The 71,460-nt window shown below is 45.4% G+C and overlaps 3 long non-coding RNA genes across 6 annotated transcripts; all 3 read left to right on the forward strand.

Annotated features, from left to right (window-relative positions):
- The first annotated feature begins 403 nt into the window (after nt 1-403).
- LOC130682346 (uncharacterized) lies at nt 404-49,569 on the forward strand. 2 transcript variants are annotated; one of them, XR_008995575.1, is made up of 4 exons: nt 408-3,213; nt 15,697-15,949; nt 19,048-19,410; nt 48,604-49,569. It is a non-coding gene; the product is annotated as an uncharacterized LOC130682346 (long non-coding RNA). The 2 variants fall into 2 exon arrangements; XR_008995574.1 differs by lacking the exon at nt 48,604-49,569 and having other exon boundaries at nt 404-3,213; nt 19,048-21,623.
- LOC130682347 (uncharacterized) lies at nt 36,129-39,622 on the forward strand. Its single transcript, XR_008995576.1, has 2 exons — nt 36,129-38,426; nt 38,549-39,622. It is a non-coding gene; the product is annotated as an uncharacterized LOC130682347 (long non-coding RNA).
- Nucleotides 49,570-55,042: 5,473 nt separating the features above from the next.
- On the forward strand, nt 55,043-60,116 carry LOC130682345 (uncharacterized). 3 transcript variants are annotated; one of them, XR_008995572.1, is made up of 3 exons: nt 55,043-55,331; nt 55,726-59,384; nt 59,928-60,116. It is a non-coding gene; the product is annotated as an uncharacterized LOC130682345 (long non-coding RNA). The 3 variants fall into 3 exon arrangements; XR_008995573.1 differs by having other exon boundaries at nt 55,726-58,198; nt 58,425-60,116; XR_008995571.1 differs by having other exon boundaries at nt 55,726-60,116.
- The last annotated feature ends 11,344 nt before the right edge of the window (nt 60,117-71,460 follow it).

The following is a 71,460-nucleotide window of genomic DNA, read 5'->3' on the forward strand; positions in this document are numbered from 1 at the left end:
TGCTTTGGTTAGTCTGGGTCTTTTGTGGTTCCATATGAATTTTTGAACTATTTGTTCCAGTTTGTAGAAGAATGCTGTTGGCATTTTGAACACAATTGCATTGAATCTGTAGATTGCTTTAGGAGGACGGCTATTTTGACAATATTAATTCTTCCTACACAAGACCATGGGATTAATTTCCATTTATTAGTGTTCTTTTTAATTTCTCTTGAGAGTGTCTTGTAATTTTCAGGGTATCGGTCTTTCACTTCCTTGATTAGGTTTATTCCTAGATATTTTATTCTTTTTGATGCAGTTGTGAATGGAAATGTTTTCCTGAATACTGTTTCTGCTGGTTCATCATTAGTGTACAGGAATGCAACAGATTCTTGTGTATTCATTTTGTATCCTGTAACTTTGCTGAATTCAGATACTAGTTCTAGTAGTTTTGGAGTGGATTCTTCAATGTTTTTTATATACGACATCATGTCATCTGGAAAAAGTGACAGTTTGACTTCTTCCTTACCAATCTGGATGCCTTGTATTTCTTTGTGTTATCTGATTGCTGTGGCTAGGACCTTCAATCCTATGTTGAATAAAAGCGGGGAGAGTGGGCATCCTTGGCTTGTTCCCAACCTTAGGGGAAAAGCTTTCAGATTCTCGCTGTTAAGTATAATGTTGGCTGTGGGTTTGTCATATATGGCCTTCATTATGTTGAGGTACTTGCCCTCTATACCCATTTTGTTGAGAGCTTTTATCATGATGGCTGCTGAACTTTGTCGAATGCTTTTACAGCATCTATGGAGATGATCATATGGTGTTTATCCTTCTTTTTGTTGATGTGGTATATGGTGATGATGGATTTTCGAATGTTGTACCATCCTTGCATCCCTGAGATGAATCCCACTTGGTCATGGTGTATGATCCTTTTGATGTATTTTTGAGTTCTATTTGCAGATATTTTGTTGAGTATTTTTGCATCTATGTTCATCAGGGATATTGGTCTGTAGTTTTCTCTTTTTGTAGCGTCTTTGCTTGATTTTGGTACTTGAGTGATGCTGGCTTTATAGAATGAGTTTGGGAGTGTTCCCTCCTCTTCTGTTTTTTGGAGAACTTTAAGGAGAATGGGTATTATGTCTTCTCTAAATGTCTCACAGAATGCAGCAGTCAATCTATCTGGTCCAGGTGGATTTTGTATTTGGATAGTTTTTTGATTACCAATTCAATTTTGTTGCTGTTGATTGGTCTGTTTCGATTTTATGTTTCTTCCTTGGTCAGTCTTGGAAGATTGTATTTTTCTCGAAGTTGTCCAAGTCTTCTAGTTTACCCAGTTTCTTAGCATATTGATTTTCGTAGTATTCTCTAATAAACCTTGTATTTCTGTTGTGTCCATAGTGATTTTTTTCCTTTCTCATTTCTGATACTGTTGATGTGTATAGATTCTCTTTTCCTCTTAATAAGTCTGGCTAGGGGTTTATCTATTTTGTCTGTTTTCTCAAAGAACCAGCTCTTGGTTTCATTAATTTTTTTCTATTTTATTCTTCTCAATTTTATTTATTTATTCTCTTGTCTTTATTATTTCCCTCCTTCTGCTGACTTGGGGCCTCATTTGTTCTTCTTTTTCCAGTTTCAATGATTGTGAAATTAGACTATTCATTTGGGATTGTTCTTCCTTCTTTAAATAGGCCTGGAGTACTGTATACTTTCCTCTTAGAACTGCTTCGCTGTGTCCCACAGAAGTTGGGTCGTTGTGCTGTTTTCATTTGTCTCCATATATTGCTTGATCTCTGTTTCAGTTTGGTCATTGATCCATTGATTATTTAGGAGCATGTTGTTAAGCCTCGATGTGTTTGTGTGCCTTTTTTGTTTTCTTTGTACAATTTATTTCTAGTTTTATACCTTTGTGATCTGAGAAGTTGGTTGGTAGAATATCAATCTTTTTGAATTTACTGAGTCTCTTTTTGTGGCCTAGTATGTGGTCTATTCTGGAAAATGTTCCATGTGCCCTTGAGAAAAATGTGTATCCTGCAGCTTTTGGGTGTAGAGTTCTGTAGATGTCTGTTAGATCCATCAGTTCTAGGATGTTGTTCAGTGCCTCTGTGTCCTTACTTATTTTCTGCCTGGTTGATCTGTCCTTTGGAGTGAGTGCTGTGTTGAAGTCTCCTAAAATGAGTGCATTGCATTCTATTTCCCCCTTGTATCTGTTTCATGTATGTAGGTGCTCCTGTGTTGGGTGCATAGATAATTATAATGGTTATATCCTCTTGTTCTACTGACCCCTTTATCATTATGGAATGTCGTTATTCTCTCTCTTGTTATAACTTTCTTTGTTTTGAAGTCTATTTTGTCTGATACAAGTACTGCAACTCCTTTTTTTTCTCCCTATTGTTTGCATGAAATATGTTTATCCATCCCTTCACTTTTAGTCTGTGTATGTCTTTGGGTTTGAAGTGAGTCTCTTGTAGGCAGCATATATCTGGGTCTTGCTTTTTTATCCACTCTAACTCTGTGTCTTTTGGTTGGTGCATTCAGTCCATTAACATTTAGAGTGATTATCCGTAGTTATGTACTTAACTACCTTTGCAGGCTTTGGATTCGTGGTTACCAAAGGGTCAAGGGCAGCAGTGCCTGCAGTGCCTGCCGCACGTCACTAGGGGGCGAAGCGGCGCAGGAAGCCGCCCCGGGCTCGCGGGCTCTGCGCGAAAGTCCAAGCGGGCGGCCTGGCGCGTTAGAAAACTGGCGAGGCGGTGGGGGCGGGGCGCGGGGCCGCGAGCCTCCTCCCCTCGGCCAATCAGCGACCGCGGCGGGCGCCTGTGTGCAGCGCGCGCCCTGTGCGGGGCACTTATCCTCTGCGCCGGGCGGGGAGGACGGCAGAAGCGGCGTCTCCTCTGTTCCAGTCGGACTCCTCGGGAGGCGCGGCGCGGCCCGGGCGCCCTGGCTGCGGGGCTGCTGAAGGCGGTCTGACGGAATTTCCCTGCTGACAACTTCGCCGCCGCCTCCGCCCTGTCCCGCGAGGGCAGCCGCCCGATATCGGGCCTCCCCTCGAGCGCGTGAGGACTTGGGGCCGGAGGCAGGCGACGGCCGCCCCGCAGTATGGCCCGCGGGGGTCCCCGCCTGGCCCCGAGCGGCGGCGGCGCGGCGGGCGACCGACTCCAAAGTTGAGCGCAGGCCGGTGGCGCTGGTGGTGGCCGCTCATGACGCTCCAGCTGCACTTGCTCCAGGTGCTGGTTCAAGGTAGGACGGGCGCTGGCGCGGGGACCCCTTTGGAGCGGGGCGGTGGGGGCGGTGGGTTTGCTGGGATGCGGCCGCCAAGCAGGGGGTTCTGTGAGTCTGCTGGTGTTTTTTTCAGTTTTTCTTTGCTGTTATTCTCCACAAATGAGGGGAAATCGCTTTGTACTTGTCTTTCTCCGCCTGGCTTCTTTCACTGAGCATAATACCCTCTAGCCCCATCCATTTTGTTGCAAATGGTAGGATTTGTTCTCTTCTTATAACTGAATAATACTCCATTGCATATATGTACCACATCTTTATCCATTCATGTAGTGATGGACACTTAGGTTGCTTCCATGTCTAGGCTATTGTAAATAGTGCTGTGATAAGCATAGGGGTGCATCTGTCTTTTTGAGACTGTTAAACTGCATTTTTAAGTAAATTCCTGGAGTGGAATTCCCGGGTGAAATGGTATTTCTATTTAGAGTTTTTTGAGGAACCCCCATACTGCTTTCCACAATGTTTGAACTAGTTTACATTCCCACCAGCAGTGTAGGAGGGGTCCCCTTTCTCCGCAACCTCGCCAACATTTGTTGTGTGTGTTTTGGATATTGGCCATCCTAACTGGTGTGAGGTGATATGTCTTTGTGGTTCTGATTTGCATTTCTCTGATGATTAGCGATGTGGAGCATGTTTTCATGTGCCTGTTGGCCATCTGAATTTCTTCTTTGGAAAAGTGTCTGTTCAGCTCCTCTGCCAATTTTTTGATTGGATGATTTGCTTTTTGTTTGTTAAGGTGCATGAGCTCTTTATATAATTTGAATGTCAACCCCTTATCGGGTATGTCATTTATGAATATATTCTCCCATACTGTAGTATGTCTTTTTGTTGTACTGATGGTGTCTTTTGCTTTACACAAGCCTGTTCGCTTGATGTAGTCCCATTTGTTCATGTTTGCTTTCTTTCCCTTGCCCAAGGAGATGGATTCATGATAATGTCTCTCATATTTATATTCAAGAGATTTCTGCCTATGTTTTCTTCTTAAAGTTTTATGGTTTCATGGCATATATTCACGTCTTTGATCCATTTTGAGTTTACTTTTGCGTGTGGGACTACACAGTAATCCAGTTTTGCCAACACCAGTTGTTGAAGAGAGTGTCATTTCCCCATAGTATATCCATGGCCCCTTTATCATATATTAATTGTCCATATATTCTTGGGTTTACATCTTAGCTCTCTGGTCTGTGAGTCTGTTCTTGTGCCAGTACTGAATTGTCTTGATTACTGTGGCTTTGTAGTAGAGCTTGAAGTTGGGGAGCATAATCCCCCCTGCTTTTCTTTTCCTTCTCAGGATTGCTTTGCCTATTCAGGGTCTTTTGTGGTTCCAAATGAGTTTTAGAACTATTTGCTCTTGTTTGTTGAAGAATGCTGTTGGTATTTGGATAGGGATTGCATTGAATCTGTAGATTGCTTTAGATAGGATGGCCATTTTGACAATATTAATTCTTCCTATCCATAAGCATGGGATGCGTTACCATTTATTGGTGTCCTTAGTTTCTCTAATGAGTGTCTTGTAGTTTCATGGTATAGGTCTTTCACTTCCTTGGTTAGGTTTATTCCTAGGTATTTTATTCTTTTGATGCAATTGTGAATGGAATTGATTTACTGATTCTTTCTCCTAGTTCATCATTAGTGTATACGAATGCAACAGATTTCTATGTATTAATTTTGTATCCTGCAAGTTTGCTGAATTCAGATATTAGATCTACTAGTTTTGGAGTGGATCCTTTATGTTTTTTTTTTTTAATTATTATTTTTTATTGAAGGGTAGTTGATGCACAGTATTACATTACATTAGTTTCAAGTGTACAACACAGTGATAAAACATTTATATACATAATTCTAGGTTCCAGCTATCACCCTACCAAGCTGTTACAATATCTTGACTATATTCCTTATGCTATACATTACATCCTGGTTACTTATTTATTTTAGCATTGGAAGTCTGTCCTTTTTTTTTTTTTTTTTTTGTGAGGGCATCACTCATATTTCTTGATCAAATGGTTGTTAACGACAATAAAATTCTATATAGGGGAGTCAATGCTCAATGTACAATCATTAATCCACCCCGAGCCTAATTTTCGTCAGTCTCCAATCTTCTGAGGCATAACAAACAAGTTCTTACTTGTAGAACAAATTCTTACATAATGAATAAGTTACATAGTGAACAGTACAAGGGCAGTCATCACAGAAACTTTCGGTTTTGCTCATGCATTATGAACTATAAACAGTCAGTTCAAATATGAATACTCATTTGGTTTTTATACTTGATTTATATGTGGATACCACATTTCTCTCTTTATTATTATTATTTTTAATAAAATGCTGAAGTGGTAGGTAGATACAAGGTATAGGTAGAAAACATAGTTTAGTGTTGTAAGAGAGCAAATGTAGATGATCAGGTGTGTGCCTGTAGACTATGTGTTAATCCAAGCTAGACAAGGGCAATAAAACACCCACGTATGCAGAAGATTTCTCTCAGAACAGGGGGGGTGAGGTTCTAAGCCTCACCTCTGTTGATCCCCAATTTCTCACCTGATGGCCCCCCTGCGACTGTGCCTGTCTTAGGTTGTTCCTCCCTTGAGGAATCTTACCCGTCTCTGGCTAACCAGTCATCTTCCGGGGCCATACAGGGAAATGTGAAGTTGATAAGTGAGAGGGAAGCCTTATTGTTTGAAAAGGTTAGCTTTTTACTTCTTTGCATATTTATGCCCTGTGGCTTCTATGCCCAGCATTTGTCTTGAGGTGTCTTTACCACTTGGAGGAATTATGATACTCGGTAAATTCGATATGAGGCACGAATTCTATTTAAGGGTTGTAATTAGGAAAGGAGAAGAAAAGCTATAGAAGTAGCAGGCAGCAAAAAACCTGGGAAGATTGATTATTTCTTTGACATATCTTCTCGTAGAGTAACTTCAGCATGTATAGGTTTTAAGCTACTACTTAAATTGCGCACACACATTAACATAATAGGAGTATAGTTACATAACCAAAGCATATCTGTAATTACCAGCCATCTCCAGTGAAACCAAGAAAACCAGTTAGGCACCTTAGGCATTTGTGAAAACTTATCTATGATATGGTGGACATTGTCCAACTGAACTTGAACAGTCTGAGAGAAATCAGACAAATTAAAACAACCCATTCCTGGGGAATGTTCACATCCCTTATGTTCTTTTAACAGTAAATAGTCTGTAGTTGTAAGATTTTGGAGCGCTACAATTTGCACTTCTCCTAGTTCTTGGTTGAGTTCCAACAGTATAGATCCAGTCAAATTTGTTGTTTTACTGTATGCACAGGCCAGCTTAGATATCTCCTTCCTCATTCCCATGGCAAGTCCAGGAGCTGGTGGGATGAGTGCATCTACAGCTGTAGCAGTGCGTGGATCTTTGGTGGGGTTTTTTCATGATCATCTTCTGGCATGCGTCTTCCAGAGAGTGCTGATGTTGGAAGTTCTCTTTCATATCGTATCTTAGTTCATTTTCGGGATAGCCCAATTAGGCTTTGATCTTCTGTATAGACGCAAACAGACCCTTTGCCTACACTCATATATGCCCTTTATACCCTTGTGTAGAACTCATTGGAGGTTACCACACAGGAACTGCCCTTTTTTTTTTTTTTGCTTTGTTTTTGGAATCGCTAATCTACACTTACATGACGAATATTATGTTTACTAGGCTCTCCCCTATACCAGGTCTCCCCTATAAACCCCTTTACAGTCACTGTCCATCAGCTTAGCAAAATGTTGTAGAATCCCTACTTGCCTTCTCTGTGTTGTACAGCCCTCCCTTTTCTCCTACCCCCCCATGCATGTTAATCTTAAAACCCCCCTACTACTCCCCCCCTTATCCCTCCCTACCCACCCATCCTCCCCAGTCCCTTTCCCTTTGGTACCTGTTAGTCCATTCTTGAGTTCTGTGATTCTGCTGCTGTTTTGTTCCTTCAGTTTTTCCTTTGTTCTTATATTCCACAGATAAGTGAAATCATTTGGTATTTCTCTTTCTCCGCTTGGCTTGTTTCACTGAGCATAATACCCTCCAGCTCCATCCATGTTGCTGCAAATGATTGGATTTGCCCTTTTCTTATGGCTGAGTAGTATTCCATTGTGTATATGTACCACATCTTCTTTATGCATTCATCTATCGATGGACATTTAGGTTGCGTCCAATTCTTGGCTATTGTAAATAGTGCTGCGATAAACATAGGGGTGCATCTGTCTTTCTCAAACTTGATTGCTGCGTTCTTAGGGTAAATTCCTAGGAGTGGGATTCCTGGGTCAAATGGTAATTCTGTTTTGAGCATTTTGATGTACCTCCATACTGCTTTCCACAATGGTTGAACTAACTTACATTCCCACCAGCAGTGTAGGAGGGTTCCCCTTTCTCCACAGCCTCGCCAACATTTGTTGTTCTCTGTCTTTTGGATGGCAGCCATCCTTACTGGTGTGAGGTGATACCTCATTGTAGTTTTAATTTGCATTTCTCTGATAATTTGCGATGTGGAGCATCTTTTCATGTGTCTGTTGGCCATCTGTATTTCTTTTTTGGAGAACTGTCTGTTCAGTTCCTCTGCCCATTTTTTAATTGGGTTATTTGTTTTTTGTTTGTTGAGGCGTGTAAGCTCTTTATATATTCTGGATGTCAAGCCTTTATCGGATGTGTCATTTTCAAATATATTCTCCCATACTGTAGGGATCCTTTTTGTTCTATCGATGGTGTCTTTTGCTGTACAGAAGCTTTTCAGCTTAATATAGTCCCACTTACTCATTTTTGCTGTTGTTTTCCTTGCCCGGGGAGATATGTTCAAGAAGAGGTCACTCATGTTTATGTCTAAGAGGTTTTCGCCTATGTTTTCTTCCAAGAGTTTAATGGTTTCATGGCTTACATTCAGGTCTTTGATCCATTTTGAGTTTACTTTTGTATATGGGGTTAGACAATGGTCCAGTTTCATTCTCCTACACGTAGCTGTCCAGTTTTGCCAGCACCACCTGTTGAAGAGACTGTCATTTTGCCATTGTATGTCCATGGCTCCTTTATCAAATATTAATTGACCATATATGTCTGGGTTAATGTCTGGATTGTCTAGTCTGTTCCATTGGTCTGTGGCTCTGTTCTTGTGCCAGTACCAAATTGTCTTGATTACTATGGCTTTATAATAGAGCTTGAAGTTGGGGAGTGAGATCCCCCCTACTTTATTCTTCTTTCTCAGGATTGCTTTGGCTATTCGAGGTCTCTGGTGTTTCCATATGAATTTTTGAATTATTTGTTCCAGTTCATTGAAGAATGTTGCTGGTAGTTTCATAGGGATTGCATCAAATCTGTATATTGCTTTGGGCAGGATGGCCATTTTGACGATATTAATTCTTCCTAGCCACGAGCATGGGATGAGTTTCCATCTGTTAGTGTCTCCTTTAATTTCTCTTAAGAGTGACCTGTAGTTTTCAGAATATAAGTCTTTCACTTCCTTGGTTAGGTTTATTCCTAGGTATTTTATTTTTTTTGATGCAATTGTGAATGAAGTTGTTTTCCTGATTTCTCTTTCTGTTGGTTCATTGTTAGTATATAGGAAAGCCACGGATTTCTGTGTGTTGATTTTGTATCCTGCAACTTTGCTGTATTCCGATATCAGTTCTAGTAGTTTTGGGTGGAGTGTTTAGGGTTTTTTATGTACAGTATCATGTCATCTGCAAATAGTGACAGTTTAACTTCTTCTTTACCAATCTGGATTCCTTGTATTTCTTTATTTTGTCTGATTGCCGTGGCTAGGACCTCCAGTACTATGTTAAATAACAGTGGAGAGAGTGGGCATCCCTGTCTAGTTCCCGATCTCAGAGGAAATGCTTTCAGTTTCTCGCTGTTCAATATAATGTTGGCTGTGGGTTTATCATAGATGGCCTTTATTATGTTGAGGTACTTGCCCTCTGTTCCCATTTTGCTGAGAGTTTTAATCATGAATGGATGTTGAACTTTGTCAAATGCTTTTTCGGCATCTATGGATATGATCATGTCGTTTTTGTCTTTCTTTTTGTTGATGTGGTGGATGATATTGATGGACTTTCGAATGTTGTACCATCCTTGCATCCCTGGGATGAATCCCACTTGGTCATGGTGTATGATCCTTTTGATGTATTTTTGAATTCGGTTTGCTAATATTTTGTTGAGTATTTTTGCATCTACGTTCATCAGGGATATTGATCTGTAGTTTTCTTTTTTGGTGGGGTCTTTGCCTGGTTTTGGTATTAGGGTGATGTTAGCTTCATAGAATGAGTTTGGGAGTATCGCCTCCTCCTCTATTTTTTGGAAAACTTTAAGGAGAATGGGTATTATGTCTTCCCTGTATGTCTGATAAAATTCCGAGGTAAATCCATCTGGCCCGGGGGTTTTGTTCTTTGGTAGTTTTTGGATTACCGCTTCAATTTCGTTGCTGGTAATTGGTCTGTTTAGATTTTCTGTTTCTTCCTGGGTCAATCTTGGAAGGTTGTATTTTTCTAGGAAGTTGTCCATTTCTCCTAGGTTTCCCAGCTTGTTAGCATATAGGTTTTCATAGTATTCTCCAATAATTCTTTGTATTTCTGTGGGGTCCGTCGTGATTTTTCCTTTCTCGTTTCTGATACTGTTGATTTGTGTTGACTCTCTTTTCTTCTTAATAAGTCTGGCTAGAGGCTTATCTATTTTGTTTATTTTCTCGAAGAACCAGCTCTTGGTTTCATTGATTTTTGCAATTGTTTTATTCTTCTCAATTTTATTTATTTCTTCTCTGATCTTTATTATGTCCCTCCTTCTGCTGACCTTAGGCCTCATTTGTGCTTCTTCTTCCAATTTCGATAATTGTGTCCAATTTCGATAATTGTGACATTAGACCATTCATTTGGGATTGTTCTTCCTTTTTTAAATATGCTTGGATTGCTATATACTTTCCTCTTAAGACTGCTTTTGCTGCGTCCCACAGAAGTTGGGGCTTAGTGTTGTTGTTGTCATTTGTTTCCATATATTGCTGGATCTCCATTTTGATTTGGTCATTGATCCATTGATTATTTAGGAGCGTGTTGTTAAGCCTCCATGTGTTTGTGAGCCTCTTTGCTTTCTTTGTACAGTTTATTTCTAGTTTAATGCCTTTGTGGTCTGAAAAGTTGGTTGGTAGGATTTCAATCTTTTGGAATTTTCTGAGGCTCTTTTTGTGGCCTAGTATTTGGTCTATTCTGGAGAATGTTCCATGTGCACTTGAGAAGAATGTATATCCCGCTGCTTTTGGATGTAGAGTTCTATAGATGTCTATTAGGTCCATCTGTTCTAGTGTGTTGTTCAGTGCTTCCGTGTCCTTACTTATTTTCTGCCCAGTGGATCTATCCTTTGGGGTGAGTGGTGTGTTGAAGTCTCCTAGAATGAATGCATTGCAGTCTATATCCCCCTTTAGTTCTGTTAGTATTTGTTTCACATATGCTGGTGCTCCTGTGTTGGGTGCATATATATTTAGAATGGTTATATCCTCTTGTTTGACTGAGCCCTTTATCATTATGTAGTGTCCTTCTTTATCTCTTGTTACTTTCTTTGTTTTGAAGTCTATTTTGTCTGATATTAGTACTGCAACCCCTACTTTCTTCTCACTGTTGTTTGCTTGAAATATGTTTTTCCATCCCTTGACTTTTAGTCTGTACATGTCTTTGGGTTTGAGGTGAGTTTCTTGTAAGCAGCATATAGATGGGTCTTGCTTTTTTATCCATTCTGTTACTCTGTGTCTTTTGATTGGTGCATTCAGTCCATTTACATTTAGGGTGACTATTGAAAGATATGTACTTATTGCTATTGCAGGCTTTAAATTCGTGGTTACCAAAGGTTCAAGGTTAGCCTCTTTAGTATCTTACTGCCTAACTTAGCTCGCTTATTGAGCTGTTATATACACTGTCTGGAGATTCTTTTCTTCTCTCCCTTCTTGTTCCTCCTCCTCGATTCTTCATATGTTGGGTGTTTTGTGCTGTGCTCTTTCTAGGAGTGCTCCCATCTAGAGCGGTCCCTGTAAGATGTCCTGTAGAGGTGGTTTGTGGGAAGCAAATTCCCTCACCTTTTTTCTTGTCTGGGAATTGTTTAATCCCACCGTCATATTTGAATGATAGTCGTGCTGGATACAGTATCCTTGGTTCAAGGCCCTTCTGTTTCATTGCATTAAATATATCATGCCATTCTCTTCTGGCCTGTAGGGTTTCTGTCGAGAAGTCTGATGTTAGCCTGATGGGTTTTCCTTTATAGGTGACCTTTTTCTCTCTAGCTGCCTTTAAAACTCTTTCTTTGTCCTTGATCTTTGCCATTTTAATTATTATGTGTCTTGGTGTTGTCCTCCTTGGATCCTTTCTGTTGGGGGTTCTGTGTATTTCCGTGGTCTGTTCGATTATTTCCTCCCCCAGTTTGGGGAAGTTTTCAGCAATTATTTCTTCTAAGATACTTTCCATCTCTTTTCCTCTCTCTTCTTCTTCTGTAACCCCTATAATATGGATATTGTTCCTTTTGGATTGGTCACACAGTTGTCTTAACATTGTTTCATTCCTGGAGATCCTTTTATCTCTCTCTCTGTCAGCTTCTATGTGTTCCTGTTCTCTGGTTTCAATTCCATCAATGGCCTCTTGCATCCTATCCATTCTGCTTGTAAACCCTTCCAGAGTTTGTTTCATTTCTGCAATCTCCTTTCTGGCATCTGTGATCTCCGTCCGGACTTCATCCCATTTCTCTTGCGTATTTCTCTGCATCTCTGTCAGCATGTTTATGATTCTTATTTTGAATTCTTTGTCAGGAAGACTGGTTAGGTCTGTCTCCTTCTCTGGTGTTGTCTCTGTGATCTTTGTCAGCCTGTAGCTTTGCCTTTTCATGGTGATAGGAATAGTCTGCAGAACTGGGACGAGTGACGGCTGGATGGACTTCCTTTCTTGTTGGTTTGTGGCCCTCCTCTCCTGGGAGAACAGCGACCTCTAGTGGCTTGTGCTGCGCAGCTGCACGCAGACAGGGTTTCTGCTTCCTGCCCGGCTGCTATGGAGTTAATCTCCGCTGTTGCTGTGGGCGTGGCCTGGCTCGGGCAGCTGCTCCAAAATGGTGGAGTCGCGTTGGAGCAGGAGCTGCTGGGAGGCTATTTATCTCCGTAAGGGGCCTCCCTGCTCCCTGCAGCCCAGGGCTTAGGGTGCCCAGAGATCCCCGGATTCCCTACCCCTGGATTAAGTGACCCGCCCTGCCCCTTTAAGACTTCCAAAAAGCACCCGCCAAAACAAAACGACGACCACCAAAGAAAGAAAAAAATTTTTAAATTAAAAAAAAAATGGTTTTTTTTTTTTTTTTTTTTAAATTATTTTTTATTGAAGGGTAGTTGACACACAGTATTACATTACATGAGTTTCAAGTGTACAACACAGTGGTAGAACATTTATATACATAATTCTAGGTTCCAGCTATCACCCTACCAGGCTGTTACAATATCTTAAAAAATGGTTTTTAATTAAAAAAAAAAAAAAAAAGGTGGTCGTTCGTTTTTCTTTATTCTCCGGTTCCAGCCTCAGGCCTCTGCTCACCGGTCTTGCTGCCCTGTTCCCCTAGTATTGGGGTCCCTATCCCTTTAAGACTTCCAAAAAGCGCTCGCCAAAACAAAACAGCAAAAAAGCAAAAGAAAAAAAAAAAAATGGTCGCGCGCTTTTCTTATGTCCTCTGGAGCCCAGCCTCCAGTGCCCGCTCACTGTTCTTGCTGCCCTGTTTTCCTAGTATCGAGCGCCCTGCACTCTGGCCCGGATGGCTGGGGCTGGGTGTTCGGCAGCCCTGGGCCCCATCTCCCTCCCGCTCAGCCTATTCTTCTCCCGCCGGGAGCTGGGGGCAGGGGCGCTCGGCTCCCGCGGGGCCGGGGCTTGTATCTTACCCCTTTCACCAGTCGCTGGGTTCTGTCAGGTGCGGATGTGGTCTGGATATTGTCCTGTGTCCTCTGGTCTTTATTCTAGGAAGGGTTGTCTTTGTTATATTTTCATAGATATATGTTGTTTTGGGAGGAGATTTCCGCTGCTCTACTCACGCCACCATCTTCCGCCCTCCTTTATGTTTTTTTATGTACAATATCACGTCATGTGCAATCAGTGTCAGTTTAACTTCTTCCTTACCAATCTGGATGCCTTTTATTTCTCTTTGTTGTTTGAGTGCTATGGCTAGGAAGTCCAGAACTGTGTTGAATAAAAGTGGGGAGAGTGGGCATCCTTGTCTTATTCTCAGTCTTAAAGGAAAAGCCTTCAGCTTCTCTCTGTTAAGTATGATGTATGTTGGCTGTGGGTTTGTCATATATGGCCTTCACATGTTGAGGTGCTTGCCCTCTATACCCAATCTGTTGAGAGTTTTTATCATAAATGGATGTTGAATTTTGTTGAGTATTTTTTCAACTTCTATGGTGATGATTATGTGGTTTTTGTACGTTTTGTTGATGTGATGGATAATGTTGATGGATTTTCAAATGTTGTATCATCCTTGCAATTCTGGAATAAACCTATTTGATCATGATGGATGATCTTTCTGATGTATTTTGAATTTGGTTTGGAGTATTTTGTTGAGTATTCTTGCATCTATATTCATCAGGGATATTGGCTTGCAATTTTCTTTTTTTGTGATGTCTTTGCCTGGTTTTGGCATTGGAGTGATGCTGGCCTCATAGAATGAGCGTAAGTCCCTCCTCTTCTACTTTTTGGAAAACTTTAAGCAGGATGGGTATTAGGTCTTCACTACATGTTTCATAAAATTCAGCGGTGAAGCCATATAATCCAGGGGTTTTTTTCTTAGGTAGTTTGTTGATCACGAATTCAGTTTCGTTACTGGTAATTGGACTGTTCAGATTTTCTGTTTCTCCCTGGGTCAGCCTTGCTAGGTTGTATTTTTCTAGAAAGTTGTCCATTTCTTCTAGGATATGCAGTTTGTTAGCATATAATTTTTATAGTATTTTCTAATAATTTTTTTTTCTGTGGCATCTGTAGTGATTTTCCATTTCTCATTTCTGATTTTGTTTATGTGTGTAGACTCTTTTTTGTTGATATGTCTGGCTAGGAGTTTTTTAATTTTATTTTCTTGAAGAACCAGCTCCTGCTTTCATTGATTTCTTTCTATTGTTTTATTTTTCTCGATTAAATCTTTTTCTGCTCTAAGCTTTATTATGTCCCTCCTTCTAACTTTGGGCCTCAATTTTTCTTCTTTTTTAGTTTAATTAATTGTAAGTTTAAACTGTTCATATGGGATTGTTCTTCTTTCCTGAGGTAGGCCTTTATTGCAATATACTTCCCTCTTAGCATGGCGTTTGCTGCATCCCACAGATTTTGTGTTGTCGAATTATTGTTGTCATTTGTCTTCATATATTGCTTGTTCTATGTTTTTATTTGGTCGTGGATCCATTGGTTGTTTAGGAGCCTGTTGTTAAGCCTCCATGTGTTTGTGGGCTTTTTCGTTTTCTTTGCATAATTTACTTCTTCTTTCAACCTTTGTGGTCTGAGTAGGTGTTTGGTACAATTTCAATCTTTCTGAATTTACTGAGGCTCTTTCTGTTCCCTAGGATATGATGTATTCTTGAAAATGTTTCGTGTGCACTTGAGAACAATGTGTTTCCTGCAGTTTTGGGTGTAGAGTTCTGTAGATGTCTGTTAGATCCATCTGTTCTAGGGTGTCATTCAGTGCCTCTGTGTCCTTACTTATTTTCTGTCTGGTTGATCTGTCCTTTGAGTGGTGTGTGGACGTCTCCTATAATGAATGCATTGCATTCTACTTCCCTCTTTAATTCTGTTAGTGTTTGCTTCACATATGTAGGTGCTCCTGTGTTGGGTGCATAGATATTTTAAATGGTTGTATCCTCTTGTTGGACTGACCCCTTTATCATTATGGAATGTCCTTCTTTGTCTCTTGTTGCTTTCTTTGTTTTGAAGTCTATTTTGTATGATACAGGTACTGCATCTCCTGCTTTTTTCTACCTGTTGTTTGCATGAAATATGTTTTTCCATCCCTTCACTTTTGGTCTTTGTATGTCTTTGGGTTTGAAGTAGTCTCTTGTAGGCAGCATATAGATGGGTATTGCTTTTTTATCCACTGTGTAACTCTATGTCTTTTGGTTGGTGCATTCAGTCCATTTACATTTAGGGTGATTATTGATATGTACCTACTGCCATTACAGGTTTGGTTTTGTGGTTACCAAAGGGTCAAGGGCAGCAGTACCTGCAGGGCCTCCTGCGCGTCCCGTGGGGGGAGGTGGTGTAGGAAGCCGCCCTGGCCGGCTGGTCCATCCGAAATTCCTAGTGGGTGGGTCAGCGAGTTAGGAAACAGGTGAGGGGGTGGGGGGGGCGCGGGGCCGCGAGCCTCCTCCCCTCGGCCAATCAGCAGCTTAAGCAGCCCCTGGGAGGGCGCACTTTCTTCCCTGCACCCGGCGAGGAGGAGGACGGCAGCGGCGTCTCCTCAACTGCAGGCGGACTCCTCAGGAGCCTCGGCGCGGCCCTGGCACTGGCTGCGGGGCCGCCGAAGGCGTTCTGACGGAAATTTCCCTGCTTACAACTTCGCCGCCGCCGCTGCGCTCCTGGAGGCCCGCCGCTGCCTGATAACGGGCCGCTATGCTGCACCGTAGTGCCCGAGAGCCCGGCCAAAGTTGAGCGCAGGCCGGCGGCGCGAGTGGTGGCCGCTCCGGACGCTCCAGCTGCACTTGCTCCAGGCGCTGGTTCAAGGTAGGATGGGCGCTGGCGCGGGGTCCCCTGAGGAGCGGGCCAGTGGTGCGCGTGGCCCCCTGAGGAGGGGGCTAGTTGGGGTGGGGGGTGTATTGGGATGTGGCCGCCAGGCATGGGTGTTTTGTGAGTCTACTGATGTTTTGTTCCTTCGTTTTTTCTTTGTTGTTATACTTCACAAATGAGGTAAATCATTTGGTACTTGTCTGTGTCCGCCTGGCTTATTTCACGGAGCATAATACCCTCTAGCTCTATCCATGTTGTTGCAAATGATAGCATTTGTTTCTTTCTTATGGCTGAGTAGTATTCAATTCTGTATATTTACCACCTCTTCTTTTATCTATTCATCTACTGATGGGCACTTAGGCTGCTTCCATATCTTGGCTCTTGTAAGTAGTGCTGCAGTAAACATAGGGGTGGCACATGTCTTTTTTAATCTGAGAAGTTGTTTTCTTTGGGCAAATTCCTAGCAGTGGAATTCCTGGGTCAAACGGTATTTCTATTTTTAGTTTTTTGTGCAACCTCCATATTGCTTTCCACAATGGTTGAACTAGTTTACATTCCCACCAGCAGTGTAGGAAGGTTCCCTTTTCTCCACATCCTCGCCAGCATTTGTTGTTCCTAGTCTTTTGGACGCTGACTGTCCTAACTGGTGTGAGGTGATACCTCATTGTGGTTTCAATTTGAATTTCCCTTATAATTAGCAAGGTGGAGCATCTTTTCATGTGCCTGTTGACCATCTGAATTTATTCTTGAAGAAGTGTCTGTTCAGATACTCTGCCCAATTTCTAATTGGATTATTTGCTTTTTGTTTGTTGAGGTGTGTGAGCTCTTTATATATTTTGGATGCCAACCCCTTATCGGGTATGTCATTTATGAATATATTCTCCCATACTATAGCATGTCTTTTTGTTCTACTGCTGGTGTCCTTTGCTGTACAGAAGCTTCTTAGTTTGATATAGTGCCACTTGTTTATTTTTGCTTTTGTTTCTCTTGCCTGGGGAGATATGTTCATGAAGAAATTCCTCATGTTTATGTCTAAGAGATTTTTGCCTGTGTTTTTTCCTAACAGGGCTCTGGTTTCATGACTTAGATTCAGGTCTTTCTTTAATACATTTTGAGTTTACTTTTGTATATGGGGTTAGACAATGATCTAGTTTCATTCTCTTACATGTAGCTGTCCAGTTTTGACAACACCAAGCTGTCCAGTTTTGACACCACCAGGCTGTCATTTCCCCACTGTATAGCCATGGTTCCTTTATCATATATTAATTGACTATATGTACTTGGGTTAATATCTGGACTCTTTATTCTGTACCCCTGCTCTATGGGTCTGTTCTTGTGTCAGCACCGAATTGTCCTGATTACTGTGGGTCTGTAGCAGAGCTTGAAGTTGGGAAGTGAGATTCCCCCTGCTTTATTCTTCCTTCTGAGGATTGCTTTGGCTAGTCTGAGTCGTATGTGGTTCCATATGAATTTTTGAACTATTTGTTCCAGTTCGTTGAAGAATGCTGTTGGTATTTTGATAGGGAATGCATTGAATCTGTAGATTGCTTTAGGCAGGATGGCTATTTTGACAATATTAATTCTTCATACCCAAGAACATGGGATGAGTTTTTCCATTTGTTAGTGTCCTCTTTAATTTCTCTGTAGAGTGTCTTGTAGTTTTCGGGGCATAGGTCTTTCACTTCCTTGGTTAGGTTTATTCCTAGGTATTTTATTCTTTTTGATGCAATTGTGAATGGAATTGTTTTCCTGATTACTCTTTCTGCTAATTCATCGTTAGTGTACAGGAATGCAACAGATTTCTGTGTATTAACTTTGTATCCTGCAACTTTGCTGAATTCAGAGATTAGTTCTAGGAGTTTTGGAGTGGATTCCTTATGACTTTTTATGTACAATATCATGTGATCTGCAAACAAGGACAGTTTGACTTCTTCTTTACCAATCCGGATGCCTTGTATTTCTCTGTAATTTGTCTGATTGCCGTGGCGAGGACCTTCAGTAGTATGTCGAATAAAAGCGGGTAGAGTGGGCATCCTTGTCTTGTTCCCGATCTTAGAGGAAATGCTTTTAGCTTCTCACTGTTAAGTATGATGTTGACTGTGGGTTTGTTATACATGGTCTTTATTATGTTGAGGTACTTACCCTCTATACCCATTTTGTTAAGAGTTTTTGTCACGAATGGATGTTGAATTTTGTTGAATATGTTTTCAGCATCTGTGGAGATGATCCTGTGGTTTTTGTCCTCCTTTTTGCTGATGTCGTGGATGATGTTGATGGATTTTCTAATACTGTACCATCCTTGCATACCTGGAATAATATATCCTACTTGATCATGATGGATGATCTTTCTGATATATTTTTGAAGTCAGTTTGTTAATATTTTGTTGAGTATTTTTGCATCTATGTTCGTCAGGGATATTGATCTGTAATTTTCTTTTTTTATTTTATCTTTGCCTGGTTTTTTGTATTAGGGTGATGCAGGTCTCATAGAATGAGTTTGGAAGTATTCCTTCCTCTTCTACTTTTTGGAAAAGTTTAAGGAGGATGGCCATTAGATCTCCACTAAATGTTTGATAAAAGTCAGTGGTGCAGCCATCTGGCTCAGGTGTTTTGTTCTTAGGTAGTTTTTTGATTACCAGTTCAGTTTCGTTGCTCATAATTGGTTTGTTCAGATTTTCTGTTCTTTCTGGGTTAGCGTTGGAAGGTTGTATTTTTCTAGAAAGTTGTCCATTTCTTCTAGGCTATCCAATTTGTTAGCATATAATTTTCCGTTGTATTCTCTAATAATTCTTTGTGTTTCTGTGGTGTCCATAGTGATTTTTCCTTCCTCATTTCTGATTCTTTTTATGTGTGCAGACTCTTTTTCTTGGTTAGTCTGGCTAGGATTCTATCTATTTTGTTTATTTTCTCTAAGAACCACCTCCTGCTTTCACTGATCCTTTGTACTGTTTTAGTATTCTCGATTTTATTTATTTATGCTCTAATCTGTATTATGTTTCTCCTCCTGCTGACTTTGGGCCTCATTTGTTCTTCTTTTTCTAGTTGTGATAATTCTGATTTTAGACTGTTCATATGGGATTGTCTTCTTTCCTTAGGTAGGCCTGTATTGCAATATACTTCCCTTGGGAGTCTTCCTTGGGAGCTGGGAAAGTCACCTGAGTGGAGGCCAGGATTCCCCTTCAGAGGCATCTCCTTGGACGCCAGGGACTGAGGAAGGCCGTGGGCACCTGTGAGAGCCTAGGCTGAGGCTGCACTTCAGCGGCTTCTCAAAGGCCCGCGTGTCTGGGATCAGACCCCGACAGCCCGACTGGGTATCCATGAGGAGTGTCCCTCTTTCTGTCTGCCTGACTTCCAGCCTGCCTCTCCAGGACACCCTGGCCTCTGAGTCAGGTAGGGGGCGTTCCTAACTCTCTTCTAACTTCATCAGCATCACGGACCCCGATGCTCACCACCGCAAGGTAGGAGATCTACACTTCACTTTTATTCCTGTCTAAATGGTGTTCTTTTTATCTAATAAAAATGTGTCTGTGCACCCGTTAGCCACCTAAAAGACAATTATCGTCGGCTACCAGTGTTAAGTCTTGCTGAAAGTTTCCTAGTGTGTGCCATCCATGATTCCCACCTCTGGATAGATGGGAATGTCAGGGAGTGGCTGCGCAGAGCTCCTGCTTTCCCCTTGTAAGCTACGGGCTGGGACGGCAGACCGGACTAGTAGACAGTGGTCCTTGGATCTCGGCTCCGGCCGATGGATCCGATGGCGCGGAGTGAACCTCCGGCTAGGCTGCTGCCTATGAGAGAGTCACAGATGACCCCTGACCTCTTGTCTCACCGGTCAGATTTCTTACAGTGGGTGACTAGCAGGGTGATTCCCAGGCAGTGGCAGACACTGGTGTTTAAGTGTAGAGACCCCCCCTCATAAATGTCCATGGCAGCCTCTGAATTTTATCTGTGGCTTTGGAAAAAGTTCCCTTGCTCCTCATTCAAAGCCATCCTCTTAGGTGTGGGCCACTTTCTCCTGTATAATGTAAATGAAGTCTGTGCAGTAGTCAGGCTGAAACCTGAGTCCAACATGTAAATGGTTCTATGCTATTGACCTCCCTTCCTTAGAGGCAGTCATCCTGGGGCTGTGGCATTTCCCTACCTGTAGCTCCAGGGAAGGAAAACAGGCTTGTGAGTCTGACCAAGGCTCTGGCAGTGATATGTCACACAGTCCCTACACTTATCGGACAGGCAGGGGGCTCTCAAGGAATAATCCCGAGTGTACTATGCTAAAGCTTGTGCAAAGAAAACTGGGATCTAGATTACAACTCCCAAAAGGCATAAAGTAGGAGCACACTGGTAAGGTCGCACTAAAAATCCAGAGCTCTGAGGCGACTCTTGCTTAGTGGGAAGGCAAGAGGGAAATCAAGGCAAGGTGCAGGCCATGGTGGTAAGCAGTGGTGAAACCCAGTAGGCCTGGCAGAGGAGGTGATTGACCACTGTCAGCCAGGCTCCAAGGCGAGGGGACGCCCTCACGGAGAGAGAGGCTGACCAGGTGCTGGATGTGAGGCCCCACACAGGGAGCACCCTGGCTGGCCTGCGGGGGCCAAGGCAGGTGCAGGCCCCGTAGGTCTTTGTGCCTGTGCGCTGATGTCACCCCCGTGGTCCTGCCTGGTGGCCCTTCTCCAGAGAGCATGGGTAGTCACAGGTAAGGGGGCCTCCTTTTGGGGACACCCAGGGCTGGTGTTAGTTAGTGGCCCTTTGCTTGCTGAGGTGACAGGCCAGCTAGATTGCTGGGAAACTGCTCCCCTCTGTGCTGTCAAGGTGTGAACATGGCATTTCACTGCATTTAGGCACTTAGATGTGAGTGAGGTCTATTTGAAATGGAATTGTAGCTTTTAGAGCTATGTTTCTTTCTGTTCCTATGAAAAAGGTGCTGAGCCTAAGGAGTTGGGTGAAAGTGGCAGGAATTCTAAGAATATTTATGTCCTTGCATTTCTGTTTAGGGAAGTGATTCTGAAGTAATTTTTTACTCATATATGAAAGTGATGAGTAAAGTCACATTAAACATGTCGAAATGACGTGATAATGTAGTAGAAATACAGCCCCCACACCTTGGCCTGATACATAGGAGACACGCCATTGGCGCTCTTTGCTCTCCTGTCCTGCTTTCTTACCTTAACAAACTTCATTGTTCAGAGTGGTCCCATCCACATTTCAAGCAAAATCTTTCTAAAACTGCATAGAAACACTTGGCAGGATATCCCCAGAGACTAGTGGAAAAATTACTCTTTCTGATCACTGTTTGCTTGCCAGTTGTTCTCTCTGTCCCGCGTTCCTTTCCTATTTCTGCATTTCCTGTGATTGTAGACCGAGAGGGGCAGTGGTGCGCATCTCTGCTAGACGAGCCTTTGGGGCTGTTCAGGGGCTGTGCTTCTGTGGTGTTGGCAGTGCTCTTACCTTAAACATAGCCTGTCCTGTGAATTATTCACGCGGGGTTACTTCTCTTATGCAATCAAAATTGTAGAAAACCCGTTAGCTTTTTCTGTTGTGAGTTGTATTTCAGATCTAACCCGATTTCTTAGGCACAGTATATGTTCCTTTTGAATTGTAAGCATAAAGCAACAGATCACTTTCTATGTTCACCTACATCATTAGCTGTAAAGAATTAGATCAACGTGTAAGTTTCATCAAATTGTGGAGCATACCAGTGTTCTAGCTTTGAATAATTCTGTGTGATCGTGTAAGAATCACCTATGTCTTAGCACACAGTTCACCAGCACCTACCATCATTTGCAGGAAAGTCTGCCAGTTCTAATTTGATTTTTTTTTCACTGTTTGCTTACTTTCACCTCGGAACTAATGTTTAAATATGTTTTAGACATTTTCTGATTAGAATATATCGAGATGAAACATAGAACGTAGAATGTCTTTATGGTCACACGTTCTGTTCTCATTATTGTAATGTGAGTATGTGAGTTACAGACACTTGATTTTGTTTCATTACTGATGAAATATAGAGAGATTCTTGGAGTTTATGAGCCAGTCACACTGGACCATTTTATTTTATGTTCTTTTAAGCAGTCTTTTGAATATGCTCAGCCATGAAGTGAAGTACACACCCATAGTATCTGAATCTCTACATATATTTATGCTGACATTTTTTCAGAGGGACCCCAGGACACAGCCATACCAGTGAAACAATTACCTAAAAAATAACCTGCCAGATAAGATTATGTATAATAAGTAAATAACACACATGCATTCTCCATTAAATGTGGAAACTGTAACACAGTTTGGAAATTATGTATCTTCTGGGGTTAATTATATCTCTGTGACATAAATAGTATCTTTAAAAAACAAAACAGTAGAACTAGTTGACAATCAAAATTAATAGTAGTTTCTAGCAGATAGTTTAAAGATAATAAGTGTTAAACTATGAAAAGTGTTTTAGGATGTTTTTATTTTAAGATAGTTTCAGATTTACAGAAAATTTGCAAAGATAGGGCAGGGTTTCGCAATTTGCTCAGATCACTTCCCCTCTTACTACCATCATTACAGTTCGTTGTTACAGTTACAGACAGTGATGCTGCACTGTCACCATCCGCCATCGATTCTTTCCCTCAGATTTCCATAGTTGGACCCTTTCTCGCAGATCCAGTTCAGGACACCTCAGTACATCCAGTGACCTTGTCTCCTTCGGACACTCTTCGTTATTGGCATTTCTGAGACGTTCTTTGCTTTGGATGATCTTTTCCATTTTCAAGATTCTTTGCCATTAATATTGTAGAATTTTTCCTCAGTCGCACTTAAAGTGACATTTCTCTTGTGATTACTTGGAGTTGTGTTTTATGGGGAAGAAGGTCACAGAGGGCAAGTACAGTTCACAGCACCTCATGTGAAGGTCAAGTGCTCTGAAGGAGACTTACATTGTTGATGTTGTTTCAAATGGCAGGATTTTTTTTTCTTTCTTAAAGCTCAGTAACATGCCGCTGTGTGTGTGTGTTTCTGTGTGTGTGTGTGTTTCACATGTTCATTCATGTACCGACGGACATTTAGGCTGCTTCCTTATCTTGTCTATTGTAAATAATGCTGCAGTGAACATAGAGATGCATATGTCTTCTCAAATTAGTATTTTCATTTGGGGTAAATACATAAAGCAAAATTGCTGGTATATATGGGAGTTTTATTTTGAATTGTTTGAGAAGCTTCCATACTGTTCTTCACATTGGATACACCAATTCCCATTCTCAACAATCAAGGGTTCCTTTTTCTCCACATCCTTGTATGTTACTTTTTGTCTCCAATTCAAACTTCCATTCTAAAAGATTTGAATTGAGATCTCATTGTAGTTTTGATTTGTGTTTCCCTGACGATTAGTGATACTGAGACTCTTTCCATGTGTCAGTTGGCCATCTACATGTCTTCCTTGGAAAAATGCCAATCTAGGTCCTCTGTCCATTTTTTTAATTGGATTACGTTTTTAGTAGTAGTTGTAGGAGTACTTTGTATGTTTTATATGTTAACCCCAAATTGAATATGTCATGTGCGAACATCTACCATTGAGTACATTATTCTTCTGTATGGTTGATGGTGTCCTTCGCATTACAGAGCGTTTTAGTTGGATGTAGTCCCATTTGTTTATTTTAGCTTTTATTGTCATCAACTCAGGAGAGAGATAGAAAAAAACTGTTGCTAAGAGCAGAGTCAAAGAGCTTGCTGCCCATATTTTCTTCCAGGAATTTTGTGGTATCAGATCTTACATTTAAGTCTTTCATTCATTTTGAGTTTCTTTTTGGATATGTTTTACGAAAGTGTTCCTCCTTTTATGTAGCTGTCCAGTAAAACTCACACCATTTATTATTTTTTTTTGTAGATAATTATTTTTTATTGAAGGGTAGTTGACACACAGTATTACATTACATTAGTTTCAGGTGTACAACATAGTGATTCAACATTTATATACATGACAATTCTAGGTACCAGCTATCGCCATACCAAGCTGTTACAATATCTTGACTATATTCATTACATCCCAGTTACTTAATATTTTACCATTGGAAGTGTATACTTTTTTTTTGTTTTGTTTTTTGTGAGGGCATCTCTCATATATATTGATCAAATGGTTGTTCACAACAATAAAATTCTATATAGGGGAGTGAATGCTCAATGCACAATCATTAATCCACCCCAAGCCTAATTTTCGTCAGTCTCCAATCTTCTGAGGCATAACAAACAAGTTCTTACATGGAGAACAAATTCTTGCATAGTGAATAAGTTCTTACATGGTGAACAGTACAAGGGCAGCCATCACAGAAATCTTCGGTTTTGCTCATGCATTATGAACTATAAACAGTCAGTTCAAATATGAATACTCATTTGATTTTTATACTTGATTTATATGTGGATACCACATTTCTCTCTTTACTATTATTATTTTTAATAAAATGCTGAAGTGGTAGGTAGATACAAGATAAAGGTAGAAAACATAGTTTAGTGTTGTAAGAGAGCAAATGTAGATGATCAGGTGTGTGCCTGTAGACTATGTGTTAATCCAAGCTAGACAAGGGCAATAAAACATCCACATATGCAGAAGATTTCTCTCAGAACAGGGGGGGTGAGGTTCTAAGCCTCACCTCTGCTGATCCCCAATTTCTCACCTGATGACCCCCCTGCGACTGTGCCTGTCTTAGGTTGTTCCTCCCTTGAGGAATCTTACCCGTCTCTGGCTAACCAGTCATCTTCCGGGGCCATACAGGGAAATGTAAAGTTGGTAAGTGAGAGAAAACCCTTATTGTTTGAAATGGTTAGCTTTTTATTTCTTTGCATATTTATGCCCTGTAGCTTCTATGCCCAGCATTTGTCTTGAGGTATCTTTACCACTTGGAAGAATTATGATACTCGGTAAATTTGATATGAGGCACGAATTCTATTTAAGGGTTGTAATTAGGAAGGAAGAAGAAAAGCTATAGAAGTAGCAGGCGGCAAAAAACCTGGGAAGATTGGTTATTTCTTTGACATATCTTCTTGTAGAGTAACTTCAGCATGTATAGGTTTTAAGCTACTACTTAAATTGCGCACACACATTAACATAATAGGAGTATAGTTACATAACCAAAGCATACCTGTAATTACCAGCCATCTCCAGTGAAACCAAGAAAACCAGTTAGGCACCTTAGGCATTTGTGAAAACTTATCTATGATATGGTGGATATGGTCCAACTGAACTTGAACAGTCTGAGAGAAATCAGACAAATTAAAACAACGCATTCCTGGGGAATGTTCACATCCCTTATGTTCTTTTAACAGTAAATAGTCTGTAGTTGTAAGATTTTGGAGCGCTACAATTTGCACTTCTCCTAGTTCTTGATTGAGTTCCAACAGTATAGATCCAGTCAAATTTGTTGTTTTACTGTATGCACAGGCCAGCTTAGATATCTCCTTCCTCATTCCCATGGCAAGTCCAGGAGCTGGTGGGATGAGTGCATCTACAGCTGTAGCAGTGCGTGGATCTTTGTTGGGGTTTTTTCATGATCATTTTCTGGCATGAGTCTTCCAGAGAGTGCTGACGTTGGAAGTTCTTTTTCATATCGTATCTTTGTTCATTTTTGGGGTAGCCCAATTAGGCTTTGATCCTCTGTATAAACACAAACAGACCCTTTGCCTACACTTTTATATGCCCTTTATACTCTTGTGTAGAACTCATTGGAGGTTACCACACAGGAACTGCCCTTTTTTTTTTTTTTTTTTGGTATCACTAATCTACACTGACATGACGAATATTATGTTTACTAGGCTCTCCCCTGTACCAGGTCCCCCCTATAAACCCCTTTACAGTCACTGTCCCTGAGCATAGCAAAATGTTGTAGAATCACTACTTGCCTTCTCTGTGTTGTACAGCCCTCCCTTTTCTCCTAACCCCCATGCATGCTAATCTTAATACCCCCCCTACTTCTCCTCCCCTTATCCCTCCCTACCCACCCATCCTCCCCAGTCCCTTTCCCTTTGGTACCTGTTAGTCCATTCTTGAGTTCTGTGATTCTGGTGCTGTTTTGTTCCTTCAGTTTTTCCTTTGTTCTTATATTCCGCAAATAAGTGAAATCATTTGGTATTTCTCTCTCTCCGCTTTGCTTGTTTCACTGAGCATAATACGCTCCAGCTCCATCCATGTTGCTGCAAAAGGTTGGATTTGCCCTTTTCTTATGGCTGAGTAGTATTCCATTGTGTATATGTACCACATCTTCTTTATCCATTCATCTATTGATGGACATTTAGGTTGCTTCCAATTCTTGGCTATTGTAAATAGTGCTGCGATAAACATAGGGGTGCACTGATCTTTCTCATTCTTGATTGCTGCATTCTTAGGGTAAATTCCTAGGAGTGCAATTCCTGGGTCAAATGGTAGGTCTGTTTTGAGCATTTTGATGTACCTCCATACTGCTTTCCACAATGGTTGAACTAACTTACATTCCCACCAGCAGTGTAGGAGGGTTCCCCTTTCTCCACAGCCTCGCCAACATTTGTTGCTGTTTGTCTTTTGGATGGCAGCCATCCTTACTGGTGTGAGGTGATACCTCATTGTAGTTTTAATTTGCATTTCTCTGATAATTAGCGATGTGGAGCATCTTTTCGTGTGTCTGTTGGCCATCTGTATTTCTTTTTTGGAGAACTGTCTGTTCAGTTCCTTTGCCCATTTTTTAATTGGGTTATTTGTTTTTTGTTTGTTGAGGCGTGTGAGCTCTTTATATATTCTGGATGTCAAGCCTTTATCGGATGTGTCATTTTCAAATATATTCTCCCATACTGTAGGGATCCTTTTTGTTCTATTGATGGTATCTTTTGCTGTACAGAAGCTTTTCAGTTTAATATAGTCCCACTTGTTCATTTTTGCTGTTGTTTTCCTTGCCCGGGGAGATATGTTCAAGAAGAGGTCACTCATGTTTATGTCTAAGTGGTTTTTGCCTATGTTTTCTTCCAAGAGTTTAATGGTTTCATGACTTACATTCAGGTCTTTGATCCATTTTGAGTTTACTTTTGTATATGGGGTTAGACAATGGTCCAGTTTCATTCTCCTACATGTAGCTGTCCAGTTTTGCCAGCACCATCTGTTGAAGAGACTGTCATTTCGCCATTGTATGTCCATGGCTCCTTTATCAAATATTAATTGACCATATATGTCTGGGTTAATGTCTGGATTGTCTAGTCTGTTCCATTGGTCTGTGGCTCTGTTCTTGTGCCAGTACCAAATTGTCTTGATTACTATGGCTTTATAATAGAGCTTGAAGTTGGGGAGTGAGATCCCCCCTACTTTATTCTTCTTTCTCAGGATTGCTTTGGCTATTCGAGGTCTCTGGTGTTTCCATATGAATTTTTGAATTATTTGTTCCAGTTCATTGAAGAATGTTGCTGGTAGTTTCATAGGGATTGCATCAAATCTGTATATTGCTTTGGGCAGGATGGCCATTTTGACGATATTAATTCTTCCTAGCCACGAGCATGGGATGAATTTCCATCTGTTAGTGTCTCCTTTAATTTCTCTTAAGAGTGACTTGTAGTTTTCAGAGTATAAGTCTTTCACTTCCTTGGTTAGGTTTATTCCTAGGTATTTTATTTTTTTTGATGCAATTGTGAATGGAGTTGTTTTCCTGATTTCTCTTTCTGTTGGTTCATTGTTAGTGTATAGGAAAGCCACAGATTTCTGTGTGTTGATTTTGTATCCTGCAACTTTGCTGTATTCCGATATCAGTTCTAGTAGTTTTGTGGTGGTGTCTTTAGGGTTTTTTATGTACAGTATCATGTCATCTGCAAATAGTGACAGTTTAACTTCTTCTTTATCAATCTGGATTCCTTGTATTTCTTTGTTTCGTCTGATTGCCGTGGCTAGGACCTCCAGTACTATGTTATATAATAGTGGAGAGAGTGGGCATCCCTGTCTAGTTCCCGATCTCAGAGGAAATGCTTTCAGTTTCTCGCTGTTCAATATAATGTTGGCTGTGGGTTTATCATAGATGGCCTTTATTATGTTGAGGTACTTGCCCTCTATTCCCATTTTGCTGAGAGTTTTTATCATGAATGGATGTTGAACTTTGTCAAATGCTTTTTCAGCATCTATGGAGATGATCATGTGGTTTTTGTCTTTCTTTTTGTTGATGTGGTGGATGATGTTGATGGACTTTCGAATGTTGTACCATCCTTGCATCCCTGGGATGAATCCACTTGGTCATGGTGTATGATCCTTTTGATGTATTTTTGAATTCGGTTTGCTAATATTTTGTTGAGTATTTTTGCATCTACGTTCATCAGGGATATTGGTCTGTAGTTTTCTTTTTTGGTGGGGTCTTTGCCTGGTTTTGGTATTAGGGTGATGTTAGCTTCATAGAATGAGTTTGGGAGTATCCCCTCCTCCTCTATTTTTTGGAAAACTCTAAGGAGAATGGGTATTATGTCTTCCCTGTATGTCTGATAAAATTCCGAGGTAAATCCATCTGGCCCGGGGGTTTTGTTCTTTGGTAGTTTTTTGATTACCGCTTCAATTTTGTTGCTGGTAATTGATCTGTTTAGATTTTCTGTTTCTTTCTGGGTCAATCGTGGAAGGTTGTATTTTTCTAGGAAGTTGTCCATTTCTCCTAGGTTTCCCAGCTTGTTAGCATATAGGTTTTCATAGTATTCTCTAATAATTCTTTGTATTTCTGTTGGGGTCCGTCGTGATTTTTCCTTTCTCGTTTCTGATACTGTTGATTTGTGTTAACTCTCTTTTCTTCTTGATAAGTCTGGCTAGAGGCTTATCTATTTTGTTTATTTTCTCGAAGAACCAACTCTTGGTTTCATTGATTTTTGCTATTGTTTTATTCTCAATTTTATTTATTTCTTCTCTGATCTTTATTATATCCCTCCTTCTGCTGACCTTAGGCCTCATTTGTTCTTCTTTTTCCAATTTCGATAATTGTGACATTAGACCATTCATTTGGGATTGCTCTTCCTTTTTTAAATATGCTTGGATTGCTATATACTTTCCTCTTAAGACTGCTTTTGCTGCGTCCCACAGAAGTTGGGGCTTAGTGTTGTTGTTGTCATTTTTTTCCATATATTGCTGGATCTCCATTTTGATTTGGTCATTGATCCATTGATTATTTAGGAGCGTGTTGTTAAGCCTCCATGTGTTTGTGAGCCTCTTTCCTTTCTTTGTACAGTTTATTTCTAGTTTTATGCCTTTGTGGTCTGAAAAGTTGGTTGGTAGGATTTCAATCTTTTGGAATTTTCTGAGGCTCTTTTTGTGGCCTAGTATGTGCTCTATTCTGGAGAATGTTCCATGTGCACTTGAGAAGAATGTATATCCTGTTGCTTTTGGATGTAGAGTTCTATAGATGTCTATTAGGTCCATCTGCTCTACTGTGTTGTTCAGTGCTTCTGTGTCCTTACTTATTTTCTGCCCAGTGGATCTATCCTTTGGGGTGAGTGATGTGTTGAAGTCTCCTAGAATGAATGCATTGCAGTCTATTTCCCCCTTTAGTTCTGTTAGTATTTGTTTCACATATGCTGGTGCTCCTGTGTTGGGTGCATATATATTTAGAATTGTTATATCCTCTTGTTGGACTGAGCCGTTTATCATTATGTAGTGTCCTTCTTTATCTCTTGTTACTTTCTTTGTTTTGAAGTCTATTTTGTCTGATATTAGTACGCAACCCCTGCTTTCTTCTCGCTGTTGTTTGCCTGAAATGTGTTTTTCCATCCCTTGAATTTTAGTCTGTACATGTCTTTGGGTTTGAGGTGAGTTTCTTGTAAGCAGCATATAGATGGGTCTTGCTTTTTTATCCATTCTGTTACTCTGTGTCTTTTGATTGGTGCATTCAGTCCATTTACATTTAGGGTGACTATTGAAAGATATGTACTTATTGCTATTGCAGGCTTTAAATTCGTGGTTACCAAAGGTTCAAGGTTAGCCTCTTTAGTATCTTACTGCCTAACTTAGCTCGCTTATTGAGCTGTTATATACACTGTCTGGAGATTCTTTTCTTCTCTCCCTTCTTGTTCCTCCTCCTCGATTCTTCATATGTTGGGTGTTTTGTTCTGTGCTCTTTCTAGGAGTGCTCCCATCTAGAGCGGTCCCTGTAAGATGTCCTGTAGAGGTGGTTTGTGGGAAGCAAATTCCCTCACCTTTTTTCTTGTCTGGGAATTGTTTAATCCCACCGTCATATTTGAATGATAGTCGTGCTGGATACAGTATCCTTGGTTCAAGGCCCTTCTGTTTCATTGTATTAAATATATCATGCCATTCTCTTCTGGCCTGTAGGGTTTCTGTCGAGAAGTCTGATGTTAGCCTGATGGGTTTTCCTTTATAGGTGACCTTTTTCTCTCTAGCTGCCTTTAAAACTCTTTCTTTGTCCTTGATCTTTGCCATTTTAATTATTATGTGTCTTGGTGTTGTCCTCCTTGGATCCTTTCTGTTGGGGGTTCTGTGTATTTCCGTGGTCTGTTCGATTATTTCCTCCCCCAGTTTGGGGAAGTTTTCAGCAATTATTTCTTCTAAGATACTTTCCATCTCTTTTCCTCTCTCTTCTTCTTCTGTAACCCCTATAATATGGATATTGTTCCTTTTGGATTGGTCACACAGTTCTCTTAACATTGTTTCATTCCTGGAGATCCTTTTATCTCTCTCTCTGTCAGCTTCTATGTGTTCCTGTTCTCTGGTTTCAATTCCATCAATGGCCTCTTGCATCCTATCCATTCTGCTTGTAAACCCTTCCAGAGTTTGTTTCATTTCTGCGATCTCCTTTCTGGCATCTGTGATCTCCGTCCGGACTTCATCCCATTTCTCTTGCGTATTTCTCTGCATCTCTGTCAGCATGTTTATGATTCTTATTTTGAATTCTTTGTCAGGAAGACTGGTTAGGTCTGTCTCCTTCTCTGGTGTTGTCTCTGTGATCTTTGTCAGCCTGTAGCTTTGCCTTTTCATGGTGATAGGAATAGTCTGCAGAACTGGGACGAGTGACGGCTGGATGGACTTCCTTTCTTGTTGGTTTGTGGCCCTCCTCTCCTGGGAGAACAGCGACCTCTAGTGGCTTGTGCTGCGCAGCTGCACGCAGACAGGGTTTCTGCTTCCTGCCCGGCTGCTATGGAGTTAATCTCCGCTGTTGCTGTGGGCGTGGCCTGGCTCGGGCAGCTGCTCCAAAATGGTGGAGTCGCGTTGGAGCAGGAGCTGCTGGGAGGCTATTTATCTCCGTAAGGGGCCTCCCTGCTCCCTGCAGCCCAGGGGTTAGGGTGCCCAGGGATCCCCGGATTCCCTACCTCTGGATTAAGTGTCCCGCCCTGCCCCTTTAAGACTTCCAAAAAGCACCTGGCAAAACAAAACAACAACCACAAAGGAAAAAAAAAATTTAAATTTAATTAAAAAAAAAAAAAAAGGTGGCCGCTCGTTTTTCTTTATTCTCTGGCGCCTGCCTCAGGCATCTGCTCACCAGTCTTGCTGCCCTGTTTCCCTAGTATTGGGGTCCCTATTCCTTTAAGACTTCCAAAAAGCACTAGCCAAAACAAAACAGCAAAAAAAAGAAAAAATGGTCACTCGCTTTTCTGGTGTCCTCTGGCGCCAGGCCACCGGTGCCCGCTCACTGTTCTTGCTGCCCTGTTTCCCTAGTATTGGGGGCCCTATCCCTTTAAGACTTCCAAAAACCACTCGCCAAAACAAAACAGCAAAAAAAAAAAAAAAAAAAATTGGTCGCTCGCTTTTCTTATGTCCTCTGGCGCCCGGCCTCCGGTGCCTGCTCACTGTTCTTGCTGCTCTGTTTTCCTAGTATCCAGGGCCCTGCACTCTGGCCCGGATGGCGGGGGCTGGGTGTTCGGCAGTCCTGTGCTCCGTCTCCCTCCCGCTCTGCCTATTCTTCTCCCGCCGGGATTTGGGGCGATGGACGCTCGGCTCCTTCCGGGCCAGGGCTTGTATCTTACCCCGTTCGCGAGGCGCTGGGTTCTCTCAGGTGCGGATGTGGTCTGGATATTGTCCTGTGTCCTCTGGTCTTTATTCTAGGAAGGGTTGTCTTTGTTATATTTTCATAGATATATGTTGTTTTGGGAGGAGATTTCTGCTGCTCTACTCACGCCGCCATCTTCCGCCCCTCCTCTCCACACCATTTATTGAGGAGATTTTTTTCCCATTATATATTCTTACCTCCTTTGTCGTGAACTACCTGACCATGTAAGTGTGGATTTAATTATGGGCTCTTTACTTTGTTCCACTGATATAAGGATCTGTTTTTTTGTGCCAATACCATAATGTTTTGATTACTACAGCTTTGTAGTATAGTTAGAAACTGGGGAGCATAATACTTCCAGCTTCGTTGTTTCTCAGTATTGCTTTGGCTGTTTGGGGTCTTTTGTGGTTCCACAGACATTTTGGGATTATTCTAGTTCTGTGAAGAATATGATAGGTATTTTTTTTCAGGATTCTAACCTTCTTTATACTCTCTTTTTATTGGTGAAGGGGATAACTTGGTACATTCTTCAAATTATAAAATAATTTAGTCACAGGGATGGAAATATAGCATAGGTAATGTAGCTCCTAGCATTGTAATATCTTCTTGTGCTATGAGTACTTTGACAGAGATTGCATTGAATCTGTAGTTTGCTTTCCATGGTGTGGACATTATCACAATACTAATTCTTCCAATCCATGAGCGGGGTTTATCTTTCCACTTATTTGCGTAGTTCAGCTTATTTCATCAGTATTTTGTGGTTTTGAGCATATGGTTATTTTACTTCTGTGGTTAAATTGATTCCTAGGTATTTTATTCTTTCTGCGGCATTTGTAAGTAGGAATGATGTTATAATTTCTTGCATTTTGCAATCATTCTTAGTGTATAGAAACACAACAGACTTTTGAATATTGATTTTGTATCCTGCACCTTTTTTGAATTCATTTACTACTTCTAATACATTTTTGGTGAATGCTTTTGAGTTTTCTACATATAGCATGAAGCCATCTGCAGATAGTGACAGTTTTAATACTTCCTTTCCAATTTGAACATCTTTTATTTTTCTTGGCTAATTGCTATGGCTAGGACTTTGAGTATAATGTTGAACAAAAATGGCAAGAGAGGGTATCCTTAACTTGTTCCTGTTCTCAGAAAAAAGCTTTCAACTTTGCACTGTCGAGTATGATAGCTGTGGGTTTGTCATATATGTCTGTTTTTATGTTCATACCCACTTTGTTTCAAATTTTTATCATAAATGTATATTGAATTTTGTCAAAAGTTTTTCTGCATGTGTTGAGATGATCATATTTTTATCCTTCATTTTGTTGCTGTAATGTGTCAAATTGATTAATTGTGGATATTAAACTATCCTTGCATCCCCAGAGTAAATCCCACTTGATCATGATGCATGACCGTTTTATTGTATTGTTGAAATTCCCCTTTCTGGTCTCAGCCTATATGTGACCTCCTAGAAATGACTTCCTTTAGCCTGGTCCTCCTTCCCGTCATGAACTGCTATCTCAGTGCCCTGTTTAGTGACTTAATGTAACTGGTTACAACTGGATTTTGTCTTATTTATCTTTTTCCTCATTTTGTTTACTTTGGTCTTCCTTCCATGCAGAAGACTGGTCTTGCATGATTGTACTCCCCTGACCTGGCACAGCAGTGAGCGTAACACAAGTTATGAACATTATTTTGAATATTGTCATATAATGATTATACAACTTGCATACTTGGTCATTCAGTAACCCAAATATATAATTGCCATGTATATTTCTTCCTCTTCCACACTTCCTGAAAACACTGCAGAGCCTTAAAGGTGAAGTCTGTGTCTTATCATGTTAATGAGAGACTTTTAGACCCCACCTGATGGTGGGGGCTGGAGGTTGAATCAGCCAATGGTAGAGTCAGTCATGACTATACAGTGAAGCCCTCAGCAACATCAATGAGATGGGTATCTCTCTCTCGGGATCCTGCTTCTCTGTCGGAGAGAGCTTCCTCGCTTGGGGAACCAAAAGGATTCCGTGTGTAACAGAGCTAGTCCCCAGGCCCCAAACTCCGCAAGGATAGAACCTCCTTTATTTGGGAGCTTGCCCTACGTGTGTCTTCATTTGGCTGTTAAATTGCATTCTTTAGGGCACCCGTTTTTTTTTTGTTGTTTTTTTTTTTGAATAATTATTTTTTATTGAAGGGTAGTTGACGCACAGTATTACATTACATTAGTTTCAAGTGTACAACACAGTGGTAGAACATTTATATACATAATTCTAGGTTCCAGCTATCACCCTACCAAGCTGTTACAATATCTTGACTATATTCCTTATGCTATACATTACATCCCGGTTACTTATTTATTTTACCATTGGAAGTCTGTCCTTTTTTTTTTTTTTTTTTTTTTTTTGTGAGGGCATCTCTCATATTTATTGATCAAATGGTTGTTAACGACAATAAAATTCTGTATAGGGGAGTCAATGCTCAATGCACAATCATTAATCCACCCCAAGCCTAATTTTCGTCAGTCTCCAGTCTTCTGAGGCATAACAAACAAGTTCTTACATGGAGAACAAATTCTTACATAATGAATAAGTTACATGGTGAACAGTACAAGGGCAGTCATCACAGAAACTTTCGGTTTTGCTCATGCATTATGAACTATAAACAGTCAGTTCAAATATGAATACTCATTTGGTTTTTATACTTGATTTATATGTGGATACCACATTTCTCTCTTTATTATTATTATTTTTAATAAAATGCTGAAGTGGTAGGTAGATACAAGATAAAGGTAGAAAACATAGTTTAGTGTTGTAAGAGAGCAAATGCAGATGATCAGGTGTGTGCCTGTAGACTGTGTGTTAATCCAAGCTAGACCAGGGCAATAAAACATCCACGTATGCAGAAGATTTCTCTCAGAACAGGGGGGGTGAGGTTCTAAGCCTCACCTCTGCTGATCCCCAATTTCTCACCTGATGACCCCCCTGCGACTGTGCCTGTCTTAGGTTGTTCCTCCCTTGAGGAATCTTACCCGTCTCTGGCTAACCAGTCATCTTCCGGGGCCATACAGGGAAATGTGAAGTTGGTAAGTGAGAGGGAAGCCTTATTGTTTGAAAAGGTTAGCTTTTTACTTCTTTGCATATTTATGCCCTGTGGCTTCTATGCCCAGCATTTGTCTTGAGGTATCTTTACCACTTGGAAGAATTATGATACTCGGTAAATTTGATATGAGGCACGAATTCTATTTAAGGGTTGTAATTAGGAAGGAAGAAGAAAAGCTATAGAAGTAGCAGGCGGAAGAAAACATGGGAAGATTGATTATTTCTTTGACTAGGGCACCCGTTTTTAAACTGCTAAATGTGTTTTTCTGAGTTCTGTGACCACTCCAGCAAATTAATCAAATCTAAGTGGGAGGACATCGGAACCTGCAATCTGTAGCCAGTTCTGTAGAAGCACAAGTCACTGACTGGGGCCTGCGACAGGCATCTGGAGGGGCAGGTGGGGAGTCTTGTAGGATGGAGCCCTTCACCTGGGGAATCTGGTGCCGTCTCCAGGCAGATGCCATTAGAACTGAGTTGAGTTCGTAGACACGTTACCAGTGTTTAAGAATTGCCTGGTGTCTGTGAGATTACACACACATGCACACACACACGCCCAATCTTGGAATCGTGTCCACAAACTCAAAAGGAGTTGTACTACGATTTGTATGAGAAAACACATTTGGTGTCACGGTGCTGGGATTTGCTAGAATTGCCCACGTGCTCTGAAATATGTGGTTTTTGAAGTGAAAGAATGGAAGGGCAGGGGATGAGGAACCTTTGATGCCTGGACGGCTGCCCACTCACCCTTGGTATGAAGGAGTAGCTGCCCTAAAATTGGTTACTAAAGGTAAAAGTTAGCAGTGGAATTTAGAAATAGCAGTGGACCCACCTCCTAAGGAGTTGGCTTGGTGGCTATGTAAGGAAATGCAGATGAGTAAGAAGCAGGCTAAATAATCCTTTCCCTGGTTGTTGTTATCTGTAATAGTCAAAATGAAAATGAAAGAAAGTGCTGGGTCAGGGCTTGATGCAGAACCAAGCTGGGATTTGGGTCAACCTGAGCCTCGGCCATGAGCCTCAAAGCCGCCTAGAAAGGGAAAATGATGTCAAGCAACACAGAGTACCTCTAAGACCTCAAGTCGCCAAGAAAATAATGTAGGAGGAGGCAAAAGCCAGGAAATGTGTGAAAGCAGGGAACATAGTGTAAGGGAACTGGCTCCCTGTGTGGACCGGTGTCCCCAGCTTCCTGAAGAATTTTTAGTAAAGGGCATCGTGAGGGCCCCAGCCTGGGGGCCGTGTCTGGTTTTGAATGCCTCCGAGTGGCAGGGCGTGTTTGGGCTGATGCGGGACCCTCTCTCCCTCTTGGGCAATCACAGGGGGCTGGGAGTGATCCAGACACACGGGAGGTTATTCCCGAGGGAACAGCCTGCCTGGCGGACTGTGTAAAAGCCACTGTGAGGTCTGTATGTCCTGAGAACGGGGACTGCCCAGCCGCCCCTCTAAGTGCAGATGGAGCACCCCAGATGGAAGAGCTGCTAATGCTTCCTATGTGGGACTGGCTTTGCAGTGACCGAGGTAGGCGCCCACTGAATGGTCCTGGTACACAGGTCACGGTGAGTGCTGAGGCTAAGGGCCCGTGTAACCTGACGGCTACAAAATCGAGCAGTTTGAGGAGGCTTCTCAGATTTCTTACCTCAGCTTCCCCTCGTGGGTCTTACGATACCAAGAACATGAGCATAACTAGGAAGATGGGGAGAGACAAAGGGGAGAGTGAAGGGACTCGGGCCAAGTGAGTGGGAGTTTTCAGATGGTTATTGAAAAATTGTGTGAATCAAGCAGACACTGCTGGGGTTGAAAAAAGGTATTAATGTAGCAGTACCAGAAAGTGGGTGAGCCGGTGGGAACCCCTGTTGTTGCTGCAACATTACAGCAGCCCAAAAACTCCACTCTGTGTACCCCAGTTCGGAGGAATTTAAAAACCCTGAAGTCCATGATTACAATAAGGAAACTGACTGGGAATCCCCGGGAGTGGTGGTCAGGCAGGTTAATCAATCTAAAGATAGACAAAAGTGCCAGGGTCTTCTGGCCGCACCCCAGCCTGGGACCTGAGACCGTTCGCATGTATGTGGGAAAAATGGCCAGGGGGAGGAGGAAAATGGCCCTGGGGCTCCTTGGTACAGGAGCCCAATGCACTATGATACCAAAACCTATTGGTGAAGTCTTAGCAGGGGCTAAGGTTAGAGTGGGAGGATATGGAGATGCAGTGGCTGATGGTATTGAGGTGGAAGTTTGGATGAAAATTGAGTGTTTGAGCACGTTTTGCTTGAGGTGGTTGCGTCCCCTTTACCTGAAAGGATTATTGGGGTGGATACTGTGTCTGACTGGGGTTGGCTTCCCCTGCCTAATACAGTAACACAGAAGGCATGTAAGCCCACCCTCAGGCCTGTTTAGTCGGACATGCTAAATTGGGAATGGCTGGAACTTGACAAACATATCACCATTCTTAGGAGTGCCATGCTGGAAGCTGGAGCGCTGCTGTCCGCAGATCTGCTGTGCAGTAGTCCTGTGTGGCCTGTGCAGAGGTGGACGGCACATAGAGACTATTCAAGCTTAAATGAAATGGGTGCCGCCCAAGGTCCCAGCAGTTCCAGGCATGGTCTCAGCCGTAGAGAAAGTACAGCAGGTTGGAGGAGGCTGGTACCCCTGGATGGACCTTACAGATGCTCTCTTCTCCGAGCCCGGTTTGCCTTCAGGTGGGAAGGATCCCAGTTTGCCTCTGCTGTGCTAGGCGGGGATCTGAGCTCCACGGCTGATTGTCACCACGTGGTCAGGAGGGATATGGACTTGGCGCAACGCTTGAGTGTAATAATACACGATGTTGGTGACATTATGGTAATACCAGAAACGGAGGAGCTGGCTAGGACTCATTTGAATGCAACAAGGACATACGTGCCCAACCAGGGCTGGTTAATAAATCCAGCGAAGGTCCAAGGTCCTGCTCAGTGAAATTCGTAGGAAGAACATGGGCAGGAGCCACCCAGGATATTCCAGAAGTGTGACTATCAATAAACTGCTGTCACTCCCCCACCAGGTCCAAACAAGAAGCCCAGCACTTGCTTGATTTATTTGGGTTTTGGAGGACTCACATTCCACACCGGGAACTATTTCTAGCTCCTGTGTGTAAGACTCCATTAAAGAAACCTGCATCTGAGTGGGGTCCTGAACAGAAGCAGGCCACGTCAGAACTATACATGGCAGCTGTGTGCTTGACACCATCGGGCCCTTGTGACCCCCACTGAGACAGGATTTTGGAAGTGTCTGCCCCCCACACCCATGCAGACTGCACCTTGTGGGAATAAAAAGAAAACGAGCACCTCCCAGCTGTGACCCTTGGGATTCTGGACCAGAAAATTCCCACATGGTGCTGCCTGGTACACACCACTTGGGAGACAATTATGAACATGCTGTTGGGAATTAATCAAGACTGCTTAAGTGACCAAAGTAAGTAAAACAATTTTGAAACCTGAGATACCCATACGTGTTGGGTGATGTCAGAGAAACACCCTAATGGGGAAAACAGAGCCGAGAAGAGTCCCATAATCAAACTGATATCGTTCCTGCAGGGGCAGGCTGCCAGGAGGATGCAAGGAGGCGCCCATGGATCCACGAGCAGGCAGCCTCATCTCCTCTGGGACCGACACTGGAGCCCCCCGGGAACTGCATGGACGGTGCCCTAGGAGCAGCTCTCAGCTGAACAACAGAGCTGCTTGGTTTACAGAGGGCAGTTCCAGGAGGCATGGACTCCTTCCTGGTTGGAGGGCTGCTGCAGTAAGACCAGGGGATGGCAAGACTGGCTGGGAGGAAGGAGATAAACATGATCTCAGTGGGCTGAATTCCATGCCCTTTTCTGGGCAGTGACGGGAGAATGGAGCAGTGAGGAAAGCCCCTCGTGCTGGGGTTCCTATGACTTGGGGCTGTGGATACTGGCCTGACTGTGTGGCCACGTAGACAGGAAATGGGAAACTGGACTATGAAAGCAATGCCCACGTGGACAACGGCCATATGGATATTGCCCTGGGAATTTGAGGGGCACGTTAAAGCAGGCCATGTTGGTTTGTATCAGAAGAAGCCTTTCTAGGAGTGGGAGGTGACTGTAGCCACCAGGTGGGCCTGCTGGTGCGGCCCTTGGAGGCAGCCGCCGGGGTCCATACAAAGAGTGGCTGTGGGGAGCTGCAGCAGCGCGCGCACAGGCTGAGTCTACGCGTATTCCTCTTGCACCCTGTGAGGCACGGAATGCCAGCAAGACCTGTTCCGACTGTCAGCTAAAGAGACAGACACTGCATTTGGCTATGGGGAAAGTTCCCCAGTGGGCACGCCCTGCACATAGCTGGCCAGTGGGTGAGATTGGATCAACGCTGCTACCGCTCGGAGGCTGTAAGTGGGTCGTTAGCAGAGTAGACACTTATTCGGGACTATGCTTTGCATACCCAGTGGTAGGTGAAATGCTGAAGACACCGTTTAAGGTTTGGAACTGAAGATTCTATACCAGTTTGGACAGCCAGGTTACATCTCCGACCAGGGGACACGCTTTACCGACCATGCTGTTCCACGGTGGGCCGAGAAACATCCCATCAGACGGATGTACAGTGTTGCATGTCACTCTCAGAGCAATGGTTTAATAGAAAATTGGAACGGGCTGTGGGAACATTGGCTGTGTAAAATGGGAGATAAAGGCACGAGGGGCTGGCTTACATGCCTTCAAGAGCGGGTGCTCACACTCAACGTGAGGCGGCTAAGGGAGGGTAGGTTCCTCTGCTTCTCCAGGGGTCTGGGGAAGGGGGTCTGGGAGCGGTTGCTAGTGCACTGTTCTGTTCTTACTCACACCACCACAACTTTGTTTTTTCCTAACCCATTCAATGGTTCCAGGAACACAGCTGCTTCTGAGGGTGCCAGCGCAGTGAACTTTACTAATTAAGCAAGAAGATGTAACCACACCCTTAAATCTTTATGCCATAATTCCTAAGCGCCTGCTGAGGTGAATGGTGCCTTGACCCCAGGTAGCCAGGTCAGAACTGATAGCAGAGCTGTGGCCGGGAAAGCCCCCAGGCTCTGCTCCTTGGTAACCCTACCTTCCTTGGGTGGGAGGGGGCTGAGGGGAGGCACTTGTGAGACTGGTATTGCTGCCAGCCATCTGGACCAGCACTGTAGCCAGACCTGATGTCCACTCCACAGGCAGAAAAATCTGGGTAAAGATAAATGGCAAATGAAGAGAGGAGGAAATTACAGCTTAGGGTACAGGGATGGATAAGTGGGTTATGCCTGGAGAGAGATCCAGCATTTTATTAATACCTCAATAGATAGAGCCTCAGACCAAGAAAATAGTACCTGTCGGCCAAAGCACACCACATGCCCCAAAAGGTGAAGCTCTGTGTTTGCCAAGACCACCACTGCGTTTGCAGCCTGGCAAGGTTGAATGGCAGCCTGCAAAACGGAGTTACATCACTCTGGGAGAAACTCTGGTCATAAGATAACGTTGACAAACTGAACCAATATAAAATGCTTGTAATGAGTTTATAGGTCAAGTGAGTTATCAGTGTAAATCTGTCCCCACCCCACACTGGCGTCTCCAAATGTCAGGCCTGTTTGCACTGGTACTATTGTTCTATCTGTTGTATGAATGCTATGCCACATATAAGGGCTGCGACAGGCATGATCGCTTTTCTGTGAGGAATCCGTGTTTGAGACCAAGGAGTGTGCTGCACAAAAATGCACTCCGGTTGCTCTGCTCTCTTCCTCACGTGCTGCCGTCTGCCCTGAATTCTTGCTCCCTGGTATCCTCCTCACCACTGCAACAGCAGCGCAGACGGTGTTTAGCTCCATCCTTCACCTGAGCTGAAAGGCAGGCAAGGAGCTGGCACTGCTGTGGGGCTGGGTAGCTGAGGACAGGACTGGTCCAGGGAGGGGCTGGCTCGTCCTCTGGGGCCTGAAGGTGGGTCGGATTGAAAAGGAACGGCAGGGGCAGGGCCAGAGCCTGGAGGAGTCCCGTGTGACGGCTGCGGAGGGGGCTCGGGCAGTGAGCAGCTTCCCCTGCACCTGGGGCTGCCAGCACACCTCCGGGTCCCGTCATGTGGCCTCTCTGACAAGATGTTTTCAGAGGTTTTTAAAGAAAGAAAGAAAATGCTATTGTAAGTCTCTTCCTGTTTTACTAAATAACCTGCATGTGAACCATAGAGTATAATAATGCAATCCCACTTCTACCTTTCCCTGAATTGGTTGGGGACTTGGCCCACCCCCACTGCTGTGTAGTCACTGCTTGCCTTACAGCTCCCCCCATGCTCGGTGGGAGAGCTGGACTTCAGTCTAGGCTGTTCCCTCTCTCCTGCCTGGCTTCTGGGGGGCCTGTGTGGCTGCCCTCCTGATCACAGCTGGGTTGGGCTGGGGCTTCTGGATACAGGGATGTCTGTCCCCAGCCCTGGCCAGGACCCAGGCACAGCTCTCTTAACCTCACCTACCAGGACTGCACAGCCCTGAGGTGACCCAGCTTCTAGTCCCACTGACCAGCTTGAGGTTTCCCTATCCCATCTTCTTTGGCCCTCTACTTTCCTGCTGGAAACACTCCACTTAAAACTTCAGGGTATCTGCAGATACAGGATTTAATACATCCAGGTTATGGCAAAGGATCACTGGTATTTAATGTGTGTGTGTGTGTGTGTGGTGTGTGTGTGTGTGTGTGTGTGTGTGTGTGTGTGTGTGTGAGAGAGAGAGAGAGAGAGAGAGAGAGAGAGAGAGAGAGAGAGGCAGAGGGTGTGAAGGGGAGAGGGCATAAGCTATCAGGAGAGCTCTTTACCGGATTTATCCAGTTTTCCCAGCATTATTTGTCAAAGATTCTATCCTTTCCCCATTCCTATTTACACTTGGTTCCTTACTGGTTGATTGTATATATTTATTTCTGGGCTCTCTCTCTTCTGTTCTGTTGAGTTACATGTGCATCATTCATTATGCCAGAACCATACTGATTTAGTTACTATAACTTGTAATATAGTTTGCAGTCAGGAAATGTGGTTCCTCCCATTGTCTTCTTTCTCAAGATTGTTTATCTCTTCTGGGTGTTTTGTGGTTCCATCTGAATCTTAGGTTTTTTAAAAATATTTTTGTAAAATAATCATTGTGATATTTGTGGGGACAATATTGAATCTGCTGATCACTTTAGGTCAGATGCTCCAAAGCACAGGTAACAAACAAAAACAAATGAGGGGCTGCATAAAACTAAAGAGCTCTGTACTGCAAAAGAAATAATCAAATGGAAAAGCAACCTACAGATTGGGGAAAATACTTGAAAATGGTGTATCTGATAAGGGGTAATATCCAAAATATGTAAGTAATTTGTACAACTCAGGAGGGAAAAGAATTGGAACATGAGCTAAGAACTTGGATACTTCTTTAAAGACAGAGAAATGGGAAAGATTCACATGAAGAGATGTTCAACATTACTAATAATCAGAGAACTGTAAATCAAAACCAATATATAATCACTCCTCATGTAGAATGGCTATTATAAAAAGAAGTGTTGGCAGGGATATAGAAAAATCAGAATCCTTGTACATCCATGGGCTGTGTCTGCATCTGTCTGTGTCTCAACAATTGATGTGGGAGATTCTTCCTCTGTCAGTAATTATTTGTAAATTCTGATTGCTGTGTGGGGTCCCAGGGGCTGCAGAGAGCACTGTGTATATCCATTCCCTATTCATGAGCATTTGGTTAGTTTCTAGAACAGTGATTTTGACTCTGGTTGTTGGGACCAAACAGGTGCACAATATTGGGGATGTTTGTGTGCAGGGACCACTGTAGGTGTGTACACAGCCTTAGTAGATGCCGGCTGTTTTCCAAAGAGGTTCTACCAATTTAACTTCTCACTAGCCCTACATGAATGATCTGATTGTTCCAGAACCTGAGGAGCATGTGGTATTCCTGGTATTTTTTCATTCATCTAACCTGATTTCTGTCTTAAAACAGCTCATCGCAACTTTTATTAGCATTTCCCTGAAATTAAACAGGGTAGAAAGCTTTTTAAAAACACTTCAGTTATTTGCTTATCCTCTTTTATCTAATGTCTGTTCTAGCTTTGGCCATATTTTTCTAGTGGGCTTTCAGTACTTTGTTTTATTGGATGAAATTATTTACCTAATTTGGCTTGATGTCCTTTAGCAGATGCAGGTAATTTGAGTCTCTCCCACTCAGGCTTTCCACTGCTCTATCTCACTGGTGAACTTTGATAAAAACCAGCTCATAATATATCTTAGTGTGATCCAGGTTGTCATTTTCTCCTCTCTGTGTTTCTCTGTATGAGGAAGGAAATGTTTTTCTCCTCATTGTGAAAGAGCTCTGCTGTGTTCCAAATTAAGGCTATGTTTTGTGTTTATGTTAGAACTTAAATTAAGAAGTTTATTTAAGAAGTGATTGATCCCAGCAAAGGCTGGGTTCCTGAATGGCAAGACATTTGAAGAACCAATATCTCAACCAAAACGCTGTGTGAACAATACTGGAGATGTCAGGACAGAGTGGAAGGAGAAGTGGGATGTGACTGAAAGAGGAGCAGAGGGAATGTGGGGTAAGGAATTGATACCACAGGTGAAAATACACAGCATGCTCCCCGCTGTTGAAGGACAGCAATCCACACATGCAGTTAAGATTCCCTAAGCACAATATCTACACTGTATAAACCATAAGGGGTTACAGTATGATAGAAAAACCAGAATTAACGTAACAGACTTCAGGGAAATCAGAGGCCAAATAAGCAAGAAAAAGGCTGACAGGTGATGTCTAAACATATATGCATAAGGTGATGTCTAAACATATATCAACAGAGCACCATTTTTAAAATGCCCCAAGAAATTTTCATGTCAAACCACAATTCTATACCCATCAGCAGTATTAACCACAAAGATGTTTTAAGAAAAAGTTAAAGTGAGACACTTCAAAGTTGGCAGCCTTGAATTAGAAGAACTACTAGAATGAGTTCTTAAGTCCAAAGGAAAGTAACCCCAAGTTGAAAACCGGCAATGTAGGGAGAAACGAAGAGGAAAGGACAAGGCAATTTATGAAGAGAGGTGAATGTTAGTCTGTGAGTTCTAGAGTGAGCTCTCATGGAGATCAGACCATGTAGAATTAAAGTGCATGATAACAGTAATAAAAGTCAGGAAGGGTAGGAGAATTGAAAGTGTTCTAAGGTATTAATCAGCATTTGGGAAAGTGGTAAGAGTAATTATTTTATTAGACTGTCTTTATTTTTTTTAAGTTTATTTATTTTTTCTATTTTGGTATCATTAATGTACAATTACTTGAACAATATTATGGTTACTAGACTCCCCCTTTTATTAAGTCCCCCCACATACCCCATTACAGTCACTGTCCATCAGTGTATAAGATGCCATAGAATCATTACTTGTCTTCTCTGTGTTTACTGCCTTTCCCTTGTTCCCCCCACCCCCCACTACATTGTGTGTGCTAATCATAATGCCCCTTTCTCCCCCTTATCCCTCCCTTTCCCCCAACCCTCCCCAGTCCCTTTCCCTTTGTTAACTGTTAGTTCATTCTCTTTTTTTTTTTTGAGAGGGCATCTCTCATATTTATTGATCAAATGGTTGTTAACAGTTAACAACAATAAAATTCTGTACAGGGGACTCAATGCCCAATCATTAATCCACCCCAAGCCTAATTCTCATCAGTCTCCGATCTTCTGAAGCACAACGAACAAGTTCTTACATGGTGAACAGTACAAGGGCAGTCATCACAGAAACTTTCAGTTTTGATCACGCATTATGAACTACAAACAATCAGGTCAGATATGAATATTCGTTTGATTTTTTATTTTTTTTTAATTTTTTTCATTTTTTTTATTGAAGGGTAGTTGACACACAGTATTACATTAGTTTCAGGTGTACAACACAGTGATTCAACATTTATATACATGATAATTCTAGGTACCAGCTATCACCATACCAAGTTGTTACAATATTTTGACTATATTCCTTATGCTATACATTACATCCCGGTTACTTATTTATTTTACAATTGGAAGTGCGTGTATATATATATATATGTTTTTTTTGTGTGTGAGGGCATCTCTCATATTTATTGATCAGATGGTTGTTGACAACAATAAAATTCTGTATAGGGGGGTCAATGCTCAATGCACAATCATTAATCCACCCCAAGCCTAATTTTCGTCAGTCTCCAATCTTTTGAAGCTTAACGAACAAGTTCTTACATGGAGAACAAATTCTTACATAGTGAATAAGTTACATGGTGAACATTACAGGGGCAGTCATCACAGAAGCTTTCGGTTTTGCTCATGCATTATGAACTATAAACAGTCAGTTCAAGTATGAATATTCATTTGATTTATATGTGGATATCACATTTCTCTCTTTATTATTATTATTTTTAATAAAATGCTGAAGTGGTAGGTAGATACGAGATAAAGGTAGAAAACATAGTTTAGTGTTGTAAGAGAGCAAATGTAGATGATCAGGTGTGTGCCTGTAGCCTATGTGTTAATCCACGCTAGACAAGGGCAATAAAACATCCACGTATGCGGAAGATTTCTCTCAGAACAAGGGGGGCGAGGTTCTAAGCCTCACCTCTGTTGATCCGCAATTTCTCACCTGATGGCCCCCCTGCAACTGTGCCTGTCTTAGGTTGTTCCTCCCTTGAGGAATCTTACCTGTCTCTGGCTAACCAGTCATCTTCCGGGGCCATACAGGGAAATGTTAAGTTGGTAAGTGAGAGAGAGGCCATATTGTTTGAAAAGGTTAGCTTTTTACTTCTTTGCAGATTTATGCCCTGTGGGTTTTATGCCCAGCATTTGTCTTGAGGTATCTTTACCACTTGGAGGAGTTATGATACTCGGTAAATTCGATATGAGGCACGAATTCTATTTAAGGGTTGTAATTAGGAAGGAAGAAGAAAAGCTATAGAAGTAGCAGGCGGCAGAAAACATGGGAAGATTGGTTATTTCTTTGACATATCTTCTTGTAGAGTAACTTAAGCATGCATAGGTTTTAAACTACTAATTAAATTGCGCTCACACATTTACATAATAGGAATACAGTTACATAACCAAAGCATACCTGTAATTACCAGCCATCTCCAGTGAAACCAAGTAAACCAGTTAGGCACCCTAAGCGTTTGTGAAAACTTATCTATGATATGATGGATATTGTCTAACTGAATTTGAATAGTTTGAGAAAAATCAGACAATTTAAAACAACACATTCCTGGGAACTGTTCACATCCCATATGTTCTTTTAACAGTAGATAGTCTGTAGTCTCAAGATTTTGGAGCGCTGCAACTTGCACTTCTCCTAATTCTTGGCTGAGTTCCAACAGTATAGATCCAGTCAAGTTTGTTATTTTACTGTATGCACAGGCCAGCTTAGATATCTCCCCCTTCATTCCAATGGCAAGTCCAGGAACCGGTGGGATGAATGCAGCTACAACTGCAACAGCGCCAGGATCTTTGTTGACATTTTTTTATGATCATCTTCTGGAATGACTCTTCCAGAGTATGTTGATGTTGAAACTTCTTCTTCATATCGTATCTTATTTCGTTTTCTGGGTGACCAAATTGGGCTTTGATCCTCTGTATAAACACAAACAGACCCTTTGCCCACACTTTGATATGCCCTTTATACCATTGTGAAGAACTTATTGGAGGTCACCACACAGGAACTGCTTTTTTTTTTTTTAAGAGAAAGAAATATTATCAGAAAAATGTACTTCCATAGCTGATCATCTGACACCCTTTAAATGATCAAAATTAAGGATATTTAAAGCATGCATTAATCGTTGATTTACAGTTAGTTTTATCCTATCAGGGAGTAATCCCCCTTTTCTTACTTTTTCTTTTTTGTTATCCTTAATCTACAATTACATGAAGAATATTATGTTTACTAGGCTCTCCCCTATACCAGGTCCCCCTCACAAACCCCTTTACAGTCACTGTCATCAGCATCGCAAAATGTTGTAGAATCACTACTTGTCTTCTCTGTGTTGCACAGCCCTCCCCTTTCCCCCCCCCCATTATGCATGCTAATCATAATACCCCCTTTCTTCTCCCCCCTCCCTTATCCCTCCCTACCAACCCATCCTCCCCAGTCCCTTTCCCTTTGGTACCTGTTAGTCCATTCTTGGGTTCTGTGAGTCTGCTGCTGTTTTGTTCCTTCAGTTTTTCCTTTGTTCTTATATTCCACAGATGAGTGAAATCATTTGGTATTTCTCTTTCTCCGCTTGGCTTATTTCACTGAGCATAATACCCTCTAGCTCCATCCATGTTGTTGCAAATGGTAGGATTTGTTTTCTTCTTACGACTGAAAAATATTCCATTGTGTATATGTACCACATCTTCTTTATCCATTCATCTACTGATGGATACTTGGGTTGCTTCCATTTCCTGGCTATTGTAAATAATGCTACGACAAACATAGGGGTGCATATGTCTTTGTCAAACTGGGCTGCTGCATTCTTATGGTAAATTCCTAGGAGTGCAATTCCTGGGTCAAATGGTAAGTCTATTTTTAGTTTTTTGAGTAACCTCCATATTGCTTTCCACAGTGGTTGAACTAATTTACATTCCCACCAACAGTGTAGGAGGGTTCCCCTTTCTCCACATCGTCACCAATATTTGTTGTTGTTTATCTTTTGGGTGTTGGCCATCCTAACTGGTGTGAAGTGATATCTCACTGTGGTTTTAATTGACAAAATTACACTTCTAATTTCTCAGGAAAAAGAGACCTACGTGAATCTTAATAAACCTCGCAGGCTTTCCTTACGTAACCGCAGTAGAGCACTGTTTCCTCAGTTAAGTACCTGAGGAAGCAGCTGGTTTGCTCATCTTTAAACACCAAAATCACCCTCAGCTGGAGCCGCACAAAGCACGAAGAAATGAGACTAGTGACATAACCGCAGAATCACATTTCCCATTTCATAGATGCTCACTGCAGAACGTATACTTGTCAGGAAACAATGCTTCATGAATATTGTTACATTTCTGTATGGTCAGGACTTTCTTAGCAAACAGCTTTGGTATCTGGGTTAAATATGACTGCATAAGGATCCAAAAGACAGAGCCCACGAGACAGATAGAAAGTTTCCTCTCTCCCTAGAGCCTTACGTTTACACTCCAGGTTATTTAAGCGATAGAGGAGACCTTTCCTTCTCTTCCGGAGTGAGGATCTGTTTACATTCCAGAGCAAACATCTCTATTTCCATCTCCAGAAATGCAAATGGACCAAAGTGCCAGCTATCAATGTAAGCTCCAAGTTTCATGATTTCAGAATTCCTTCCTTGTGGTGCAAACCCCAGTGTGTTCATAGGGTGTTTTTGCCTCTCACGGCATTACCCTGTGGAGAACTGAGACATAGGGAACCAACACCACTCACTCTCTGAGTAAATAAAAGGTATGATTTCAGATCCAAAACAAAAAAAATGAAAGAAAGGGAAGGTAGGACAGCTGCTGTGGCCATTCAGGGAGGTCTCGCCCTTACCCCGATATACTTTCTGGGAATGAAATGTGCTTGTCCTAGAGACAGACCACCAGGGGTTCAAATCCAAGCTCCTTCCCCAGTTGCTGGAGCCCACACAGCACACCTGCTGTGCCTCACCTCTCGTCCTCATCCAGGGGCTCCATTGCTTGGAAAAACGACATGAATTGCTCGTCGTGCTCCAGGTCACACAGCGCAGCCAAGTGCTTTTGCATCTGGATCTAGTGTAGGATGGAAGCCACAATCATGCACTGTCATCTCCAAGATTCATCTGTTTTCTCAGTGGGCCAAATGAGGACTTGAATAAGGGTATGTGGAAATCACAACCCCTACATCTTTCAAATCCTTGGTGGTGACATCAGTGTGTAATCTCTCCTGGAATATATACTTTAGGGGGAGTTCTAGAGGCTTGTACTTGACCTGCCACACAGCATGAATTCCTTGCTTCCCTATTCTCGGTCTGAGGCTTCACCTGCAGCATAAGACCTGGAGACTTGTCTCCAGCCTGGAGCACCCCCAAGGGGATGTTTGTGCTGATCGTGGAACTCCCCTCCAGGCCAGGCCTCCTCTCCTGGGTGGGTGAACACATCCCGAGAGCCCTTGGGGAGTGTTATGGGGAGACCAGAGCCAAGTGCCTCTGCTCAGCCTCCCGAGCCTTTTGTCACAGACGTCAGGCCGCTCAGCAGCCTGGCCTGGGGATGGATGGCTGAGGGGCACCATGGGGGAGGACTGGGGACCTGGGAGCTTTGGGGGGTGCTCTGAGGTGTGAAGTGTGGAGAAATTGGGCTCACAGAAAGCCCCCCAATGTAAGGAGTGCACCTCTTGGAGGTGCTTTGAGAGACCAAGTTCAGCGTTTTTTGAAAAGGAATTTTCTGGAATGTGTGGAGCAGCGGTGTCTCATTAAATGGGACAGTGCTAGACTGGTGCCCTGCAGCCGTGGGATCTACTTGGGTACGTCTGCAGTGGTGTTCAAGACCTGAAGAGACACCCTGGGGCTTCTAATCAGCAAGTTTCTGTGTCTGATCATAATCTATAGGTGACAGGAAATAAGGTTCACTTTCTGTTTGAACAGCCCTCCCCAGTGCTGTCAAGGTGTGCCAGCCTGGGGCTTAGTGCGCCCCGTTCTTCCTGAGCACCTTATGGGGGGAGAACAGAGGATAGAGGGAAACCTGGTGGAGGTCAGGGCCCTCCTGCGTCATAGAGTTTGAGGGCTGGGGGTGCGGTGGGCTGGGGCACACGATGTCTGCAGGAGGGGCAGAGCTTTGAGAAGAAAGAGCAGTGTGGTGGCGATCCGTTCATCATTTATTACATTCTGCACAGGGATGACCCCAACCCCCAGGAACCATTAACCTCAGACACAACACCCAGACCACACTGTGCCTGGGGAGGCTATTTCTCAGGGATTAGGGGAGGGAGTTGCACAAGGGCTCCGCTGGGAGCATGTCCTGGGACCCTGCGTCAGCCGGCCACCCTTGCAGCCTCGGATGCCTCCGCTGGGCACCCAGGGGGCGGTGGTCCCATGCAGCACTGCGCCGTCTCTGTGTCCATCCTGGGAAAGGCTGGCCATGGTGAGGACGGGCCCCAGCTCTTTCTGGACCATTGTGGCTACGACTCGGTGGCTGATGGCACCCAGGCAGCTGTTTGGCGTCACGGCGGGAGACCACCTACTCTAAGGGGAAAACCCTCCACATGGTGGGGTGGCTCGCCTTTGTCCAGCGGGCCACGAGCAGAGGGTAGGACACAGCACGAAGGCGGCCAGGTTGGCAGGGGCTACGTACAGGCCCTTGAGGAGGCAGCGGCAGCCCGGGGAGATGCCGAAGTCGGCCGACGGAGGAGGTGCCAGAGCAGCTGCCCCAGCAGAGGCTCAGGATGAGCAGCGGGAGGAGGAGGAGCAGCAAGCAGACTGGGGTCCTGGGGCGCCAGGGGCCGCCTGCCCGAAGGGGAAGCAGCTCTCCTCCACATGCAGCCAGGACACCAGCAGGGCCGCGGGCCCGATGACAGCAGCTACAGGGCCACACACGGGTGATCAGAAGAGGCAGGTTATCCCGGGTTCCCCCCATTATCCTGCTTCCACCCCGTCCCCACTGCCCTCTGGGCTCCGGGCCCTGTGCGGAGGGTCCTGTCCATCACCAGCACCCGGGGGGTCCCTGTCACGGGAAGGCTCCTGAGCGTCACCTACTTACAGAGGAGGAGGCTGGGTCCCGGAGGGGGAGGGGAAACACCCTTCAGTCTGACAGGCCTGGTCGGCCGTGGAGCTGGGACCCCAGCCCCACCTGTCTTTAGGACGCCCCCACACCCCACATGGCCTGAAGCTTCCCTGAGGCTGAGGAGCAGCCCACCACCCCCTGCCGATCGCCCCAGCCCAGAAACTCACCTGGCCCTGGCCGGCTGGTAAATTTACATCTTGTGGGGCCTGAAGAATAGTCACTTTCTGCCGGCCCCCTGGCCTGGGGGCTCCAGCTGGCAGGACAGGCTGTAGCTGCAGGACAGAGGGACACCTGTGAACCCCTGGAGCCACACGTCAGGGGGCCCTTCTCCCAGAGCCTCCCGGCAGCTGCAGCCCACACCTGACTCTGGCCGGCCTCACCTCTCCTCCTCATCCAGGGGCTCCACGGCCTGGGCAAAGCACCGGAAGCGCTCATCAGGCTCCAGGTCATACACCTTGGCCAGCTTCCTCTGCATGGTGATCTCACTTTGGATGACAGGGAACTGGGGCAGAGAAAGAACAGGGTACAGAGAAGGAGGTGTGTGAGGAGTGGGGCACTATGATGGTCCCGGATCTTTGCTCATGGGAACCCGCCTTCCCTCCAATGCCATCCAGCCCTGCCTGTTCTGACAGTTGGGTCTCCAGCTCCTCCTCCAGGAAGTTGGCCTTGATGCCACACCCCATCCCCCACCTGACAAAGCCTTGAGTGTCATGAGATCTGGGTGTCTTAACTTTCTCAAGACACATTAGGCCCAGAGGATGGGCTGGACAGGGTCCTGCCCAGGGGGTCTTGATGGCAGGAAGGAAACCAAAGTGCATCAGAAACAGCCCCCTGAGCCCAGAACAAGGCCGGAACATCCTCACCCTTTCTCAAGTTGGAGGCCCACCAGGGCCTCCAAGGCTGTCCTGCCCAGAAACAGCACCCAGACCTGGCCCAGGCTCGGGGCTACCGAGAAGCAGGGACTGCACTGGGGAGTTGAGGCCTCCGGTGGGAAGGCACTGCCAGCCCCCTGATGTGCTTCCTGCCCTGAAGGAGCAGCATCCCTCCCCCTGGGCAGGGCCTGAGGAGGAGGCCAGTCCTGCCCAGATGCTGCCCCCTGGAGCCCTCAGCCCCACCTGCCCTGGGGCCAGGACCGGGGCTTAAGCCGGTCCTTCTGGCAGTCCTCTCCAAGAAGCCCTGCTCTTGGGGTGGAGGGGGGACTCAGGAGTGTGGGAGGCCCGGTGCTGAGAGGTCTGGGCTCACTGGGGGCTCTCTCCTCTCTAAAGCTCACCATCCTACCCCCCTGTGCCCCTCTGGGCTCACTCACATCCTCATATTCCAGGTGTTTGTCTATGGAATCGTCCAGGATCAGTCCAAGGTAGGGGACCACGTCCTGTGCACCGGGTTGGGGAGGTGATGAGTCCCTGCCTGCCTCAGGGGCGCCCACAGAGCCTCCCCTGAACCCCACATCCGCAGCCCCCAGCTACCTTGGACCACCCTGTGCTGCCTCCCCACCTCCCTTCGCCCAGCTCTCCCCTCCTGGGCCCTCCCAGGGCTGGCTTTTGGCCAATCCCAGGCCCTGTGGTCCCTGCTCCTGTCCTCCAACTTCCCCCTGTACCCAGCTGCTCTCGCCCTCCTCCTGGTCACCCCAGTGCTGGCAGCTCAGGGCTGGTGGCACCAGGAGCAGGTGCAGGGTTGCCCCCACAGCCCCGAACCTGGCCACGCCTCTCTCACCTTTGTCCTCCTCTCCTCGGGTCCCATGCGGCCCCGCTGCCTTGCCCTCAATATGGACTCCAGCTCCTGCAAGGTCCAGGACGCTCAGGTGCTCATGCTCCCCTCCCACGTGGCCTCCCACAACCAGTCCATGGTTGATGGATGCCAGGCCCCCAGTAAAGTGGAGCCAGGGAGGGAGACAGATGAGGCCCTTGGGGGCCTGGGGAACCCTACCTCCATCAGCTCCCCCCTCTCACCCCGCACACCTGGAGTCCTTCCCAAAGCTGTGCCACAGCACGGAAGGGGACTTGCCCCGAGGACCCCTCCCTTCCAGACCTCCATTTACCTTGAACAGCCGCTTCCTGTGAACCCAGTTGTCCTGTGTTTTCAGGTCTTCATATACCATCAGGCAGACACTAAGGGGAGAGGAGAGGAGGAGGTAGATACATGGCCAGCAGGTGGAGAGCCTCGGGACCGACCCCATTTCCTGGAGATCCTAGAAGGTCCACTAGCCTGCAGGAGGCTTTCCACCACGGCCCTGAGCCCTGGGGAATCCATGGCCTGTGGAGGGGGCTTCATGTTTCCACCCAGGGCCTCCATTCCCAGTTCTCCCCAGGGGCGAATCTGCTTTGGGCGAGGTCGCTGTCCTTGGGGCAGAGACCTCCTGCTGCAGAGCACAAGCTCAAGATCTCCAGTGGGCTTCAACCCACACTTGACATTGCAGGAAACTGATTACTGCAGGGGTACCCGTGGCCTAACCCACAGGGGGCCCCAAGAGCCTGCCATCCCTGTCCTTAAGCTCCGCCACCTCCCAGGAAGTCCCAGCCAACTGAGGGAACACTGCCAGATGTCGGTGTGTCCCTGTCCACTCAGGTGCCCTGGTTCCAGGGACAGGAGTACCCACCAGGAAACATGTCCCCAGGTGCTTTCCAGACGATGAATAGCAGGGCTCTGCAGGGCCAAGACAATGGCATGGAGGGCAGTGTAGTTCCTGAGGTTCAGACTCCCCTGGGACGGAAGACAGAGCTGAGAGCGTGGCCTGCTTCTCTACTCTGTCCCCCCATGAACTCCTGTCCTTAAGGAGACAGACATCCAGGGAGCCCAGCACACCTACTACCTGCTGAGCAGCCCTCCTGGGTGGAGGACTGTAGCTCAACCCAAGGAAGGGGCCAGGGATGGCTGTCCCCCCCTTGGGACCTGTGAGTGCAGGTCTGCACACCCCTGGCAGGAGGGGCCCAGGGACTGTGCAGGGCAGACCACAGGCACCCATTCTGAGAGCTGGCCAAGGAGGGGACCCCGGGGGCATCCCATGACATACCATGGCCACCCAGATCCAGAACCTAACCACTTCGGCCCTGTCCGAGGCCATCATGCTCGGGGTCCCGAGGCAGGTGGTGGTGACCAACTTAACCAAGGCATCAAATTCCCTGAGGACCCTATACGTCCTATACGTGGTGAGAGCCAGGCGCTCAATGTCTCCCATCTGTGGCTGGTTCCGTAAGTAACTGTTAAATTCCGCAAAGTCCATCCTGTCGTACAGCCCCTGGGGATCACAAGGGAGGGTCATCCAGCTGTGCCCCTGGTGCCCCTGTTCCCAGGCAGGGTCACCGGTCAGAGCTGGAGCCCAGGCAGCTGAGGACGTGCTGTGAGCCTCGTGGCCATCCGGACTTCAGACCCTGTCCACTGAGGCACCCAGTGGTGGGGAACAGAGGGGCTTTGCTCACAGGCACCCTCACTCACCTCCTCCCTGCAACAAAAGGCAGCTCACGCCTGCCCAAACTGGGGCATCTGCCACCCCGTGGACCCCACTGCCCACTCAGGTGCAGTTTCCCCCAAAACAACTCCACCCAGAGCCTTTGTTGGTGTCAGTGTCTCCCACAGTCAGTCCATGGCAGGGGCCTCTGAAGTGTGGAGGCTGTGGAAGCCTGCCAGGCCAATGGCCCGAGGACCTAAGGCCCTGGCAGCACCTCCCTGAGCACCCCTCCCCTGCCCTGCCCCTCCCAGCCCGGCCAGGCCCTGCCCACCTTCCCTCCGCTCCAAATCATTGGTCTGCAAGGATCCCTAAGGGCCGGCCCTATTGTCCCCGTGTGGTCAGTGAGGGCTTGGGGGCGAGGAGAGTCTTTCAGGGCACATGGTGAGTCTGGGGGGAAGCTGGGACATGGGCCCAGATCACAGGAGTCCATGTCAGGGACGGCAGGTCTGGGGCAGCCCGTGACACAGGGAAGGCCCACCCCCGACCCTGAGAGCCCGCTCAGCTCACCGCACAGATCAGGGTCAGCTGCTCGGCCACCAGGCCATGGGGAAATGCCAGAATGGTCCACTCCTCCTTCCTCCACACGTGCCGGGTGATGGCGACACAGGCGCGGGTGGGCTCCGGGTCCGCCTCTGGCTCTGCCAGTCCCGGTGCCATTCCTGCAGGTGCCACGGGACCCGGGACCAAGGGCTCATGGGGCTCCAGCTCGGGGCCTGGCACCGGGGCTGAAACCACTCCTGGGATGTCCCAGGGGCTCATGGGGTCTGGACATGGCTCTGGCTCTGTAAGGCCTGGTACCATCACGGCAGTTGCTCTGCGCACCAGGCCTGAGGGCTCCTGGGGCTCCAGCTTGGGTCCTTGCCTCAGAGCTGAGGCCTCTGCTGGGATGTCCTCCGGCTCTGCAGGGGCTGAGGCGGATGACAATGGCCGTAGCTCCCGCACAGGGGTCTGAAAGAGCGCCTGGACTCGCTGTAGCCACGAAGCCAGCCTTCCCTTTGTCTCTGGAGCCAGCTGCGTCTGCCGTGGGTCTGGAGCGCAGGACACAGAGAAAGGGTCACCCCGGGGCTGATTTCGCATGACTTACAATGACAGAAGAGCCCTCAGTGCCTTGAAGGGAACCCCAGTCTGGGAAGCCCACCCTAGACAGTCCCCTGGCCGCAGCCCCTCACCTTCCAGCTCTGAAAGCGTGGGCCCCAGTTGCTCGTCCTGCCAGGTAACGTGCCTAGCCCGTCCCATCCTGCGGCTGCGGGAAGGCCTGGGGGTGGCAGAGTGAGAAGCCTGGTCTTTCCAGCCGCACTGCCCTCCGGGTCCACCCTTGTGTGGGCCTGGCCGCTGTGCACTCCCCTGCCTGTCCCGGCACCTGCCCCTCCCCCTTCCTGACCCTGCGTGTCTGTCCTGGGACCCCATCCTCTCCCATCCTCCCGAATAGGAAGTCCCCAGTCGTCAGCCCCCCCATGGGAATCCAAAGCTGAGTGACCTGTTGGGCTCTGCTGTGGGCTCATGGGGCTCCCGCTCGGGGCCTGGCTCTGAGGCTGAGGCCACTGCTGGGACATCCTCCAGCTCTGCAGGAGCTGAAGCAGGTGACACCAGCCGTCTTGCCAGCACAGGGGTCTCAGGGAGCTCCTGGATGGGCTCTAGCCGTGAAGCCGGCCCTCCCCGTGTCTCTGGAGCCAGCTGCCTCTGCCGTGGGTCTGGAGCGGGACACAGAGAAAGGGTCACCGTGGGCCTGATTCCCCGCGCCTTACAATGACAGAAGAGCCCTCAGTGCCTTGAAGGGAACCCCAGTCCGGGAAGCCCACCCTAGACGGTCCCCTGGCTGCAGCCCCTCACCTTCCAGCACCGCCACCGTGGGCCCCAGGTGCTCCTCCTGGACCAAGTGGTGGAGGACTTGGCCCACCAGGGTGGATGAAGGCTGGCTGCCGTGGAGGTCGCTGGGCACGCTCTCAGGCTCCCAGGCAAGGCGCCTAGCCCGTCCCATCCTGCGGCTGGGGTAAGGCCTGGGGGTGGCAGAGTGAGAAGCCTGGTCTTTCCAGCCACACTGCCCTCCGGGTCCACCCTTGTGTGGGCCTGGCCGCTGTGCACTCCCCTGCCTGTCCAGGCACCTGCCCCTCCCCCTTCCTGACCCTGCGTGTCTGTCCTGGGACCCCATCCTCTCCCATCCTCCCGAATAGGAAGTCCCCAGTCGTCAGCCCACCCATGGGAACCCAAAGATGAGTGACCTGCTGGGCTCTGCTGTGCTCCCCCAACCCCAAGCCCCAAACTCCTCCTCCCCCCATTCTGTGAGATGGGCAGCACCTCCTCTGGACCCAGTGAACGCTCACATTTTCAATTCCCCCTCTGGCCCCTCGTCATGCCCCCTGTTGCTTGAGGAGGCCGTGACGGCATCAGTCGTGACACTCCCTGGCCGTGACCTGCGGATGATGCCTGAAGTGACTGCCCGAGTCCACCCGGGATGGGGTCCCAGTATTGTGTCTGCTTCCTTCACTCAGTTGTGCTAAGTGTCCCCAAAGGGTCTGCACAAAGTGGGCACTGCGTACCTATTGTTGCTTAAGGAAGTCCTACCAGAACTTCTCCAGGTACCCCTCTCCTGCCCCCAGAGGTCCCTCATGTGGCGACAGTGAGGACAAGGACCCGGCCCAAACACAGGGAATCGCGAGCCTCCGTTCCAAAGGCTGCTTCCCATGTGCTTTTCCAAATGAGCCAGGCTCCAGGCCACTGACGGGTGAGGCCAAAGGCTTTCATCGGGTACAGAGAAGTAAGCCCCGAAGTGGCCCAGCTTGGCCGGCAGTCCTTTACCATGCCGGGCACCAGGGGAACCCCTCTAAGGCTCCTCCCATGTTCCCCATGGGCACCCTAACAGGCTGATCGCCAGCCTCCCTGCCTGTCAGAGGAGCACGCTGAGGCTCAGACACGTGGGGACACGCAAGACACACCGCGGGCTGTGGGCAGAGGCCCGACTGGCCAAGGAGGGGTTGGGTGCTCACCGGGGGAGCCGCTGGCCCGTGGTCAGCTGGTCAGCATCATCGGGTGGGAGTGTGGCCTCGGGAGCGCTCCGGCTGGTGTTTGGAGCTGGTTCCACTCGTGCCTTTCGCTTTCTCCACTTCCTCCTCACACCTATCCAGGGATCCCTGCACTTGCGGACCTCAGTCCCATGGACAGATGGCTCAGGTTCAGGCTAAGGGGGGAAACAGGGATATAGTCAGTGGGAAACCCAGGAATCACCAGGACGAGGCAGGTTTGCAGCTCACCCGAGAGCCCCCAGCCCCCTGGGGTGCGAGCAAGGAGAGGCACGGGGTGCCCCCGGGAACAAGGTTCCAGGCCCTCTGGAGTGGTCCTGTCAGCCACTCTCGTGGGGAAGCCCTGGGAGGGAAGGGATCCTGGGTGTAGACAGCCTGCCCCAGGTCCAGGGAGATGGAGTAGGTGAATCCATCCACCAGCTCCTCCACGCTCCCCAGGGTGGGGCTCTGCAAAGCCGGCACCTGGTAGCTGGGGAGGAGGCACCCATGGTTGCGTGGACCTCCCCACAGGGGGCAATGTGGGCCCCCAACTCTGCCCCCGAGATCAGGCCCACAGGGCCATCTGCATAGACATCCAGTCCCTCAGGGAAGAGGAGGACACCCCTGGGCTCAGGATTAACATGTGGGTGGAAGTACCTGGTCCCAACACTCACCTCCATGTCCTGAATCATGAGACCAGAGCTGTGACACTGACTGCCCCCTGCTCCCCAGCCTTCAGTCCCACCCATGCCCCATGCCCACCGCACACACACAAGGGGCCTGGGGAAACGTCAGCCAGGATGGGTCACACTCGTGGCCTGGCCCTGGAATGGCCCGCTCTGGGCTGCCCTGTGTTACCTCGGGGCTCCTCGGGATACACGGATAGAGGCGTTGGAGGAGGTCACTGAGCCAACGCCCACAGCGAGCAGGAAGACTCTCCCTCTCGGCTTCCCTGACTCCCTCGCTTTCAGAAGGCTCCGCACAACAAGACCGCATGTTGCTCTGTCGAGCGCCTCCGGTCAAGTGAGCTGGACTGGGTTCTGCGACCAGGAGCTGGGTTCCATCCGTCCGGGTCACAATTGAGGTTCTACTTGGCATGTCATCAGTGACATCACTTCTTCAAGGGCCCCTCCCTGCATTCAGACACGCCCACGTGCCCCTCTGGGCTGCTGACTGCCCCCCCTCCTGGCCCTTGGCATGCATGAGTACACACATCTCCACCAGAGCCCTCCCCACGCTCTCTGGCAATGTCACCGGGGTCCCAGCTCTGAGGAGACAAGAGCTGAGCTCAGTCCGCTTTTTCTCACTAGTTCCCTGTCCTGCTGAGGCCACAGCACCTCCCAGGACCTGCCCAACATCCCAACCTGCACAGGGAGGGTCACGCCAGACATTTCTCCCTAAGGACATCCCCAGGGATACATGGATGACACCTCCAGCTCCTGGGGACTGGCGTCACATGTGTCTGACACACAGACTCAGAGATGGAAGAATGCCAACCAGGCTTGGCATGGAGCATGGAACACCACGCAGGTCAGGCCGGGGTCCAGGCCGTGTGATCTTGGGCAAGTCAGTCCCCTTCTAGGCCGTTTTCAGGTGTGCACCTTGAAGGGGCAGCAATGAGAGGAGATCCAGGTGTTGCCATCTACTGCCTTCCACCTTCCACAGGTCCAGGCTGCTCTCAAATCTGAAATCCGCACCAGGCGTGTGTGTGTGTTTGGGGTGGTGGTGCAGATACAGCATCTTATTCTTCACCTTAGAAGGGATAGCTTGGCATGCCCACAAGATAGATTTCTAGTAACTTCTCTAAGATGAAAGGTCCCTCAATTTTTGTTGGATTTAGTCCACCTTCTGACATGTGACTGCGCTGTCAATATGCCTAGATGAGCTGTACTTCCTGATCACTGGGTCCAGTCAGCCTAGTACCATCAATGGGATGGGCCAGTGTGACGGCTTCTGGAAGAAAAAGGAGATGAAGCTTCCTTCTGTCTAAATGACAACCCAAGTCTGGAGGTCTGATATGCCTCTGAGATAGTTTTCTCTCCTTGCCGGCTGAAAGCTAACTGCCCTGCTGGTCTTTACTCACAGGAAGAGAACAAAGAGCATTTTCCTGACCAATACTTACACACTGGGTGCTTGGGGACCAAGTGATGAAGCCCCATGTGCAGCAGGAACTGCAGTTTGAGACACTCTGATTACACTGACAATCATTCACTGTCATCTCCAAGATTCGTCTGTTTTCTAAGTAGGCTAAATGAGTGACTTCAATAAGGGTATGTGGAAATCACCACCCGTTCTTCTTTCAAATCCTTGGTGTCACCAGGCATTACTGCTTTCAATGTATACAGGGAGTTCTAGAGGCTTGTACTTGCCCTGCCACACAGCATGAACTCCTGGCCGGCACAGTCCCCCGTGTCTAGCAAGGAGGAAGCCGGGAGCTCTGCGTCCCTGACAGCTCGGCCCTGTGGCCTCTGACACTGAAGGAGCGGCACTGCGGGCACTTGGTCGGGGTGGGGGGTGCTGCTCCTGATACCAAGACCCGGTCCTCGTCCCTGAGGTCAAACCACAAAACACAATGACAAGGGTTTGAAGAAAGGAAAGAATAGTTTATTGACTTGCTAGCAAATGAGGGAGTGGCCAGCTCCTGCCTTGAAGAACCACCGTCCTCCTGACACAAGCGGTCAGGGCTTTTCAAGGGGAAATGGTAGGAGAGGGGCTGGGGTGCCGACACATGAAGTAGCAGCCTGCAAAGGTCCAAGCAGACATTCCTCCTCCGATTCACTAGCTTTGTGTTTTTCTTTTCTGATGCTCCTCAGTTCCCGGGGACTGGATGCTTGGGGTTGAACAAAATCAGCTTTCAGCTTTAACTCTGACCCTCAGACTAGGAAAATCTGAAGAACAAGAAGAAACTGCCACCCCATCCACCTCTGCCCATTAGTGGACAAAGTTTCTGGGGCTGTTTGAGTTCACTTTCTAGTAAATGTTAGTGTTCAGTTTTGAACAAAGATTTGATTCCCCTTTTCTTCTATTACAAATTCATTTCTTACTGTTACATTCCTTAACAGCAGCCCAAAAACTGATCATGAAATGCCTTGAGGGAGAGTTTCTGACTATTACCTGAAGATAGGCACAAGTTGAAAAACACAGCTCTAAGCGTTTCTTGGAATATCAGTGCTGGCTGATAAGACAGGAACTGCCATCTGCGGTTCAGATTTCCAGTGGACTTGGCTTATGTGTTCAAATTCTGCAAATGTTGCTGTTAGAATCAGCAAGGGGCTGTCTCCTTGCAAGTGCTTGGAGCTGACAGCCTTGCATTTAATACTCGCATGCAGAATTTTCTCAAGAGCCCCTCCCCCACTTCTAGCACATGAAGAAGTTGGGGAAATGAGAAGAGGGGGCCCACAGGTGCCTTTATGTCCAGACCCACTGCCCCACTCCCTCCACAGAGGCCTCAGGAGCCAAGGGGGCAGTGCTTGCAAGCCTAGGGCCTCCACTTTGCCTTCCAGGCTGCTCCCCCTGCTGCTGCTGCTGCTGCTGTTGCTAAGCTTGTTAGCACTTTCAGAAACTTAGGAGAGAAACACAAGCGCAACTTGGGCCTCACTGAGGTTTCGGTTCAGTGAACAGGTGAGCCTACAGCTCCCAGGAGTCAGCCTGACCTGGCCCTGCCCCTGCCAGTCCTTCAGTTCTATCTGTGCTGTGAGTACCAGCGCTGGCCCTTCCTGCTGGGAACCTGTTAGCCGATGCCGTTGCTGAGTGCCTCCTGCCTTGTGCAGCCGGCCGGGTATGCAGCTGCCCCCATGCTGCCCCCTCTCCACACAATACCCTGGGACTCTGATACTACGTTCATGTCTTCTCTCATTCAAGTTTTTAATTTTAGCCATTCTCATGTGCATTGTCTATGTTTTCCACCTACATTTCACTTCCATGTCCCTCATGAGTCATTAAGAAAAAAAAAAGTCGAGCCACACATGGACTTGGAGCAAATTCTTGCAAGTCATACCTCAACAAAGGACTTGTATTTACAGTATATAAAGACCTGCTACAGCCCAATGGCAAGAAGACAAGTAACCGTTCCTTGTTCCCCTGGAAACAGGAGGAAAGGCAAGTGAGGTGTCCCAGGAGTCCCGCCAGTTAGGTGAGGGAGATGGCCCCCATCACCAGCCATTGTCAAACTTGACCTCCATTGCTGCCCAGCCCTGGCCATCCTTCCCTGGACTCCCAAAGTGTCCCCAGCCCTGACCCCACATCCTGTCCCCAGCCTGCAGCACAAAAGGGTGGCGTCCTACTCTGATGTAAACCTTTGTGTGGCCTTACCACTCTCAGACTAAGGGCCAAAGCTGCCTCCCCCTGGAAAACCGTGTGGTTTAACCCAGCCACTCTCCTCTTGGCCACAACAGAGGAGACTCCAGGAGCTCAGCCCTCTTAGGTTCTGGGTGGGCCTTCTTCACCGGTGTCCCAGTGCCCAGGACAGTGTCTACAATGTGGTGGGTTTTGATAAACTTGATATGTCAAAACCATTAGCTCTCCTGCCTAAACCAGGATGGGGCACTGGGGGAAGTTCAAGAGACTCTGTCAAGTTCCACATAATGGACGGCTACCCCTCAGCTTGGCAACCTGCTATATAGCCCTATACCGTCCCTTAGCTGGAAGGGCCTGGGTCTCTGACACCAGTTCCCCGAAGGGATTACTTACGAAAGTGACTCCAGGGGGCTGTTGCCTGGGGAAGATGCTCAAGGTGGCGCTGTGATGTGGTGAGGACCAGGGCGGGTGAGCCCACTGCCTCCATGTGCTGACCGACAGCCTGAGCCCAAAGGCCCCATCCTTCCCGGGCCTCTGCATGGGAAGATTCCTGGGGAACAGCCACACACAACTTCCTAGAGCTGAACCTGGCCAGCTGAGCCTAGAGGGCAGTCACTTTTCACCAGTGCTGAGCACACACGGACAGGTGGAGGCAGAGCGTCTGGCCATCCACGTCCCTGTACACTCTGGATTCTCTTCCCAGGCCCAGCACCCTCCTGGCGACCCAGGTGTGCCTGCTTCCGGGAGCGCCTTCCTTATACACTGGAGGGCGGGACCAGGCCAGGTGGGGTGGGGCTCCATTCCCCAGAGTTTCTGTGTTGGGAAGGGGACAGAGGTCGGGCCAGGGCCTCCCGTCCTCCTGTGGCCAGTGGGTGGGAACCCGCTTTCCGACGAACAGCTGTTCCGATCCGTGTATGGCTTGTTAGAGGTAAAACTTATTTTTTCTAGGTATTGGAAGAGCCTTTTGCCATATATATTATATACATACATCCTCCGTCGGACCTGGAGATGGGGCTGAGGGAAGCGGGCAGTGAATGGGATTTTTTTTTTTCCTGTCAGAAAACGTGACAGGACATGCTTAAATATAGCATTACCTGGCAAAAAAATATCATCCTTCCGTCCGGATTCTACCTTTTTCAGTGAATGGATGTCAGCCAGAGGGGAGGAAGGGTCTCCGGTTTCGGGTTCCCACCCAGCGCCTGCAGGCATCCTCCCCTCCGCGCACAGCCTCAAGGGCCCCCCTGGGCTTCCCGACACTAAAGCGGCCTCGTCCCGTGGGGGCATCAGGCTTAGACCCTCTGTGCCTGCTGCTTTCAAGTCAAGGCGGAAGACTTGGGTGTGGAGTTCACGTGGCCACTAGGAGTTCGTGGCTACTCGGAAAGCGCGTGTCTCCGCAGCCCAGGATCACCCCCGACAAAAGCCGATTGTGCCAAGGCATTCCTCAAATGAAAAGGGAAATTAATGATTCCTTCTGTTAGAATCCCTTTCCATCCTAAAAACGGCATTTTTGCATACTTATTCGTACATTTCCTTAATAGCCCTCGCATAGAGATGTGTACAGGTGCGAGGAGAGCAGTGATTGTCCAAACCCTTAAAGAGCCCAACAGTGGCTCCTGCACTCAGACTCTTAGTAATCACTCCTGGCTGGTGCTGGGGTGACTGTGACAGTGGTGACAGCGTTCACACGAATAGCATGTTCAACAGCATGGGTCCTCTGAGACCTCTGGCAATTTTATGTATCACCTCACTTTGCCACTCGCCACATTTTGCCTTGTGTTGTAGTTATTTCTAAACAAATGCTTGAGTAGGAGGATTGTGTTTACTTATTTCCATTTACTCCATGAGGGAGAGCACTAGGTTCATGTATATTAATTAGTAAGTGCTTTAGGGTATGTATGTAATTGAAAATCTGTACACCTGAAACTCATGTATCAACTATATCTCGATTTTAAAACAAGAAAGAAATTGGTGGTAATGGTTGTTCAGTAACTGCTTTTCTTAGAACCATATAGAAGTGCTTGGCCGTGGCCAAGAATGTTTGACCACCTTGGTGCAAACTGCCTAGCTTATTGCAGTAATTTCCTAACTGGTTCCACCAAGTCTTTTCTTGCCACTCTTGAACAGAATTTCTTTTTTTTTTTTTTTTTTTTAGATAATTATTTTTTTATGGAAGGGTAGTTGACACACAGTATTACATTACATTAGTTTCAGGTGTACAACATAGTGATTCAACATTTATATACATGACAATTCTAGGTACCAGCTATCACCATACCAAAGCAAGCTGTTACAATATCTTGACTATATTCATTACATCCCGGTTACTTATTATTTTACCATTGGAAGTGTATACTTTTTTTTTTTTTTTGTGAGGGCATCTCTCATATTTATTGATCAAATGGTTGTTCACAACAATAAAATTCTGTATAGGGGAGTCAATGCTCAATGCACAATCATTAATCCACCCCAAGCCTAATTTTCATCAGTCTCCAATCTTCTGAGGCATAACAAACAAGTTCTTACATGGAGAACAAATTCTTACATAGTGAATAAGTTCTTACATGGTGAACATTACAAGGGCAGCCATCACAGAAACCTTCGGTTTTGCTCATGCATTATGAACTATAAACAGTCAGTTCAAATATGAATACTCATTTGACTTTTATACTTGATTTATATGTGGATAACACATTTCTCTCTTTATTATTACTATTTTTAATAAAATGCTGAAGTGGTAGGTAGGTACAAGATAAAGGTAGAAAACATAGTTTAGTGTTGTAAGAGAGCAAATGTAGATGATCAAGTGTGTGCCTGTAGACTATGTGTTGATCCAAGCTAGACAAGGGCAATAAAACATCCACGTATGCAGAAGATTTCTCTCAGAGCGGGGGGGTGAGGTTCTAAGCCTCACCTCTGTTGATCCCCAGTTTCTCACCTGATGGCCCCCCTGTGACTGTGCCTGTCTTAGGTTGTTCCTCCCTTGAGGAATCTTACCCATCTCTGGCTAACCAGTCATCTTCCGGGGCCATACAGGGAAACGTAAAGTTGGTAAGTGAAAGAGAAGCCTTATTGTTTGAAGTGGTTAGCTTTTTATTTCTTTGCATATTTATGCCCTGTAGCTTCTATGCCCAGCATTTGTCTTGAGGTATCTTTACCACTTGGAAGAATTATGATACTCGGTAAATTTGATATGAGGCACGAATTCTATTTAAGGGTTGTAATTAGGAAGGAAGAAGAAAAGCTATAGAAGTAGCAGGCAACAGAAAACCTGGGAAGATTGATTATTTCTTTCACATATCTTCTTGTAGAGTAACTTCAGCATGTATAGGTTTTAAGCTACTACTTAAATTGTGCACACACATTAACATAATAGGAGTATAGTTACATAACCAAAGCATACCTGTAATTACCAGCCATCTCCAGTGAAACCAAGAAAACCAGTTAGGCACCTTAGGCATTTGTGAAAACTTATCTATGATATGGTGGATATGGTCCAACTGAACTTGAAGTCTGAGAGAAATCAGACAAATTAAAACAACCCATTCCTGGGGAATGTTCACATCCCTTATGTTCTTTTAACAGTAAATAGTCTGTAGTTGTAAGATCTTGGAGCGCTACAATTTGCACTTCTCCTAATTCTTGGTTGAGTTCCAACAGTATAGATCCAGTCAAATTTGTTGTTTTACTGTATGCACAGGCCAGCTTAGATATCTCCTTCATTCCCATGGCAAGTCCAGGAACTGGTGGGATGAGTGCATCTACAGCTGTAGCAGTGCATGGATCTTTGTTGGGGTTTTTTCATGATCATCTTCTGGCATGAGTCTTCCAGAGTGCAGATGTTGGAAGTTCTTTTTCATATCGTATCCTAGTTCATTTTCGGGGTAGCGCAATTAGGCTTTGATCCTCCGTATAAACACAAACAGACCCTTTGCCTACACTTTTATATGCCCTTTATACTCTTGTGTAGAACTCATTGGAGGTTACCACACAGGAACTGCCCCTTTTTTTTTTTTTTCGTATCACTAATCTACACTTACATGACGAATATTATGTTTACTAGGCTCTCTCCTATACCAGGTCCCCCCCATATAAACCCCTTTACAGTCACTGTCCATCAGCTTAGCAAAATGTTGTAGAATCCCTACTTGCCTTCTCTGTGTTGTACAGCCCTCCCTTTTCTCCTACCCCCCCATGCATGCTAATCTTAATACCCCCCTACTTCTCCCCCCCCTATCCCTCCCTACCCACCCATCCTCCCCAGTCCCTTTCCCTTTGGTACCTGTTAGTCCATTCTTGAGTTCTGTGATTCTGCTGCTGTTTTGTTCCTTCAGTTTTTCCTTTGTTCTTATATTCGACAGATAAGTGAAATCATTTGGTATTTCTCTTTCTCCGCTTGGCTTGTTTCGCTGAGCATAATACCCTCCAGCTCCATCCATGTTGCTGCAAATGATTGGATTTGCCCTTTTCTTATGGCTGAGTAGTATTCCATTGTGTATATGTACCACATCTTCTTTATCCATTCATCTATCGATGGACATTTAGGTTGCTTCCAATTCTTGGCTATTGTAAATAGTGCTGCGATAAACATAGGGGTGCATCTGTCTTTCTCAAACTTGATTGCTGCGTTCTTAGGGTAAATTCCTAGGAGTGGGATTCCTGGGTCAAACGGTAATTCTGTTTTGAGCATTTTGATGTACCTCCATACTGCTTTCCACAATGGTTGAACTAACTTACATTCCCACCAGCAGTGTAGGAGGGTTCCCCTTTCTCCACAGCCTCGCCAACATTTGTTGTTGTTTGTCTTTTGGATGGCAGCCATCCTTACTGGTGTGAGGTGATACCTCATTGTAGTTTTAATTTGCATTTCTCTGATAATTCGCGATGTGGAGCATCTTTTCATGTGTCTGTTGGCCATCTGTATTTCTTTTTTGGAGAACTGTCTGTTCAGTTCCTCTGCCCATTTTTTAATTGGGTTATTTGTTTTTTGTTTGTTGAGGCGTGTGAGCTCTTTATATATTCTGGACGTCAAGCCTTTATCGGATGTGTCATTTTCAAATATATTCTCCCATACTGTAGGGTTCCTTTTTGTTCTATCGATGGTGTCTTTTGCTGTACAGAAGCTTTTCAGCTTAATATAGTCCCACTTATTCATTTTTGCTGTTGTTTTCCTTGCCCGGGGAGATATGTTCAAGAAGAGGTCACTCATGTTTATGCAGAATTTCTTAAAGAACCAATACATTTTATTTGCCACCGTTTTTTTCATCACTTTATTGAAAAATAATCCAAATGTCACATAATTCACCCATTTAAACTGTACAATTCAATGATTTGTAGTATATTCACAGAATTGTACAATCATCACCATATTCAATTTTGGAACATTTTCATCACCAAAAGAAGAAAACTCATATCCTGTACTTATCATACCCCTGAGTTATCATACCCCAGGCTCCCCCAATTCTATCCCTCCACAGCATTAGGCAACCACTAATCTACTTTCTGTCTCTACAGATTTGCCTGTTCTGGACATGTAATGTAAATGGATTCATGCGATATGTGCTCTTTTATGACTGCCTTCTTTCACTCAGCATAAATTTTCCCAGTAAAGAGTTGTGACAATATGTGTGAAATGTCGTTTGTGAGGGAATCTCATTGGAGCCTCAAGGCCCAGGGTTTTTATCGGGGGCTGGTCATGCAGACACCCTCTTCCTTGCACATACCAAAACCCAAACTCCCAGTAGAAAAGCTGATTACCACAAATCATATTGTTTGCACAATGAAGGCACAGTGAGCTACTCTTATCAGTTAGGGTGGTGGGAGCCCTCCCCCAGTTCCCAGATCCTAGTCAAGGCCCCAACTTGCCAGCAGGATTCTCAAAGAATAGCGCTCTCAGGCCTGTTATGTTAACTCATTTCTACACATATTTTGATAGGGATTGCATTGATTCCGTAGATCCATTTGTGGAGGATTGCCATCAACCATATTAAGTATTATATTCAGTGAACACGGGGATGTCTTTATAGTTATTTAGGTGTTTAATCTCTCTTGATGTCTTGTGGTTTTCAGCATAGAAGTCTTATACTTCTGTTAAATTTATTTCTAAGTATTTTACTTTGATGCCTTTGTAAGTGGAATTTTCTTAATTATTTTTCAGATTGTTCTTTGCACATGTATAGAAATACAGTTGAGTTTTGTATGTTGATCTTGTATCCTACAACCTTGAACTCATTTACTAGTTCTAATAGTGTTCTTATTTTTGTGGATTCTGTAGCCTGTTAATATGGTGAATTACGTGGATTGGTTTTTTTCAACCAGTCTTGCATCCCCAGAATAAACTCCATTTGGTCATGGTGTATAATACTTTTTATATATTGCTGCATTTTGTTTGCTAATATCTTGCTAAAGATTTTGCAGCTATTTTTATGAGAACTGTAGTGTTCTTTTTTTCATACTGTCTTTGTATGGTTTTGGTATCTTCTTGAAAGCTTTCTCATATAACTTGGGAAGTTTTCCCTCCTCTTCTGTTTTCTGGGAGAGATGGTCTAGAATTGGTGTTAATCATTTTTTAAACACTTGATTTAATTATCCAGTGAAGTTATCTGAGCCTGGAGACTTTTTTTTAATTGCAAATTGAATTTCCTTTAAAGTTTGGAGCTATGCAAATGATTTAGTTCAAACTGGATGTATTATGGTTGTTCATGATTTCCAAGGAATTTGTCCATTTCAATTAAGTTGTCAAATTTATGTGTGTATAGTTCCTAGTATTCCTTTATTACCCTTTTGATGTCAGTCGGGTCTGCAATGATATCCTTTGTTTCATTCTGATATTGCTAATTTGTCTTTTTTCTTTGTCGATCTTGTTAGAGGTTTGTCAGTTTTATTGATCTTATCAAAGAACCAGCTTTTTGTTTTATTGATTTTCACTATTGGTTTTTCTGTTTCTTTTTTTTTAAATCATAGGAGCTATTTCACTTGCATCATAGGATCAGTTTTTATTAAAGTATAGTTGACACAATATTATATTAGTTTTAGGTGTACAACAGTGATTCAACAGTAATATACATTAAAAATGCTCACCACAATAAATGTAGTTACCATCTGTCACCACACAAAGTTATTACAGTATTATTTATTTATAACAATATATCAATAATATAATATGATTATTGACTATGTGCCCTATACTGTACTTTTCATCCCTGTGGCTTACTTGTTTTGTAATGGGAAGTTTGTACCTCTTTATCCCCTTCACCTGTTCTGTCCATCCCTCCATTCTTCCCTCCCTATGGCAACCACCAGCCTGTTCTCTGTGTCTATGAGTCTATTTCTGTTTCATTTGTTTTTAGTTTTCATATATCATATTCCACAAATTTCAATACATTGTAGTTTCATTTTCATTCAGTTCAGTGTATTTTTTGATTTGCCCTAAGACTTGCTCTTTGATGGATGAGGTATGTTGTTTAGTTTCCAAGTGTTTGGGGATTTTCCTGTTATTTTTGTTATTGATTCCATTGTGGTCAGAGAACACACTCGGTTCTGATTTCAATTATCTGGCATTTGCTGAGGTTTGTTTTATGATTGAGGGTATGGTCTATTTGGTAAGTGTTCCACGGGAGCTTGGAAAGAATGGGTATTCTGCGGTTATTGTATGGGGTGCTCTATAAACGTCAATTAGATTCTGTTGATCGTGGTCTTGAGTTCTTCTATATCCTTGCTGATCTCTCCTTTCAGTTCTGTCAGATTTTGCTTCATATATTTTGCAGGCCTGTTGGTTGATGCAGACACATTCAGGAATGCTGTGTCTTCTTGGTGGATTGGCCCTTTTATCATTATACAGTATTAGCCTCTGTCCCTGGTAATTTACTCTGCTCTGAAGTTTACATCTGGTATTAATATTGCTGCTACTGCTTTTTTTTCTTTTTTTAAAATTAATGTATGTATGGGATATCTTTTTCCACTTTTCCATTTTCAACCTACTCATATCATTATATTTGAAGGGGGTTTCTTGCTGACAACATACTGCTGGGTCATGATTTTTGAAAATTGACTTTGCCAGTCTCTCTTTTCATTCCTTAAAATGATTTACATTTAATGTGATTATTGATCTCGTAGGGCTAGATTTCACCATTTTATTTTTTGTTTTCTGACTATTCCTTCTGTTTCTCATTTGTGTATTTTCTTTGTCCCAACTTCCAGTCCATTACCAAGACGTTTAAGCTTTATTTTATTATTTTTTGTACATAACTCCTTCACGCACATGGCTTCGAGTGCTGTGTGTGATGCGACCTAAGGATCCAATTTAATTGTTTTCAACATGGACTCTCACTTCCCAGGTCCTTTTGTGGAATAGCTTCCCCTTCCCCGCTGCTGGGACACAGACCCTCTCCATCTTGGAACCAATTCCTGACCTGCATCGGGTGTCTGTGGGCAGTTAATTCCCATCAGTTGGTCAACATGCTTCTCCCTGTGCCAATATTTCTGACTTAATTACAGGCTTTGTAATGGGCCCCAGTGTCTGGTAGGACAGGTAACACCGCCCTGTTCTACTGTAGACGTGTCCTGGCTATTTCCAATCTTCTGACCTTCCAGATAAATTTTAGAGCTGTCATTTATTCCTCTTCCCGCTATGAGGCTTTTTTTGGATGAACCCACTTTCACACGGCCGGCGTCTTCCCCTTCCTGTTTGGGGATGAACGTCAAGTTCATTTTAAGCTCCTGGCTGTCTGTGTGCCCTTCTGTTCCCACTCTGGGTAGAGGCCATGGTTCAGAGATTTTTTTTCCTGGTTAAATGCTGGGTCTCTCCAGAGCTGCTCATTTGGGTGGTAGCCCCGTTGCTCAGGGATATCAGTGATAAGGCCAGCCCCAGTGCTCGGGTCTTGGGGAATGGGGTGACACCCCAAGTCTCCTCAAAACCCCCTCACTTCCTGTGTCTGGGCTTCCCTCAGCATCACCGGGAAGTCAGCCCTGGGGAGGCAGATTGCTCTGTGCACTGCACGGGCCCACCCAGGAGTGAGGAGGGGGGCCACCAGTGGGGTACTCCAGCTTCGGGGGGCAGGTGCGGCGCGCACCCATGGTTCTGCTGTGGCAGGAGGATGCTCAGAGCAGAATCTCCGGCTTCCGCCTTGAGGCAGCCTGCTGCCTCTGTCTCAGGCCTCGGGTATCCTTGGGTTTCCTCCAGCACCTCTGGCCTGGTCTCCAAGAGCTGCTGAGGTGTCCCTGGATCCTGGACATCAGTCCTGAGATCAGCCCTCAGGAGCCCAGAGGTCATTTTTAAAACACTTTATGTCAGGGAAAATCTCAAGAATGTGGTGACCCACGGGCTGTCCCCAGATTCACAGTAACCCAGGCGGTGCTGACCCCATTTCCACCCCCGCCTTCCCCCTCTATCTTACTAGGTCCCTGTGAATCCCAGGGTCACATTCCCCATCCAAGATGTGGGATTCTTCCTACAGAACAAGCCTGGCTCCAAAACCCACGGGGCAGCACAGGCCCTTCTGTTCCTCCTCCGCAGCCTTTGGGGCCCTCCCTATACTCCATCCTCAGGGCCCACATGCAGGTTGGCAGCTCGGGGCCTCAGTTTCCCTATATGTATGTAGGACGGGCATCCACCGGGTTGGGGCCTGGGGAGGGGTCCAGGCCGGACCTGGGAGATGGGATTAAAGGCCCAGGAGCTCTCCCTGTTTTTCTGTCCCCCTGGTCTCTCTCTCCCCATCTCTCCACTATCTCTCTTTTTCCTTGTCTCTGTGTCTTTGTCCCTCCCTGTCTCTCTCTTCTCTCCCTGGCTTTCTCTACCTGTACCTTGATCCAGGGCTTCCTAGCCTCTGGACCTGTGAGAAATAAAATGTTTGTTGTTTAGGCCACGCATGCCGTGGGATTTTTGTCTTAACTGCCCAACTAAGACCCCTGAGTCCTGGAGTCAACCTCGAGCCCTCAGCTAGCAGCTTCACCTCGGGACTCTGTTTCCCTGTCTGTAAAGTAGGGATGCTATGGGACCATCCTGGGGGCTATTAAATGATGCCTCTCCTGGCACTTGTAGCCCCTAGGCTATTA

The sequence above is a fragment of the Manis pentadactyla genome, unplaced genomic scaffold (assembly GCF_030020395.1).
Source record: "Manis pentadactyla isolate mManPen7 unplaced genomic scaffold, mManPen7.hap1 scaffold_297, whole genome shotgun sequence".
Taxonomy (NCBI): domain Eukaryota; kingdom Metazoa; phylum Chordata; class Mammalia; order Pholidota; family Manidae; genus Manis; species Manis pentadactyla.